The 72,089-nt window shown below is 36.5% G+C and overlaps 1 long non-coding RNA gene and 1 pseudogene across 1 annotated transcript; both read left to right on the top strand.

Moving 5' to 3' along the window:
* The first annotated feature begins 36,105 nt into the window (after positions 1-36,105).
* LOC120176291 lies at positions 36,106-54,116 on the top strand. Its single transcript, XR_005521309.1, has 3 exons — positions 36,106-36,128; positions 52,372-53,464; positions 53,567-54,116. It is a non-coding gene; the product is annotated as an uncharacterized LOC120176291 (long non-coding RNA).
* Positions 54,117-54,981: 865 nt separating this feature from the next.
* Positions 54,982-59,736, top strand: LOC120176228 (annotated as a pseudogene).
* The last annotated feature ends 12,353 nt before the right edge of the window (positions 59,737-72,089 follow it).

Genomic DNA, 72,089 nt, shown 5'->3' with positions numbered 1-72,089 from the left:
TGGATAAAATCTTGTAAACTCCTACTAGGATTATAGGTCTAAAATCATCAAGGCTCCCATTGTTAGGACCTTTAGGAATTAGGGTGATAAAAGTATAGTTAATAACATGTTCCCAATCTTTTCCTAAATAGAATTTGCAAAAAAAATTCCAGAATGTTACCCTTTAGAACATACCAGAACCTTTTGAAAAATCCCAAGTTTAATCCGTCAGGCCTCGGAGCTTTGTTGCTATCACAAGATTTTAAAGTCTCCCAAACTTCCTCCTCGGAAAATTCATTCTCTAAAAGAACACTTTGTTCCAAGGAAATTGTAGACCTCATTGAATATTTTAAAAAAGTGCTCTTTTACCGTGGTCTTGATAAGAGCTGGATCATGAGAAATATTCCCATCAACTTTTAAAACATTCAATGCATTTTGCTTTCTCCTAACTGAGGCACAAGTTTGAAAGTATCTTGTATTTCGATCCCCTTCATTAACCCACTTTTTTCTAGAATTTTGATGCCAAATCTGCTCCTCAATTCTATGAAGTCTCTATAATTCTGATCTACAAACACTTAACTCATCAACTATACCCTGAACCGAACTGCCATTAAAACGCTGGGCATCCTCTAGCTTTTGAATTTTCTTTTCTAAATTTGATATTGCAGCTCCCGAAAACTGGTTTTTCTTCTCTGCCCATTTCTTTATAGCTAATTTAGAGTTCTTCAAAATACTTAGAATTCCAGCTTTTCTACTAATCTTCTTACAATCTGTAATTGTTCGACTGACCATATCCTCGAAGCCTTCTTCCTCCATCAGATAATTGAAAAATCAAAGGCTTTTTCCCCAATTAGTACCTCCATTTTGTAAAGAAATACCATTATGGTATGAGATAGATTTAGGTATAAGTGACTGAATAATCTCCGGAAAAGTAGCAAAAAATTGACCATCCACCAAAAACCTGTCGAATCTAACAAAAGTGGGATCATCTTGGTTATTACACCAAGTGAATCTGCCCCCCTCTATAGGTAGATTAATTAAACCAGCAGACTGAATAAACTAAGAGAAGATCCTCATTGAGAATCTGTTCTGAGCTCTACCCACCTTCTCATCTTCACTCAAGTATACATTAAAATCCCCTCCAACACACACAGGGAGATTCTGTCCAGAAATGAACACACTAAGTTCAAAAAAAATTTCTTTTTCCTCCTCCACTGAAGGCCCATAAACAGTAATTAGCACACTTCTGAACTGATTAAAAATGAATTTACCCACAACAGCAATAAATCTTCTGTTAATGCAGTGATCTTCCATCTCAAATACATTATCATCCCAACAACATAAAACCCCCCTGAAGAACCAATAGCTGGAGACTCGATAACACCTCGAAAAGCATTTAACTCGTTCCTCCTTAGAAAAGACCTTTGTATCTTCTCAGCTTTAGTTTCTTGAAGCCAAAGAAATGAAGGATAAGAATTAGAGACTAATCTCTAAACCGCTCTCTGTTTTTCTTTTTTTCCCCAAACCCCTTACATTCCATGAAATAATGTCTAATTTTTCCTTTATGAATGATAATTGAAAAACCTCAATTACCCAATATGGCTCCTCAATTGGCCATATTAAAGCCCTTCTCTAGATTAATAATTTTTTCCAAAAAAGCTTCATTCCCCTGCTTGAAAGAAACCCCCAAAATCTGACTCACTTGCCATGTAGCTACTGCTTCGTCTAATAGGACCGAGAATACTGAAGAAGATGCTGTAGAAATATTAACTTGTTCTAAAGCTTCCCTTAGCAATAATCTCTTAACTCTTCTATTGGTTAAACCAGAATTAGAATAAGAATGTCTTTCCGAAACACACTCTTCATACTGTCCATCAAAACTTCTAACTCCAACTTCTTTGACTAAATTTGGATCCTCACTGACTTGTAAATTAGACTTTGCTATTGTAGGATTTTGTTGAACAGATAAGCAGAACTGATCTTTAACCTTCTGTGAATCTAGAACAACCTCTGAAACAGCAGTTCCATTCTGATCATTCCCATGCCAGTAATACCTCTCCCTGCTTCTTCTATAAACTCTTCTATAGCTGGGCATTCTCCTCCTCTCTAAAGGTTCACTTTTAAAGAAATAGATCTTCTATGCATAACCAACGATCGACCTCTTGATTGGCTTTTTGATATTTCTGAATTAGGAACTATCATCATAAGCTTAGTTTTTTTAGCCTCAGTATCCTCACTGCCATGCGAATCAGAATTGTTGCTGGACCCCTTCAACTGCTTTTTAACACTGCCTGCCTCTTCTATTCTTATATTTTGAACCAGTTTACCAGACTTATTAATTGTATAAGCTAGCCCATAAGGAATTACTTTAGAAACCTCCACCCCAAATATCTCATCTTTATCTGCTTGGGCCTGAGCCCTAACAGCCAGATTTTTTGAAATTCTGATCCCCAAACCTGCAAACTCACCTTCTCTGATATTCCCAATGTTCTGTGAACCTGACAAACCTCTTTTATTATCCTTCCCATGTTTAGTAAAACTTGGACAGTGTGTTTCCTCATCATTTTTTGCTGAGCCGAAAGAAACTTCCTCATCAAACCACAAGTCAACCTTTTGTATGAATTTCTCTTTTGATTTGGCTGAACTTTTCTCATTTTCTGACATATCCCTGTCTTCCTCTTCCTTAAACCTCAACTCACCGAAGTGTTCCCCAACTGCTCTGTCCACCGAAATTTTTTTGATTTTTTTTTGAAAAAAGGCTTTGAATCTTCACAAACTGATCCAACTTTGATATTAACTCTGTACGATCTACCATAGGATCCAAGAGTAATGAATTCTGGAACATCAAAAGGGCTGGCTACTCATTAAAATTCTCGTAGACGTGAGATCAACCCTGTTCTTAGTGGAGTCATGGACTTCTACCATAATTCTCCATCTCCCAGCTATCCGTTCCAAGAAGGATTCATTCCAGCATAACAGAGGAACCCCAATTAACTCAACCTGGCAAAAAGCCATTGGAACTCCATCTTCATTCAGTAAAGGGGCCAATCTATCGAACCAGAAGCCTATTTCATCTTTCTTCTTTATCCATGCCTCTATCATATCTTCGAGAGATTTGAAAATGATAGCACAAGAATTCAGGGCATAACCCCAGCCAGCAATCTGAACTTCATAACCATCATTAATAAAGGACTCCTGAATTGACTTAAAATCAAATGAAAGCTTCATAATCCCCGTTAAAGATCTTTTGACCCAACTCGAACTCTCAGAAGGAATATGCATTTCCAGAACATTCTTCCTTGCTATCTCCATGTGTCTCCCTTCAGCATCTATCTCACTATACCTCCTTGCATTGTTCCTCATACTTTCAGTCAGTTACGCATCTTTATACATTCTGTCATCTCTCACACTTCTTCTGGAAAAATCTAAATCTTTCAACTTCGAAGGTCCTGCTCTAGTCGAATATGTAGCCGGCTTAACTGGACTATACTTTACTGCTTTCATTGGACGATAATTATTGTATTTAGCAACTCTGACTGTAATCCTTTTCCCATCTATCAATGAACCGTTTAACATCTCTATTGCCCTCTTCAAACCAGATTCCTTCTCAAACTAAACGAATGCAAAAGTCGAAAATTTATATTTAGGATTCCTAGTTTCTTTTGGGATGAAAACTCTCTCCACAACTACTTGTGACGAAAAAATTTCCCTTAGCATACGTCGAGAAATTTCCCTTACCATAACAGTTGCTTAACTCATTGCCTTTGTGCACTTTGCAAGCAGAGATGATCTGCTAAATGCAAAGGATAAGTTGAATAATGTACTCATTGATGGGAGGCGTATATCAGTGTCCTTTGCGAAATATCAGAGGAATGATGTTGCGAGGAGCAGGATTGGCGTTAGATCGAGAGGGTCTACAGTTGAAGGTGTTGAGGAGCGGTCAGGGAAAAGGCCTTTTCCGTCTGTTGATGCGGTTGGTAAGAAGGAGATGATGAACAAGGTAGTTGATGGACGGTCTTACAAAGAAACGGTAGTGGGCGTGAAGAAAGGTGAGGCCATGCGTAAGGGCAGCTCTAAAGCCTTGAGGGAGGGGAAGAAATCTTCGGATATATTTATTCCCTTGGAGGATAGTTCTTGGCTCCAATCGTCCTTAACTGGTATTTTTAAAGAGGTTTACGATATTGAGTTTGTGCAGAAGGCTTTAAGGAACGAAGGTTTTGGTGTTAAAGTGATAAGGTGGGGTTTTGCTAAAAACGCCTGCTTAGTGGTTTTCCAGACAGTAGAGGAAAAAGAGGCTATAATGAAATATAAGTGGGAGGCTTTATCCTTCTAGTTCGATAGGCTGAAGCCTGTTTTGGACGAGAAGTGCAAACCTTTACCATTCTGTGCTGTGTCTTTGATTGGTGTTCCATTAAAGTGTTGGTCTGTTTCTTTCTTTTCGAGTTTGACAGCAAGATGGGGCAAGTTAGTGAAAATTCAGGATCATACTTTGAACAGAGATGATTGCAGGGTGGCTCAAATGTTTCTTAGGGTGGAGTCCTTTTGATATCCCTCCTCAGCTTACTATTAATGCATTCGGTAGATCGTTTTGTATCAAGATTAAGGTGGATTGTTGTGAAGGTTTCTTTCCTGAGTTGCAGGATGCTGATGATGGACTTGGTTCAGTGGAACCTTGGGACGAGTCATCCCCAGTCAGGAGCTTAGGAGATGACCTCGTAGTGCAGGATGGGCAGTGGGGAAAACATTCGGTGTCAGCTTCTCAGAATAAGGTGGAGGCATGGGTTAGGGACTCTTCACATGGGGGACACTCGCATTCTGAGGGGTGTGTGAATGGTAATGGAGATTTAAATAATACTTTGGGGGTTGATTTCCGTGCGAAGGGGACAGATGTTGGTGCTGTTCATAGTCAGCAGAACGTGGGAGATTTTTTTATTGGTAGGAGTGGAAAGGAGTGGAGCATAAGGGGTGCCACTTTGGGGCAGGAGGGTGATGACCGAGGTTTTGGGCTTGATGGTAGCTTGGGCATACGAGAGGTCTGTGGGCCTGATCAGGAAAGTCTGAGGTGTCGAAACGATTTTTTTCTAAAAGGTGAAAAGATGTGAGATTTTGAAAAACCACATTAATTTTTAATTTACCTTTTTCAATTGATTTTTAATTTAAAAAACAAATGCGATTTAAAAACCTCTCGTTTCGAAAAATTTGAAATTTCTTTTCGTTAAAAACATATTGTTCAAAGGGTTGCCACCAATCTTTGATTAGGGTGTGATTTGGCACCCAAAGATGTTTGTTATTTTAAATAAAAAATTAATTTTAATTAAAACAACAAATTAAGGTCTGCGTTACCAAAATCCAAGTTCGGGAGTCGGTTACGTGTAGGGAAAGATTAGCAATCCCGCGACGCCCTAAATTGGTACATAGTCAATTAATTAATGTCCTTGCATTGAACTTTACAAATTCGAACTTAATTTGACTTTTGATCCCATAAAACAATGACGTAAATTTAAAAACATTCAAAAGCACTCAAACAAATTAAATTAAAATTATCAAGTCGTTTTAGAAAGATAAAGAATGTTCGATTATTTACAAATATCGAGACCAGATCTTAAAGATATAACAACATTTTCTCGATAAATTTAAATAAACAAACATTTCATTTTCTTTCGTTCCCAAATTTTAGAGTGATTGATCAATTTTTAGGCGTCACTAATGGGATACACTTTTATTTTAAAATCATTAAAAGCGGACTTCAAATCAGTTATAACTGCCCACTTAAAATAATTTTAAATTAAAAGGGTATTACCCTTAGTCCGATTATGTAATAGGTAGAGTTATGCACGTGAGGCTATCATGCAAATTATGCAAAAAGTAGATGTCATGCCAAAATTAATTAAACAAAATTAAAAAAATATCATACAACGTGACATACAAAAAATGATATACATACATTTTAAAATTAAAAATTATAAACCATGCATATTAACATATAATGTACAAGTATGACTCAAATATATAAACAAAATCATAACATGCTAAAATATAAATTAAAATATATATATATACATATTAAAAATTAACTAAATTTAAATAAACATAAAATTAAACATACTAATTAAAAATTAAAACAAAGACTTAAAGAAAAACAAACATAAACATAATGAACTTAAATAAAACACACATAAATATGAGAGATCTACACCTAAATAATTCAACAAAATTATTACTAATACTAAAATTGGAAAATGATGAAATCAGGACAAACAAACAAAAAAAAGTCAAATTCAGAAATTAATCTCTCGGGTGGCAAATTTACAAAGGATGCCTAAGATTTGAGGACTAAGAACTAATTTTCCCTAAACAATTAATATAAAACCTAAATACCCTAAACCTAGACTAACCTCACAGGAACACTCAACCACTACTCACCTTTCCAATCTCTCCACTCGCATAAATATATAATATTAATACTTGAAGAAATTTTAAAATAATCTAACACAGAGATTCAAAGTTAATGGAATTCACAGGTAATTGTTCAACTCACTACACGCATATTAAGGCTAAACACTGCCGTTTTAATGAATTTATATGTAAGGTTAAAAAAAACTAAACCTGATATCAACTATCCAGTTCTCTCTCTCGCCTCACACTCAAATTCCCTCTCACAGAACCCATGACTTCTCCTCAGCTTTTCACTGCTTCAATCGAACCCAAAACTGAGCCTCCTATTCAACGCTAAACTCAACCCGGGTAAATCTCTAATCTCTCCCTATTTTCTAATTTTTGAAAGAAAAATAAACTACACATAGCAGTACTACATGTTTCGAAAAACAAAAAAGAAAAATAACTACTTACAAATTGCTTGTATTGCTTTCGAAAAAGATAGGGAAGAACCCGATTACACTGTTTGATCTCTGAATCCTTGAACGCTGTTTTCACAGTTTTTTTTTTGTTTTTCTATTTGTTCTGGTGTGAAAAAAATCTAGTCTATGTAATCTCTCCTCTCGCTCTGTGATCTCTGTTTTTTTTTTGTTTTTTTTTTTCGTTCCTTTTTCAATGGTCTCTGCCTTTTCTCGTTCTGCTGATCCTCTCCAGTTTTCAGAGGTTAATCCCTTTCAAAACCGACCCCCACTCTCTATAAACCGTTCCCCCTCTTTTCCTACTCAAAACTGCCTGTCTTATTGGCATAATCCAACTGAGCACGAGTTGGGTTAGATATAATGATGGGCTCGATTCAAATTGTTTAATCTGCTATAAGCCCGGACAAAACAAGCATCTACAACTGCCCCTCTTTGCTTATTGTCGTGCAACGAGAATAGAGCAAAGATCAATAGATGATCAAGTTTGTCCGGCCATTAGAACTTCAAAAGATTAATCCGCTTCTCTGCCACTTCAGGATAAGCGAGACTTGAAAAATCTTCGAATGATGAGTCTACTCCCTATTCCTTCAGGAAGTATAAGACTCGAACAATCTTCATAAAATGTGTATGCTCTCTATTCATTCAGAGAGTATAAGACTTGAACAATCTTCAATAAAACGGGTCCGCTCTCTATTCCTTCAGAGAGTATAGAACTCGAAAAATCTTCAATAAACAGGTCCGCTCTATTCCTTCAGAGAGTATAGGACTCAATCTTTAACAAACGTGTCCGCTCCCTATTCCTTCAGAGAGTATAGGACTCGATCTTCATAAAATGTGTCCTCTCCCTATTCCTTCAGAGAGTATAGGACTTGATCTTCATAAAATGAGTTTGCTTCACTAATCTTTCGTGAAGGCTTACATATGGTTTGCTTCACTACTCTTCCGTGAAGGCTTAAGATTGACCTGTTCCGAAGGTCCAACCTGAAAATCAAACATTACCAATCATTAATGTATGTTTGAAAATATTATATTCAAAAATTTAGAATTTGATAAAATTTTTGAAAATCCATCTCCATCGCGAAAACTTGTCTGGAAACCATTGGATGCGTGAATCTGCTTTGGCTCAGTTTTCGTATAAACATCATTCTTTTCAAAATCTCCAAATCAGTTATGTTCATCTCGATGCTTCAATATCTTCAACTATCCCTGGAAAACCTGTAACTGCTTAAGTTATCATGCAATTATGAATGTTATGATCCTAATCATGCCTAAAATGTATGCAATTATGCAATTCAGTGTGTTTTCTTCTTCGAAGGAACTCTATCTCCTTTTGATCTTGATGGAACTCGGCTTCATCTATGGCATAAAACATTTGACCAATTCACCCCAGTTAACAATCTCAATTCCGTATCTCTCGGCTTAACAGAAGTTTGACTCTTTCCTTTCTTAAAACCCGCCAGTGCCCATGACCAACTTCTTGATCAATGACAATTTCTTTGGGTATTCTTATCATGGCTGAGATTTTCTATGAATTCCAAGGTTTTAACTTCCCGTAGCCACACAAGCTTACATGTTTAAACCATTTTCAACTTCAGAATACCTGTATTTTCCAAAACCTTTTGCACAATAATACAAAATGATCTTATGTACTTCAAGTTAAGCTATATGTTTTAACCTTTCAAGATAAGATGCTTGCAAAAGGGAAATTAACAAGAAAATACATCTCTTTATTTATATAATGCAAAGAATATTTAGGTAATTTCATGGCAAACTTTTAACTGGAAACAGTAAAAGAACAAAAGAGTAAGCGTCTTCAAATATCAATAATGCAAATGTTTTTGAACTGGCACGTCGTTAGAATGTCTCGAGTGTAGCTTATGTCAAAAGGATCTCCAAAATTGTGATGCTTAAGAGTATGAAGGTACTTCTAAACTCCCAAATCTCTATCATTGGATGCCCTAAACCCGTATTGAATCTCATGTGTATTCAATTTCTCTCCTGGTTATTTCAATCGAGACTCATTAATCTTTAGTCTCATCCCTGATCACCAACTGTCATTGTTACTATCCATATCAGGAGCTCTTTCCACTTCCAAAATTGATTCAGAACCTCCACCATGCACGAATTCTGAATTTCAAATTCAACTCAAGTCGCCATTTGCGGTTTTCAACTTGAGACCTCCTTTGGTTCCAAGACGTCCTTTTCGGGTTTTCATCTTGAACCCTTCTATTATTTCTCTTTTTTTTTCATTTTTCTCTTTTTTCTTCCATTTCATTTTTATTTTTATTTTTTCATTTTTTTCATTTTTCTTTTTTCACTTTTATTTCTTCTTCAAGCGAAATATCTCTTAACAGCGTCGGAATTCACTAGATATGGTAATTCTGATCCGTCCATTTCAGTTAGGACTAGAGCTCCTCCAGAAAAGGCTTTCTTGACAGCATAAGGTCCTTCCCAATTGGGCATCCATTTTCCTCGGAAATCTTTCTGAATAGGCAAAATCTTTTTAAGCACCAAATCTCCCTCATGGAATTCTCGAAGGCGAACTTTCTTACCATGTGCCCGTATCATACGTTTTTGGTACATCTGACCATGACAAATAGCTTTCAATCTCTTTTCTTCAATCAAATTCAACTGGTCATACCTAGCCTGTACCCATTCTGCCTCATTGAGCTTTACCTCTGACAAAATCCGAAGTGAGGGAATTTCCACCTCAATAGGTAAGACAACTTCCATCCCATAAACCAAAGAAAACGGAGTTGCCCCAGTTGAAGTCCGTACTGAAGTTCGATAAGCAAACAGAGCAAATGGCAACTTGTAACAATCCGAAAATTTTAAAATAATATTTAATTGGGAATTGAGGTTTTAATTGAGTAATTGGTGAAAATTTGGGGACTAAATTAGAAGTTTTTAAAACTTGAAGTTTGTTTAAGAGTTAAAGAAAATTCAGGGACCAAGCCCTGAATTTACCCTAAAATGTTAGGTAAGGGCTGTTATATACGTGAATTGGTTTCTGATTTCAGAAACAAATTCTTCCCAAATTCCCTCTCCCAACCTCAACTTCCGACGACGATCCCGACGCCGTCCGAATTCCGATCGTCATTTAAAAACCACCATCGTGTTCATCATCGAGCGAGGAACAAACCCTTCAATTTAATTGAAGCGAAACGCTGCCAAACGCCGTGAATTTCAAGTCAAAGCATCGACGTTTTTTAGCTCAATCGCCTAGAAAAATCTTAAATTCATCGCCGATCGTTGCTCCGCTTACGACACCTCCCGCACCATCGTGTTCCTTGTGCCGTTCCGAGTCCGCCGGTGTCATCCTCGACCTCCGTTGACGGCGGCGCTTGGGGAGGTGGATCAGTCAAAGATTCGGCCGAGTCAAAATCGAGCTCTCCGCCGTTCAAAAATTTGAACCGATCTTTGTAAGTATCTCGAAATCGCTCAAAATAATTTTTATAAATTTTTTCGTGATTTTTAGAGCCCCGGAGGACGTCGCACGCGCCCCACGCGCCGCCGCAGGCGAGTGAACGTTGGAAACCGGTTTTGATCGGGTTAACCGGTTTTGAACCGGTTTTGACTGGTCACGACCCGTTTACCCGACCCGACCAGTTTACCCAACCCGACCCGTTTACTCGACCGTTGACCCGACCCGTTGACCGTTGACCGTTGACCGTTGACCGTTGACCGGTGCTATTCTGGGAATTAATTCGGTTTTGGTGCTATTCTGGGAATTAATTCGAAATGGGTGCTATTATAGTAATTTTACGAAACAAAATGATATTTTGGGAATTAATTCGAAAATGGTGCTATTTGTGTAAAATGTTTGACAGTTTGTTGATCTCCTTTGACCAGAACTTTGACCGGCTTTGACCGGCTATTAAACGACCTTTATTTTCGACCAAGAATACCTATCTTGATAGTTTTCGACGTTCCGAATCCGTTTTTGGGGTCCGTTTTGCTAAATTCAAACCCGAAAGTCTCCAAATCGTCAGTCAAAACCGTTTACTTTAATTTTGACCAAGAATTCGAATTTTCAGATGGTCATACTTTATGTTTTTCGACGTCCTGAATTTGATTCCGAAGTCCGTTTTGCCAAATTCTGACCCGAAATTCCCGAATCGAGCTTGTAAACCCAAAAGGCTTAATATTTTAATATTTTGATTATTTAAATGAGATTTGGTCAATGATATTTTTTAATAAAATATTTTATGAAGGTACTGGTGTTTCACCTGAGCAAGGATCAATTAGGTCCGGTATTATCCGTTCGTTAGATCAACCTGAATCGCGTACTACGAGAATTACTCATAGGTTTCTGTATATTATTTAAATAATATTTAGATTATTTATATTAGGATTCCAATATGGATTTTTCCAATTCGTAGGGTCTAGCGCTGCAGCAGAACGTGATCGACATACCCAGTAATAGGCTTCCCTATCTGATTTCCCAGACTGTTACAGGTGTGTTTCCTAACAGTATTATATTACTGATTTAAATAATTTATCTGAATACCGAGTATTTGATATTTGATTTGCTGTATATTCTGATATAATTTCTGAATTAAGGTATTTCATACCGATTTCTGAGATCTGCTTATCTGATATCTGAATTATTGATTTGAATTCTGATTTCCGTATTTCTGCATATGGTTTCTAAGTATGAAATATTTGTTATGTTTTAAGTGATTAATCATTGTTTTCAATTGAATACATTCATTGTCATTTGGGGGGTATTGTTGAAGGAAGATTATCTGCAGACTTCTCGGCTTTGTGCTCAGGGTCTAAATGGCATGTGCGGTTGGGTGTATGGTTCTGGGGAACCTACACAATTATGATGTGAACGGATGGGGGTAGTGTTCATGTTTTAAAAATAAAAATAAAAACATATTGCATAAACCGATTTCATTGAAAGATTTTATCTGTATATTTTTCTTATATACTGTATGGAGCACACTGAGCTTTTTAGCTCATTCTGTAGTTTTTACCCTTTTTCAGATAGTAGCAGACAGTAAGCTAGCAGATTTGGCATCAGTGGAAATCAACTACTTATTTTGTACGAACATATATTTCTATATGTTTTTCAGTTATGTTTGGTGACATGTATTTGCTATAATTTTGGACATATCTGTATTATTAATATAATGTATTGTAAGATATTAAAAAAAAACCTCTGAATGGGATATGTGACCACTTAGGTTTGAGTCTAACTCACAGACTGGGTCTAGGGGGTTACATTTGGTGGTATCAGAGCTTTCGGTTTTAAACACTCGGACTAAATATGGGTCTTAAACTTTGAATTTTTAAGAAAAAAAAGAACATGTCACCTTAGTTATGATTTAAAGTTTTCTCGAGATCCCTGATGCTAATCTGACATATGTTTCAAATTCTTTCTGTAGAGCCTTATAGATCCAACTATGAATGCTGCTAGAGGTCGTAGGACAGGACGTGGACGTGGTAGAGGGCGAGTCACTCGACCTTCTGTTACGATAGATGATCCGATGTCACCACGTGGTCTTCCTGTTCAGCAAGTAGATCCGACTCTTTCTCATGATGATCAGTTTACTCCCGTGAGAGACCGTCCCATCACTGAAGATGAGGATACTGAGATGAATGAAGACGCCATTAATAGAGCTATCTTCCGCATGTTTCAGAGAGCTGCTAGAGCCCCTAGTAACATGACTGTAGTGGAGATTTCAAATTCTCTGGTTGCTGCTGGTGTAGTACCATTTGAGGGTATTACTGGTGGACCTCCGACAGATGCTGAGTATTGGCTGGAGGACACAGAGAGGATTATGGATGAGATGGACCTCAGACCTGAGCAAAAGTTAAAGGGGGCCCTAACTATGTTGAAGAAAGAAAGCTTCAGATGGTGGCAATCCATTTCTGGTAGTATTTTGAGGAACCAATTAACATGGGATCTTTTCAAGACGCGCTTCCGGAGTCGCTACATCGGAGAGAGATATCTGCAGGAGCGACGCCAGGAGTTTCAGAATCTGGAGCAGGGTAATATGTCTGTTATGGATTACGAGGTTGAGTTCATCCGATTGAGCCGATATGCTCCTGGACTTGTGGACACTGAGACAGATCGATGCTTGAGGTTCGAGAATGGACTCAGGTATGAGATCAGGAGTCGAGTCGCTACCCATCGAGAGAGAAATTTTGATGCTTTGGTTGAGATAGCCAAGACTGCTGAGGAAATAGAGCGACTGGGTATGGAGCACAGGAGAGATAGTGATCGAGCTCAAACCCGATTCAGGAGGCCTTCTGGTTCTGTTAATTCTTCTGCACATCCTAACAAGAGAGGCAGGGGTGATTCCTTTCAGAGAGGCGGTGCGAGTGTCAGACCTGTTGCATCTGGTGCTTCAACTTTTCAGTCTACTAGACATGGTGGATCTTCTGGGTTGCAACCTTTGCAGACATGTGATTACTGTGGGAAACATCATCTTGGGGAATGCAGAAGAAAATTTGGCACATGTTTTAGATGTGGTTCTAGTGACCATATTATAAGGGATTGCACAGTGTCAGTTTCTACAGTTCAGACACCAGCTCGTACTCCCGCTCGTACTCAGAGTACTGTTCAGACTCCTGCGGGTGGTCGTACTCAGGAGAGAGCACCTGGATCAGTTAATAGGGGCTGAGCATCTCAGAGTAGGGGTCAAGTCAGATCTGAGGCCAGACAACCTGCTTTGGTTTACACTGCTAGACTTCGACAAGATCGTGATGGGCCTAATGTGACTGCAGGTACTGTTACTATTCATTCAGTTCCATACTTTGCATTATTTGATAGTGGCTCTACAAATTCCTATGTATCACATTCCGTTTCTGAGGGTCAAAATATTCCTGTTGAGAATACTGAGCGTTCAGTGATAGTTCAAAGCCCCTTAGGCAAATCCATCGTGTTGGATCGTATTTTTAGAGAGTGCCCTATAGAGATCAATGGGGAGATTTTTCTGGCTGACCTGATAGAGTTACCCTTTGAAGAGTTCGATTTGATTCTCGGCGTAGATTGGTTGGACAAACATCGAGTAAATATTGATTTTGAGACTAAGAGAGTTGTTCTGAAGACCCCGGATAATCGAAAGATTGTAATGATCGGGGAACGACGTGGATTTCTGACGAATGTTGTGTCTGCCTTGGTAGCGGAGAAGATGATCAGGAAGGGTTCCGAGGCGTTTCTTGCTTATATTTTGGACACTAGGAGATCGCAATCTGATATTGAAGGCATCCGAATTGTCAAGGACTTTCCCGATGTTTTTCCCGAGGAGTTGCCTGGATTACCTCCAGATAGAGAAGTCGAGTTTGAGATTGAAGTCTATTCTGGTTCTACCCCGGTTTCAATGGCTCCTTATCGTATGGCCCCAAAGGAGCTTAAGGAACTGAAAGTCCAACTCCAGGAGTTGTTGGACAGGGGATTTATCCGACCCAGTGTATCACCGTGGGGAGCCCCAGTTCTCTTTGTCAAGAAGAAAGATGGGACGTTGAGACTCTGTATTGATTATAGAAAACTGAACAAGCTCACTGTTAAAAATAAATATCCTCTGCCCAGGATCGATGATCTATTTGACCAATTTCGAGGGGCTTCTATCTTTTCAAAGATAGACTTGAGATCTGGTTATTATCAACTCAAAGTGAAAGATTCGGATATTCTGAAGACTGCTTTCCGTACTCGATATGGGCACTATGAGTTTTTAGTGATGTCATTCGGGTTAACTAATGCCCCTGCTGCTTTTATGGATCTGATGCATAGGGTGTTTCGACCTTATTTGGACCAGTTTGTAGTTGTATTCATTGATGACATACTGGTGTATTCTAGAAGTGAGGCAGAACATGAGGAGCATTTAAGTATTGTTCTACAGACACTAAGGGAGAATAAGCTATACGCTAAGTTGAGCAAGTGTGAATTCTGGCTCAGCGAAGTGACTTTTCTTGGACATATCGTCTCTGCTAATGGTATTCAGGTGGATCCGAGCAAAGTGGAGGCTATTATGAACTGGAAGCAACCCAGAAATGTCTCTGAGATCCGTAGTTTCTTGGGCTTAGCTGGTTACTACCGTCGTTTCGTTGAGAGGGTTCTCCCTTATTGCAGCTCCTCTAACGAAACTATTGAGGAAAGATGTTCCATTTGTCTGGTCTGAGGACCAACAAGCTAGCTTTGAGAAATTGAAGACTGTTCTAACTCAAGCCCCAGTGTTGATTCAGCCTGAATCTGGGAAGGATTTTTCTGTCTACAGTGATGCTTCTCATTCTGGGTTAGGATGTGTCTTGATGCAAGAGAAGAAGGTTGTCGCTTATGCGTCACGTTAGTTAAGGTCGCATGAGCGTAATTATCCTACTCACGATCTGGAATTAGCTGCGGTGGTTTTTGCTTTAAAGATCTGGAGACACTACCTCTACGGAGAAAAGTGTTATATCTATATTGATCATAAGAGTCTGAAGTATCTGCTTACTCAGAAAGAATTAAATTTGAGACAGCGTCGCTGGTTGGAGCTTTTAAAGGACTATGATTTTGAGATAGAATATCATCCAGGGAAGGCTAATGTAGTGGCAGACGCCTTGAGCCGTAAGGCGATATCATATCTCAGAGCCTTATTTGCCAACTTGAGCTTATTTGATGATAATAGTTTGTTAGCAGAGTTACAGGTTAAACCTACTTTGGCCGAGGAGATTAAGGCTAAACAACTCCTTGATAACTCGTTGCTTCCCATTATTCAACAAGTTAAGCAAGGATCGAGTTCGGAGTATACTGTGGACCAGGATGGTATTTTGTGTTTTCACGGTCGTTACTGCGTCCCTAAAGATGATGAGTTGAGACTGGTGGGGACAAAATGTACAATAATATTAAAGAGTGCTACTTTTGGATTGGTATGAAGAAAAATATTTCAGATTTTGTGGCGAGGTATTTGACTTGTCAGCAGGTTAAGGCAGAGCACCAGCAACCGTCTGGATTGTTACAGTCAATTAAGATTCCTGAGTGGAAATGGGAGCGTATTACGATGAACTTCGTTACTGGTCTTCCTCTAACTCCTTCCAAAAAGGATTCTATCTGGGTGATTATTGATCGACTCACCAAGTCAGCGCACTTTATCCCTGTTCGGGTTAATTATTCTCTGGATAAACTGGCTAAGTTGTACATTTCTGAGATCGTTAGACTTCATGGTGTTCCGTTGTCTATCATATCTGATCGAGATCCGAGATTCACTTCCAGGTTCTGGAAAGCTTTGCACGAGGCTCTGGGTACTCGTTTGAATTTCAGTACAGCTTTTCATCCTCAAACTGATGGACAGTCTGAGCGAGTGATTAAGGTGTTGGAGGATATGTTACGGGGTTGTGTGATTGATTTTCGTGGTAGTTGGGAAGATTTCTTGCCATTAGCTGAGTTTGCTTACAATAATAGTTATCAGGCAAGTATTCGCATGGCCGTAGATGTCGTACTCCTATATGTTGGACAGAGTTGCATGATAGAAAAACTTTGGGTCCAGACTTGGTACGAGAGACTGAAGATACTGTTAGACTGATCCGTGATCGCTTAAGGGAGGCATTTGATAGGCAGAAGTCATACGCAGATAAGCGACGTAAGGATATCGAGTTTCAGGTTGGAGATCAGGTTTTTCTTAAGATATCTCCATGGAAGAAGGTATTGAGATTTGGACGTAAAGGTAAACTGAGTCCGCGATTTATTGGGTCGTATCGTATTCTGAAGAAAGTCGGACCTGTTGCTTATCAACTTGAGTTACCTCCCCAGCTCAGTCGTATTCATGATGTTTTTCATGTATCTATGTTGAGGCGATACCGTCCAGATCCAGATCACATCATTCAGGTTGATGAGGTAGAGCTGAGACCTGATTTGTCATATGAGGAGGAGTCTGTTCAGGTTTTAGAGAGGGAGGAGCGAGTTCTTCGGAATAGCCGTATTCCAATGGTCAAAGTTCAGTGGAGTAATCGTAGCCCCTCAGAAGCTACTTGGGAGACATTGGAGTCAATGGAGATTCAATTTCCTCATCTGTTTTCATAAGGTAAATTTTGAGGACGAAATTTCTTGTAGAGGGGGAGAATTATAACAACCCGAAAATTTTAAAATAATATTTAATTGGGAATTGAGGTTTTAATTGAGTAATTGGTGAAAATTTGGGGACTAAATTAGAAGTTTTTAAAATTTAAAGCTTGTTTAAGAGTTAAAGAAAATTCAGGGACCAAGCCCTGAATTTACCCTAAAATGTTAGGTAAGGGCTGTTATATACGTGAATTGGTTTCTGATTTCAGAAACCAATTCTTCCCAAATTCCCTCTCCCAACCTCAACTTCCGACGACGATCCCGACGCCGTCCGAATTCCGATCGTCATTTAAAAACCACCATCGTGTTCATCATCGAGCGAGGAACAAACCCTTCAATTTAATTGAAGCGAAACGCTTCGAAACGCCGTGAATTTCAAGTCAAAGCATCGACGTTTTTTTAGCTCAATCGCCTAGAAAAATCCTAAATGCATCGCCGATCGTTGCTCCGTTTACGACACCTCCCGCACCATCGTGTTCCTTGTGCCGTTCCGAGTCCGCCGGTGTCGTCCTCGACCTCCGTTGACGGCGGCGCTTGGGGAGGTGGATCAGTCAAAGATTCGGCCGAGTCAAAATCGAGCTCTCCGCCGTTCAAAAAATTGAACCGATCTTTGTAAGTATCTCGAAATTGCTCAAAATAAATTTTAGAAATTTTTCCGTGATTTTTAGAGCCCTGGAGGACGTCGCACGCGCCCCACGCGTCGCCGCAGGCGAGTGAACGCTGGAAACCGGTTTTGAACCGGGTTTGACCGGTCACGACCCGTTTACCCGACCCGACCAGTTTACCCGACCCGACCCGTTTACCCGACCGTTGACCCGACCCGTTGACCGATGACCGTTGATCGGTGCTATTCTGGGAATTAATTTGGTTTTGGTGCTATTCTGGGAATTAATTCGAAATGGGTGCTATTATAGTAATTTTCGAAACAAAATGATATTTTGGGAATTAATTCGAAAATGATACAATTTGTGTAAAATGTTTGACAGTTTGTTGACCTCCTTTGACCATGACTTTGACCGGCTTTGACCGGCTATTAAACGACCTTTGTTTTCGACCGAGAATACCTATCCTGATAGTTTTCGACGTCCCGAATCCGTTTTTGGGGTCCGTTTTGCTAAATTCAAACCCGAAAGTCTCTAAATCGTCAGTCAAAACCGTTTACTTTAATTTTGACCAAGAATTCGAATTTTCAGATGGTCATACTTTATGTTTTTCGACGTCCTGAATTTGATTCCGAAGACTGTTTTGCCAAATTCTGACCCGAAATTCCCGAATCGAGCTTGTAAACCCAAAAGGCTTAATATTTTAATATTTTGATTATTTAAATGAGATTTGGTCAAGGATATTTTTCAATAAAATATTTTATGAAGGTACTCGTGTTTCACCTGAGCAAGGATCAATTAGATCCGGTATTATCCGTTCGTTAGATCAGCCTGAATCGCGTACTACGAGAATTACCCGTAGGTTTCTGTATATTATTTAAATAATATTTAGATTATTTATATTAGGATTCCAATATAGATTTTTCCAATTCGTAGGGTCTAGCGCTGCAGCAGAACGTGATCGACATACCCAGTAATAGGCTTCCCTATCTGATTTCTCAGACTGTTACAGGTGTGTTTCCTAACAGTATTATATTACTAATTTAAATAATTTATCTGAATACCGAGTATTTGATATTTGATTTGCTGTATATTCTGATATAATTTCTGAATTAAGGTATTTCATACCGATTTCTGAGATCTGCTTATCTGATATCTGAATTATTGATTTGAATTCTGATTTCCGTATTTCTGCATATGATTTCTAAGTATGAAATATTTGTTATGTTTTAAGTGATTAATCATTGTTTTCATTTGAATACATTCATTGTCATTTGGGGGGTATTGTTGAAGGAAGATTATCTGCAGACTTCTCGGCTTTGTGCTCAGGGTCTAAATGGCATGTGCGGTTGGGTGTATGGTTCTGGGGAACCTACACAATTATGATGTGAACGGATGGGGGTAGTGTTCATGTTTTAAAAATAAAAATAAAAACATATTGCATAAACCGATTTCATTGAAAGATTTTATCTGTATATTTTTCTTATATATTGTATGGAGCACACTGAGCTTTTTAGCTCATTCTGTAGTTTTTACCCTTTTTCAGATAGTAGCAGACAGTAAGCTAGCAGATTTGGCATCAGTGGAAATCAAATACTTATTTTGTACGAACATATATTTCTATATGTTTTTCAGTTATGTTTGGTGACATGTATTTGCTATAATTTTGAACATATCTGTATTATTAATATAATGTAGAGAAAATCGCCTCAGTGACCAAAAAAAAGTTATAATATACGATTTTAACCAACTTTTTTTGGATTTGCCAAAATGACCAACAAAATCGCAACGCGAAATAAAAATCGCAACGCGATCCCCAGAATCGCAAATCAGTTTCCAAAATCGCAACGCGATTCTTGAAAATCGCAATGCGATATACGGATTCGCATTGCGATTTTCCAAAATCGCAACGCGAATATGAAAATCGCAACGCGAACACATAAATCGCAACGTGTATCCGTATATCGCAACGCGTATCCGTAAATCGCAATGCGTATCCGTATATCGCAACGCGTATCCGTAAATCGCAACGATAATCCGTAAATCGCAACGAGAATCTGTAAATCGCAACGATAATCCGTAAATCGCAACGAGAATCCGTAAATCGCAACGAGAATCTGTAAATCACAACACTGAAATTTTGGGTATATAACACTGAAATCATAAACTAAATCCCTAAATCGTAACTCATTCCATCTCCATCTATCACTCTCTCCGGCGACATCCGTTCCTATATCCAACGACATCCTTCCCAATCCGGCAACAGGTTTTAGTTTCGCAGCTCGTCTGTTTAGTAAATTAATTTACAACCATGAAATCATCTAATGTTGATCATGTTTGGATAGATTTGTGTTTTGGAGGGTCATGGGATAATGTTCATGGTGTTTTACAATATATGCCTTTACCCATGAATCTTCAACTAAAATTGTCTTTACAAAAGTTAACTTATGAAACTCTAATGCTACGTGTTTCAAATAAATTGAATTTAGAGCCCCTAAGTGGATTTAGGCTATCTTATCAGAGAAATGGTAAAGTTTATTTGTTAACCGACAATGAAGATGTTGAACGATTCATTGCTTACATTAGTGTTTCACAAGATGATGTTACATTGTATGTTGTTGAACCTAGAAGTAGTATTGTTGGGTCAGTAGCGGGTAGTAATCAACTAAGTTTTTCTCAAAACCCACAACCTTTCTCTAATCCAAATCCCAATCAACTTTCAGCACCAAATTCCGGTTTTCGTATTGACCAGTTAGACGATGATGAGCCAACAGAAAAAATTGTGAGTACTAGTCAGTATTCGAAATTTGGTCTTGGTCAATATCCGGACTTTGATATTGGTCAATACACGGATTTTGATGATGTTTCAGAAGAAGAAACAGACCATGTGTGTAATGATTTTAATATTGGTCAATACCCGAATTTTGATGATGAAACACCCGTTGCCGAGGAAGATGTTGTTGATGATAATGAGGAGGAAGTTACGACTGTGAATGAACATGTTGAACATCCATTCTGTAATTCATATAATCCTGAAGAAGAAAAAGAAGAAGAAAAAGTCCCCGAAGAAAAGAAAATGCCACGGGAGTATAACTGGAATATGCCAGAATTACTTCAGTTACCGGAAGAAGAGGACCACAATCTCCTCTGGCTCCGCTCGTTTGTTGTGGCGCGGTCTCGTCTCTAATAACTGTAATATTGAGCTTCTTTGGCTTCTTGTTTCCAGAACGAGTCCAATAATTGATCGCATCCAAGAATTTAGCCAAATGAGAGCTCCATCCCTTAATAACATCTCTTAAATCAGCCAATGATATGTAATTTATCATGCTGTCATACACTATTGTCTTAAGGGATGGGAGCTGAAGCTCGACGAGAATCCAATGTTTACGTTCCAAAACAGGGATAAACACCTGCAATCATAAGTAATAATTCATTCATTTGCGCACTTATTTTATAAAACCTTTAAACTCAATCTAAAATAAATACTAACCTTATCGACCTCCCACCATGCAGGATAAAGTTTAGCTTGTCCATTGCCCAAATCAAATGATTCATTTCGTGCATTCTTCAAGTGAACGGCGTGAAAAGACGTCGGCATAATTGTATATCGTATATTTTTATTTTTCTTAAGTTTTCTTATTATTAGAAGACGTGTCACCCACGCATCGATATGCTGTTTTACAAAAAAAGACATATATTAGTGACTTACATAAATTTAAAAAAAAAATTAATCAAATTGAAATATAAGAAAAATATAAGACTTACCCCCCCATCGAAATAGCCATTGTCTTCGACCCCTAATAATACGCCCCACCAAGACCGATCAAGCAACAAATAGATATCATCGGTGAGCTTGCATATGTCAGTGAAACACCCCTGGCTCCGCTCATGTAGATAAAAATCAACAGCGGTCTTAGCCCAAAGGGTGTTATCCAGAATTGTGTCCGGTAGTTGTTCCCTCTCCTCTTCAGATACCGGTATGGTACTGGCCGGTAACTCATACAAGAGCCAACTTGAATCCATCATGTCCGGCACGTCAGAGGGTTTCTCAAGAAGCCTACATATGACGCCATGTGAATCGGGCTCTTGAATGGTGGGAGGGACCTCTTCAATGATGACAGTGGCCTCTTGAACGGTGGGAGGGGACTCTCGAGGAATGATAGGGGGGGCCTCTTCAACGATAGGAGTGGACTCTTGAGGGATGACAGGCGAGTCGGGCTTCTTCTTGCGGTGTCTTCGCACTATTGGGGTGTACGGAGACTTAATAGCACGTGCACGCTGTCTGATGCGTGAACTCTGTCGTGCAAGCATAACCCGACGTAAAGCATCCACTCTATCGGGCCGCTAAATAATTAAATACAAAAATCAGTAAATAAACAGACATGATATTTAAACAGTGAAAACAAAGACAAATATGTTTCAAACTTGCATTGTATTCACCCAAGTCATTATTCTATCATAGTTCACAAAATGCATCAGATAACAAAGAAAAATATGTTTCAAACTAATACCCTGAAGTTAGTATTTGTCTTTGTTTTGTCTTTTGGTTGAAAGTAAATTTATCCATTCAAGTTTCAATTTGCAGAAGAAGAAATAGTTTACTTTCGCAACACGAAACTTAAAATCGCAACGCGAAACCAAAATCGCAACGCGAAATGAAAATCGCAACGACAGAATCGCAATGCGAAATGAAAATCGCAACGAAAGAATCGCAACGCGAAATGAAAATCGCAATGCGATTTTGGTTTCGCGTTGCGATCTTGTCGTTGCGATTTTGGTTTCGCGTTGCGATTCTGTCGTTGCGATTTTCATTTCGCGTTGCGATTTTGGTTTCGCGTTGCGATTTTAAGTTTCGTGTTGCGAAAGTAAACTATTTCTTCTTCTGCAAATTGAAACTTGAATGGATAAATTTACTTTCAACCAAAAGACAAAACAAAGACAAATACTATTTCACAGTGTTAAAGAATACACAGTTTAGCAGAATTGGCAGCAACGGAACAAATTTACTTTCAACCAAAAGACAAAACAAAGACAAATACTATTTCACAGTGTTATAGAATACACAGTTTAGCAGAATTGGCAGCAACCGAACAAATTTACTTTCAACCAAAAGACAAAACAAAGACAAATACTATTTCACAGTGTTATAGAATACACAGTTTAGCAGAACCCCACGGAAACAGATTCCATGCATTCAGGTCCTCTACCAATATTATTAGCTCCCGATGAATAGGTTGTCTGGCCTCTCTGCCTAAAAAGCCGGCATACACAAGTAGTAGAAGGCATACTCGGACAACATCGACGTCATCCATCCGAGTGAAACCAGCTTTCTTATTAAACAATTTCTTCAGGTCGTCGACATGTAGGTTCGGCTTCTCCATTGACTCATCCGGAAAAACCCGGGATAACCATGATGGGCGGGCGATATGACGAGTGTACCGGCCTACATCATCGTGTCCGAATCGTAGACCAGTGATTAAGCAGAACTCCTTCCGCCCAAAACAAGTATACGCTGGTGGAAAATGAAACCATATCTCTTCCTCACCACGTTGTATACTGTCGGGTAGATTTGATGTCATGGTCTGAAGCCACAAATGGGTCAAATTAGCATCTCCACCCGGATGCTGTACTCTCAGCCATGGCCCGAAGCAGGTTTCCTCAAACAATTGTCTTTGAGCAGGTGAAAGCTTCTTTGCAATTGTAGTGGCCAGGCTGACTTTATTTCTCAAGGTCAATTGAGCCGAAAAAAATTTCTACAAAAACAATAAACATACCAAGTTAGATATACCAAAAACTACACTGTGAAGATATACCAAAAACAATAAACATAAAAAGTAGTAGTTTATTCTTGAAACTAAAATTTGCAACACTGTTTTGTCTTTTGGTTGAAATGAAAATCGCAACGAGAGAATCGCAACGCGAGATGACAATCGCAACGAGAGAATCGCAACGCGAAATGAAAATCGCAACGAGAGAATCGCAACGCGAAATGAAAATCGCAATGCGATTTTGGTTTCGCGTTGCGATTCTCTCGTTGCGATTTTCATTTCGCGTTGCGATTCTCTCGTTGCGATTTTCATTTCTCTCGTTGCGACAGTCATTCTCTCGTTGCGATTTTCATTTATCTCGTTGCGACTCTTCTGCAAATTGAAACTTGAATGGATTGCATTACTTCAACCAAAAGACAGAACAAAGACAAAGACAAATACTAACTTGAAAATCGGAACGAGAGAATAGCAACGCGAAATGAAAATCGCAACGACAGAATCGTAACGCGAAATGAAATCTAAGTGAAATGGTTAATCTATTATTGAAATGACCAGTAAACTTATCATCAGTTTCAATATGAAAAACCTACAATAATGCAAACATTTCAAAATAAAAATAATTAAAAAAACTAACCCTCGGAGGTTGATTTTCCATTTCTGAATATTGTGAGGGATTTCTGACCGTGAATGGTTGTGAGGGATTTCGCCGGAGATGGGGACGGAAATCTTCGGAGATGGGGACGGATTTCTTCGCCGTAGAGAGTGAGAGATGGAGATGGGACTGAGTTGTGATTTTAGGTTTTAGGTTATGAGTTGCGATTACGGGATTTTGTCTTAATATTCTTTTTGTAATTTGAAAATAAAATACGCGTAGCGATTATAATGGCGCTTTAAATATCGCGTTGCGATTTACGGATACGCGTTGCGATTTTATGTATTATCGTTGCGATTTACGGATACGCGTTGCGATATACGGATACGCATTGCGATTTACCCATACGCGTTGCGATTTACGGATACACGTTGCGATTTACGGATACGCGTTGCGATTTATGTGTTCACGTTGCGATTTTCATATTCGCGTTGCGATTTTGGAAAATCGCAATGCGAATTTGTACTATCGCATTGCGATTTTCAAGAATCGCGTTGCGATTTTGGAAACTGATTTGCGATTCTGGGGATCGCGTTGCGATTTTTATTTCGCGTTGCGATTTTGTTGGTCATTTTGGCAAATCCAAAAAAAGTTGGTTAAAATCGTATATTATAACTTTTTTTTGGTCACTGAGGCGATTTTCTCTATAATGTATTGTAAGATATTAAAAAAAAAATCTATGAATGGGATATGTGACCACTTAGGTTTGAGTCTAACTCACAGACCGGGTCTAGGGGGTTAAACAACTTCTCATGCCAATCTTTATAGGTTTCAGTCATTTTCTCTATGAGCCTTTTGATGTTCTTATTGGCCGTCTCTACTGCCCCATTCATCTTTGGGCGATAAGTGGTGGAATTATGATGTTTTATTTTGAACTGTTTACAGACCGAGTCCATCATCTTATTATTTAAATTCAACGCATTATCGGAGATAATCCTCTCTGGTAAACCATATCTACAAATGATCTCCTTCTTTAAGAATTTGCATATTGTAGACTGGGTAACATTTGCGTAAGAAGCCGCTTCTACCCACTTGGTGAAATAATCTATGGCTACCAGAATGAAGCGATGACCATTTGAAGCTTTGGGCGAAATTTGTCCAATAACATCCATGCCCCACATTGAGAATGGCCACGGAGCTGTCATTACGTGCAACGGATGAGGAGGAGTATGTATCCTATCTCCATAAATCTGACATTTGTGACATTTTCGGGCATAATTGATACAGTCTGTTTCCATAGTTGACCAATAATACCCAAATCTCATAATCTGCCTAGCCATAGCATGCCCATTAGCATGGGTACCACATATTCCCTCATGCACTTCTTCAAGAATCAATTTGGCTTCTTTCACGTCCACACATCTTAACAGGACCTGATCCAGACTTTTCTTGTATAGAGTCTCACCATCAAGCACATACCCTGATGCCATTCTTCTAATGGTTCTCTTATCATTCTCAGTGGCATGTTCTGGATAACTCTGATACTTTGTATATTGCAAGATATCATAATACCATGGGTTTCATCTTCTTCCTCTTCAATATTAAAACAATGGGCTGGATACTCATAAGCTTTCATTTCAATGGGCATCATATTTGAATGTTCGTTCATCTTAAATGTTGTTGCCAGTGTGGCTAAGGCATCTGCCATTTGATTCTCTTCTCTGGGGAGGTAATTGAAAGTTACTTATTCAAATTCTTCAACAAGTTCCATAACCAACTTATAGTATTCTACCAGCTTAGGATCTTTTGTCTCCCATTCTCCCCTGAGTTGGTATATTACCAAAGTTGAATCTCCATATACTTTAAGCATTTTTACTTTGCGATCAACGACAGCTCTAAGACCAAGAACACAAGCTTCATACTCGACCATATTGTTAGTACAATCAAAATTAAGCCGACTGGTGAAAGGATAATGCTCTCCCTCTAGGGAGACCAAAATTGCCCCGATTCCATATCCCATGGCATTTAAAGCACCATCGAAGTTCAACTTCCAATATTTGCTAGTGGATGCAACTGCTTCTTTTACCAAAATAGACATTAAATCTTCATCTGGAAAATCAAAGCTCAACGACTCATATTCTTTCAAAGCCCTGCTTGCAATGAATTCCGCTATAGCACTTCCTTTAATTGCAGTCTGGTTTACATACTGGATGTCAAACTCGGACAATAAGATCTGCCAACAAGCTAATCTTCCAGATAATGCAGGCACACCCATTAGATATTTCAAGGGATCAAGCTTGGATATAAGCCAAGTAGTATGATACAACATATATTGTCTAAGCCTTCGGGTAGCCCATACTAAAGCGCAACACAACTTTTCAATGGGTGAGTATCTTGTCTCACATTCAGTGAACTTCTTACTGAGATAATAAATAGCCCTTTCTTTCTTCTCAGTTTGGTCACGTTGCCCCAGCACACTCCATTGAATTTTCATAAACCGATAAATACAGAATCATTGGTTTGCCTGAGATAGGTGGCGCCAAGATTGGAGTGCTCGACAAATATCTTTTCACTGCTTCAAAAGCTTTTTGACAATCCTCACTCCATTCCCCTGAGTTATTCTTACGAAGAAGGCGGAATATGGGACCACACTTTTCCGTCAGCTGTGAAATAAACCGAGCTATATAATTCAATCTCCCCAAAAATCCTCTGACTTCTTTTTGTGTTCGTGGGGCTGGCAAGTCTTGAATAGCCTTTACTTTATCTGGGTCTATTTCAATTCCTTTTTGGCTTACTACGAATCCCAATAACTTCCCAGATGTCACCCAAAAAGTATATTTATTTGGGTTGAGTTTTAGCTGGCATCTTCTTAGTCTTTTAAAAAACTTTCACAAATTCCCAATATGTTCTTCCTCTGTCTTAGCTTTGACAATCATATCATCGACATAAATGTAACACCCCCAACCCGTACCCGACCCGGATACGAGTCCGACGTGTCACATTGACTTTTCAAATCTTGACTCTTAAGAAAAATCCCGGGAAATTTAAAACTTTATTTAAAACAAAATACAGACTTGATCAGAGTGTTCGTACTTAATGACTTATTACATGCCAACACTTTATACATAACCAAATACATACTTTGTCAAATACTTCTGATCTGATCTTTTAGTAGTGATACTGTCTTTGCCACTTCTATTCTTTCACTTCTCGTTCTTGGTACCTACGTGTAAATCACTTACACGCTAAGTCATAGACTTAGTGAGGCATATAAAACATATAATATAACCATATATCATTTCATATAAATAAAAGACATACATATACAAACATTATCAATAATCCTTTCCACTTACCATATACTCATCATATAACACATATAATTCATGTATGTGCATTCATATCATTGAATCACTACATATCAATATGCATGAATCTATGGTATGATAACAATATACAATCAGGTCATGCACACATGCAACTTACCTTCTTTTATCACTTTCACTTTCATTTGTCTTTCAATTTCATTGCCCATGTATATTATTGAGAATAGAGGTATGTGAGTACATTGAGGTTGTGCACTAATGCTGTCACCACAGCTCGTATAAATGTCCCGAAGAACCTATCCAGAGGTCACACAGACCCCGGTAACTATCCAGAGGTCACAAAGAACCTCGGCAACTGTCCATAGGTCCCAAAGAACCTAGGTAAACTGTCCATATGTTCCTTAGAACATAGGTATATTGTCCATATGTCTCGAAAGACATAGGTAAAACCCTCGACTCTTGGCATGCCAACTATACCTATAGCTCTCGTATCATATACTATGGGCATTTATTTATACATTTCGTATCACTTGTTCTTTCTCTTCTGTCACATACCACATGTATGTGTAACCATATATCTCATATCATATCACATGTATTATATATATATACATGTATTCATGTAAATCATTTCATGTAATTCATATCACATATATCACATGTGCATATAAGCTTATAGCTTCTTTCACATATACATGTAGTCACATAGCTTTCTTTCATGTAACCATGCATGTCATGTCAAATAACATATATCATATGTTGCATTTTCACTTAAGCATATAAATCATATAACATAGCATCCATCTATTTCTATGTATTAATGCATACATGGTAATCACATAACAATTTAGAAGTTACTTCTTACCATAGTAACTCCATCACTGGCTCATCACAAGTCAATGTTAATTCAATAAAATAAGTACAAAATAAATTGCACTCACCTTAGTTTTGCTTTGATTCGATTCTAATTCCTCAATTGTCCTGAAACGGATCACTTTCTATCTCTACATAACAATACACAGATTCATATCAATATTCCAATTGATATATTCTAAACTGTCACTTCTTAGACTAAGAGAAAAGCACATTTCCTCTTTCAATGAAGGTATGCATCGATGCACTACTTGTGCATCGGTGCATAAAATGCATTCGATGTTTTTATTTTAAAAGGATGCATCGATGCATTATCTATGCATCGATGCATCAAAGGCATTCGATGTTCTTCTTTTAAAGGAATGCATCGATGCACTTATGAATGTGCATCGATGCACCTTGTCCAGAAATTGCATTTCAAGCTCGAAATTCATCAATTCTTCATTCAATTCTTCTATTTTAATCCCCTATTATGACTTTAAACTCAACTATCATTATTGAAACCAACTTATGTCCATATAAATCATATTTATCTTCCATATTTCATCAAGATTCTTAAAATTAAGAATCTTACTAAACTTTTAAATTTGTTATAAATCTTTTCTAACTTCATAAATCTCTTATTCTTCTTGATGACAAGTCAAATTCCATCTTAAAAATCTCTTATTAACTCTTTTCCAAAATTTCTTTTAAAAACCCATTTTCTTTAATCTTTCATAACTTTTTTATCTTTCAATCTTAAGATAACCTAAGCTTTCCTTAAGCTTAGTTATTATCTAATGATCAAAACCCAACCATAAATTTAGCAAATAACCAACTAACAAAGAAACTCACCTTTGCAAGCTGGCTTTTCACGTTTGAGAGAAGATGAAGATGAAGAAGATAAGTCTAAAACTTATCTCTTCAATCATACCTCTCATATATTATAATACCCATTTATTAATATTTAATATTATCATTGTTCAATGACCATTTTGCCTTTCATCTACTTTAATAATTACTAACAACTTTTAGGAATTATTTTCAAATAAATCATTGAATTATTCCATTCTTCTACTTAATTCATCAAATTCTTAAACTTTACAATTTAGCCACTAACCCCTAGTCTGGGATGTTACAATTCTCTTCTCCTTAAGAAAATTCGTCCTCGAATTTTCACTTTATAACAATATGAAGCAATCCTTATATACAGTCCTCTTTAATTACTCAATACATATCTCTTTCACTCATGCTATAAATAATCTAACACCACTTATAACACTTATCCTACTTGATTCTTTAAACTCTATCATTCTCATATCTTTCTCTATTTATTCCTCATTATCAAGATTTCCTTATAGCATAACTAAACCATATATTTTCTCATGTTCTCATACGCTATTTAATCCACTCAAGTAACCACAAATCTTATTTACCTGAACATTATACCTTAATGGGTTTATATCAATAAAACTACTACAATTAACTTATAACTAAAATTAGTACTTCTCTCATCAATTTACTGTTCAAATGTAATTATGCTAGCCTAAATCAACCAATATCATAACACATTTACTATACAACCGAAAAATACCTACTAATAATTATGGGTCCTCACAGTCTTCATTATCATTAAGATTATATATTCTAGCAGTGGAGCGCATCTCCTGTTGAGTAGAAGATTCTGTTTGATTTCTTTCTCTACCTCTACCCCTACCTCTTTGAGACATCAAAACAGATCGTTCTGATTGTGCAAGCTCTCTGTCATTCAATGGACAATCTCTCATGAAATGTCCTATTTCCCCACATCGGAAACAAGCTCCAGATTTAATTCTACATATCCCACCATGATATCTTCCACAATTCTGACAATGACTCAATTGTGCTCTTCCATCACCAGACTCTACAAATTGAGTCTGTCTATCTCTCATCTGACTTGATCCTCTAGCGGAGGATGTCATCGACTCTGACCGTGCTTGAGATCGAAAATCAGAATCTCTACTTCTTTTAGGTGATACTAAACTCGATGAAGGCCCCGTTCTTTTAAAAGATTGAACTCTTTGATCCCCATAACGTTCATTCTGAGCTCTTTCAAGAGCTTTTGCACGATTCACTACCTCTTGAAACGAGGACATATTTAACACAATCAACATCTCCTTTAATCTCGGGCGTAAGCCCTCCACAAATCATTCGCATGCATCTTTTTCTGTTGGAACTAACTCAGCCGCAAAACGACTCAACTTATTGAATTCACACTCATATTCATATATAGTGTGATCCAATTGCTTCAGATTCAAGAATTCTTGTTTCATTTGCTTGATGAACTGGTCTCCTATATACTTGTGTTTGAACTCTTCTAAAAACAAGAACCATGTCACTTGGTCACTTGTCATTCTTAGAGTAACGTTCGTCCGCCATATTCTCGCTTGTCCACGAAGCAAGGAGACTACTCCGTCTAACTTTTCCATATCAGAACAATGAAGTCTATCTAGCATAATCTTTACGTCATTGAGCCAAAAGTCTGCTTCAACAGGACTCTCCTTTGAATTCAGGAGCTCCTAATCCTTTTAAATCTTTTGCTATATTCCTTCTCGGAGTGGAAGGAGCAGGAGATTGGAAACGCATCAACACCGCGTCTAACGTTCTAAAGAAAACGTCTTGGTCTTGCACAGGCACTCCAGAAAGTGTCTGTCCTTCACCTTGCCTGGCCAGGGCAGGTGAATTACTACCTTCAGCTAATCTATCATTTCCCGCTACGTCTCGGGAGTTGTCTTGTCCAGAAATCTAATAAAATACAATCATATCATTCTATTAGCAAAACAGTATACTTACTTTCTATCATATCAGAAGTTTTCACTATTTCGTTGGCATGTATACTTTTTAAAACACTTTTGACTTCGTTTTTAGCCTAGAATCGGCTAAACCGTAGCTCTGATACCATTAAATGTAACACCCCCAACCCGTACCCGACCCAGATACGAGTCCGACGTGTCACATTGACTTTTCAAATCTTGACTCTTAAGAAAAATCTCGGGAAATTTAAAACTTTATTTAAAACAAAATACAGACTTGATTAGAGTGCTCGTACTTAATGACTTATTACATGCCAACACTTTATACATAACCAAATACATACTTTGTCAAATACTTCTGATCTGATCTTTTAGTAGTGATACTGTCTTTGCCACTTCTATTCTTTCACTTCTCGTTCTTGGTACCTACGTGTAAATCACTTACACGCTAAGTCATAGACTTAGTGAGGCATATAAAACATATAATATAACCATATATCATTTCATATAAATAAAAGACATACATATACAAACATTATCAATAATCCTTTCCACTTACCATATACTCATCATATAACACATATAATTTATGTATGTGCATTCATATCATTGAATCACTACATATCAATATGCATGAATCTATGGTATGATAACAATATACAATCAGGTCATGCACACATGCAACTTACCTTCTTTTATCACTTTCACTTTCATTTGTCTTTCAATTTCATCGCCCATGTATATTATTGAGAATAGAGGTATAAGAGTACATTGAGGTTGTGCACTAATGCTGTCACCAAAGCTCGTATAAATGTCCCGAAGGACCTATCCAGAGGTCACACAGACCCCGGTAACTATCCAGAGGTCACAAAGAACCTCGGCAACTGTCCATAGGTCCCAAAGAACCTAGGTAAACTGTCCATATGTTCCTTAGAACATAGGTATATTGTCCATATGTCTCGAAAGACATAGGTAAAACCCTCGACTCTTGGCATGCCAACTATACCTATAGCTCTCGTATCATATACTATGGGCATTTATTTATACATTTCGTATCACTTGTTCTTTCTCTTCTGTCACATACCACATGTATGTGTAACCATATATCTCATATCATATCACATGTATTATATATATATACATGTATTCATGTAAATCATTTCATGTAATTCATATCACATATATCACATGTGCATATAAGCTTATAGCTTCTTTCACATATACATGTAGTCACATAGCTTTCTTTCATGTAACCATGCATGTCATGTCAAATAACATATATCATATGTTGCATTTTCACTTAAGCATATAAATCATATAACATAGCATCCATCTATTTCTATGTATTAATGCATACATGGTAATCACATAACAATTTAGAAGTTACTTCTTACCATAGTAACTCCATCACTGGCTCATCACAAGTCAATGTTAATTCAATAAAATAAGTACAAAATAAATTGCACTCACCTTAGTTTTGCTTTGATTCGATTCTAATTCCTCAATTGTCCTGAAACGGATCACTTTCTATCTCTACATAACAATACACAGATTCATATCAATATTCCAATTGATATATTCTAAACTGTCACTTCTTAGACTAAGAGAAAAGCACATTTCCTCTTTCAATGAAGGTATGCATCGATGCACTACTTGTGCATCGGTGCATAAAATGCATTCGATGTTTTTATTTTAAAAGGATGCATCGATGCATTATCTATGCATCGATGCATCAAAGGCATTCGATGTTCTTCTTTTAAAGGAATGCATCGATGCACTTATGAATGTGCATCGATGCACCTTGTCCAGAAATTGCATTTCAAGCTCGAAATTCATCAATTCTTCATTCAATTCTTCTATTTTAATCCCCTATTATGACTTTAAACTCAACTATCATTATTGAAACCAACTTATGTCCATATAAATCATATTTATCTTCCATATTTCATCAAGATTCTTAAAATTAAGAATCTTACTAAACTTTTAAATTTGTTATAAATCTTTTCTAACTTCATAAATCTCTTATTCTTCTTGATGACAAGTCAAATTCCATCTTAAAAATCTCTTATTAACTCTTTTCCAAAATTTCTTTTAAAAACCCATTTTCTTTAATCTTTCATAACTTTTTTATCTTTCAATCTTAAGATAACCTAAGCTTTCCTTAAGCTTAGTTATTATCTAATGATCAAAACCCAACCATAAATTTAGCAAATAACCAACTAACAAAGAAACTCACCTTTGCAAGCTGGCTTTTCACGTTTGAGAGAAGATGAAGATGAAGAAGATAAGTCTAAAACTTATCTCTTCAATCATACCTCTCATATATTATAATACCCATTTATTAATATTTAATATTATCATTGTTCAATGACCATTTTGCCTTTCATCTACTTTAATAATTACTAACAACTTTTAGGAATTATTTTCAAATAAATCATTGAATTATTCCATTCTTCTACTTAATTCATCAAATTCTTAAACTTTACAATTTAGCCACTAACCCCTAGTCTGGGATGTTACAATTCTCTTCTCCTTAAGAAAATTCGTCCTCGAATTTTCACTTTATAACAATATGAAGCAATCCTTATATACAGTCCTCTTTAATTACTCAATACATATCTCTTTCACTCATGCTATAAATAATCTAACACCACTTATAACACTTATCCTACTTGATTCTTTAAACTCTATCATTCTCATATCTTTCTCTATTTATTCCTCATTATCAAGATTTCCTTATAGCATAACTAAACCATATATTTTCTCATGTTCTCATATGCTATTTAATCCACTCAAGTAACCACAAATCTTATTTACCTGAACATTATACCTTAATGGGTTTATATCAATAAAACTACTACAATTAACTTATAACTAAAATTAGTACTTCTCTCATCATTTACTGTTCAAATGTAATTATGCTAGCCTAAATCAACCAATATCATAACACATTTACTATACAACCGAAAAATACCTACTAATAATTATGGGTCCTCACAGTCTTCATTATCATTAAGATTATATATTCTAGCAGTGGAGCGCATCTCCTGTTGAGTAGAAGATTCTGTTTGATTTCTTTCTCTACCTCTACCCCTACCTCTTTGAGACATCAAAACAGATCGTTCTGATTGTGCAAGCTCTCTGTCATTCAATGGACAATCTCTCATGAAATGTCCTATTTCCCCACATCGGAAACAAGCTCCAGATTTAATTCTACATATCCCACCATGATATCTTCCACAATTCTGACAATGACTCAATTGTGCTCTTCCATCACCAGACTCTACAAATTGAGTCTGTCTATCTCTCATCTGACTTGATCCTCTAGCGGAGGATGTCATCGACTCTGACCGTGCTTGAGATCGAAAATCAGAATCTCTACTTCTTTTAGGTGATACTAAACTCGATGAAGGCCCCGTTCTTTTAAAAGATTGAACTCTTTGATCCCCATAACGTTCATTCTGAGCTCTTTCAAGAGCTTTTGCACGATTCACTACCTCTTGAAACGAGGACATATTTAACACAATCAACATCTCCTTTAATCTCGGGCGTAAGCCCTCCACAAATCATTCGCATGCATCTTTTTCTGTTGGAACTAACTCAGCCGCAAAACGACTCAACTTATTGAATTCACACTCATATTCATATATAGTGTGATCCAATTGCTTCAGATTCAAGAATTCTTGTTTCATTTGCTTGATGAACTGGTCTCCTATATACTTGTGTTTGAACTCTTCTAAAAACAAGAACCAGGTCACTTGGTCACTTGTCATTCTTAGAGTAACGTTCGTCCGCCATATTCTCGCTTGTCCACGAAGCAAGGAGACTACTCCGTCTAACTTTTCCATATCAGAACAATGAAGTCTATCTAGCATAATCTTTACGTCATTGAGCCAAAAGTCTGCTTCAACAGGACTCTCCTTTGAATTCAGGAGCTCCTAATCCTTTTAAATCTTTTGCTATATTCCTTCTCGGAGTGGAAGGAGCAGGAGATTGGAAACGCATCAACACCGCGTCTAACGTTCTAAAGAAAACGTCTTGGTCTTGCACAGGCACTCCAGAAAGTGTCTGTCCTTCACCTTGCCTGGCCAGGGCAGGTGAATTACTACCTTCAGCTAATCTATCATTTCCCGCTACGTCTCGGGAGTTGTCTTGTCCAGACATCTAATAAAATACAATCATATCATTCTATTAGCAAAACAGTATACTTACTTTCTATCAGATCAGAAGTTTTCACTATTTCGTTGGCATGTATACTTTTTAAAACACTTTTGACTTCGTTTTTAGCCTAGAATCGGCTAAACCGTAGCTCTGATACCATTAAATGTAACACCCCCAACCCGTACCCGACCCAGATACGAGTCCGACGTGTCACATTGACTTTTCAAATCTTGACTCTTAAGAAAAATCTCGGGAAATTTAAAACTTTATTTAAAACAAAATACAGACTTGATCAGAGTGCTCGTACTTAATGACTTATTACATGCCAACACTTTATACATAACCAAATACATACTTTGTCAAATACTTCTGATCTGATCTTTTAGTAGTGATACTATCTTTGCCACTTCTATTCTTTCACTTCTCGTTCTTGGTACCTACGTGTAAATCACTTACACGCTAAGTCATAGACTTAGTGAGGCATATAAAATATATAATATAACCATATATCATTTCATATAAATAAAAGACATACATATACAAACATTATCAATAATCCTTTCCACTTACCATATACTCATCATATAACACATATAATTCATGTATGTGCATTCATATCATTGAATCACTACATATCAATATGCATGAATCTATGGTATGATAACAATATACAATCAGGTCATGCACACATGCAACTTACCTTCTTTTATCACTTTCACTTTCATTTGTCTTTCAATTTCATCGCCCATGTATATTATTGAGAATAGAGGTATAAGAGTACATTGAGGTTGTGCACTAATGCTGTCACCAAAGCTCGTATAAATGTCCCGAATGACCTATCCAGAGGTCACACAGACCCCGGTAACTATCCAGAGGTCACAAAGAACCTCGGCAACTGTCCATAGGTCCCAAAGAACCTAGGTAAACTGTCCATATGTTCCTTAGAACATAGGTATATTGTCCATATGTCTCGAAAGACATAGGTAAAACCCTCGACTCTTGGCATGCCAACTATACCTATAGCTCTCGTATCATATACTATGGGCATTTATTTATACATTTCGTATCACTTGTTCTTTCTCTTCTGTCACATACCACATGTATGTGTAACCATATATCTCATATCATATCACATGTATTATATATATATACATGTATTCATGTAAATCATTTCATGTAATTCATATCACATATATCACATGTGCATATAAGCTTATAGCTTCTTTCACATATACATGTAGTCACATAGCTTTCTTTCATGTAACCATGCATGTCATGTCAAATAACATATATCATATGTTGCATTTTCACTTAAGCATATAAATCATATAACATAGCATCCATCTATTTCTATGTATTAATGCATACATGGTAATCACATAACAATTTAGAAGTTACTTCTTACCATAGTAACTCCATCACTGGCTCATCACAAGCCAATGTTAATTCAATAAAATAAGTACAAAATAAATTGCACTCACCTTAGCTTTGCTTTGATTCGATTCTAATTCCTCAATTGTCCTGAAACGGGTCACTTTCTATCTCTACATAACAATACACAGATTCATATCAATATTCCAATTGATATATTCTAAACTGTCACTTCTTAGGCTAAGAGAAAAGCCCATTTCCTCTTTCAATGAAGGTATGCATCGATGCACTACTTGTGCATCGGTGCATAAAATGCATTCGATGTTTTTATTTTAAAAAGATGCATCGATGCATTATCTATGCATCGATGCATCAAAGGCATTCGATGTTCTTCTTTTAAAGGAATGCATCGATGCACTTATGAATGTGCATCGATGCACCTTGTCCAGAAATTGCATTTCAAGCCCGAAATTCATCAATTCTTCATTCAATTCTTCTATTTTAATCCCCTATTATGACTTTAAACTCAACTATCATTATTGAAACCAACTTATGTCCATATAAATCATATTTATCTTCCATATTTCATCAAGATTCTTAAAATTAAGAATCTTACTAAACTTTCAAATTTGTTATAAATCTTTTCTAACTTCATAAATCTCTTATTCTTCTTGATGACAAGTCAAATTCCATCTTAAAAATCTCTTATTAACTCTTTTCCAAAATTTCCTTTAAAAACCCATTTTCTTTAATCTTTCATAACTTCTTTATCTTTCAATCTTAAGATAACCTAAGCTTTCCTTAAGCTTAGTTATTATCTAATGATCAAAACCCAACCATAAATTTAGCAAATAACCAACTAACAAAGAAACTCACCTTTGCAAGCTGGCTCTTCACGTTTGAGAGAAGATAAAGATGAAGAAGATAAGTCTAAAACTTATCTCTTCAATCATACCTCTCATATATTATAATACCCATTTATTAATATTTAATATTATCATTGTTCAATGGCCATTTTGCCCTTCATCTACTTTAATAATTACTAACAACTTTTAGGAATTATTTCCGAATAAATCATTGAATTATTCTATTCTTCTACTTAATTCATCAAATTATTAAACTTTACAATTTAGCCACTAACCCCTAGTTTGGGATGTTACAATAAACTTCTATCTCTTTATGCATCATGTCGTGAAATAACGTCACCATGGCCCTTTGATATGTTGCCCCGGCGTTCTTCAATCCAAACGGCATTACTTTATAACAAAACATTCCCCACATGGTAACGAACGTCGTTTTTTCCATATCTTCTGGGTTCATCTTAATTTGATTATAGCCAGAGAAACCATACATAAAAGAGAACAAAGAATTTCCAGCAGTATTATCCACTAGCGTGTCTATATGTGGCAAAGGAAAATTATCTTTTGGACTAGTTCGGTTGAGATCCCTGTAGTCGACACACATTCGAACTTTTCCATCCTTCTTCGGTACTGGGACAATATTTGCCACCCACTCAGGATATTTAGCTACTTTAAGAAACCCGACATCAAATTGTTTCTTCACTTCCTCTTTAATCTTGAGCAGCATCTCAGGTTTCATTCTTCTCAGTTTTTGTTGTACCGGTTTATATTCAGGCTTTATTGGCAGTTTGTGAACAACCAGTTCTGTATCTAAACCCGGCATATCTTCATATGACCAAGCAAACACATCTTTGTATTCTTGAAGCAATTCTATCAAATCATGTCGACCTCTAACTGACAGAGTGTTACCAATCTTTATTTCTCTCTTATCCTCATCTGTCCCCAAATTCAAACTCTCAGTAGACTCTTTATGAGGTAGAATCTACTTATCTTCATTCTCCACCATTTTCAACAATTCAGAAGGTAGTTCACATCCTTCATCATCATCACAATCCTCGATCTCCCCTTGACATATAGGCTTCTCGAAATCAATCTCCGGGTCAGAGTCATTAGCATTCATATTATTGATATCTGAGCTCCTGAAAAAATAATGAAAGAGAAGATATATATATACATATATACATATAGGAGGATCTTTTTCCATATAAATAAATAGAAAGAAATAAATACATACATATATACAACAAAGAATGAATGAATGAAATGCATGGGAGAATGTTTGCCATTTGGAGCTAACAGAATGCATCTTTTATTGAAAGCAAGAAAAAACAAACAGCTTAACCCTTTACATAAAATCACCTATTGCCCCAAGGTATGAACAACAGGGAGAAAGTTCCAGTGCATTACTCTGTAAAAGATTTGTAAACTACAGACAGTTCTTTCGCGGTCCAATTGTTCAACACGAAGCCCGGCGGTGCAGGATAAATGCCCATAACTCTCATTTCCTCAAATTCATCATCAGTTATAACGTTAACGCCTAAATCTCCCAAGGCATCCTCAACCATCACCTCAGTGTTCCTTGAATTCCCTTGAAACATATGTCCCCCAGATATGAAAATGCTGCTCAACGGCGGGAATATCATGGGTTCCCAGCTAAGGTCTTCACCAGCCAATCTGGCCTTTCTCATTTCCTGACCCTTCTTAATTCCTCTCAGCTTATCCCTCGGAGTTGGCTGATACTCCAAACCAAATCGATCTCTTTTAGTAACAGGGCATATTGGATTCACTGGTCCTTGTAACTGACTTCCTAACCCCTTTCCAACTTTCGCTCCTCTTCCAAGAGTCAATTTGAGTCCCATTTTGGTACAATTTGACAGTCTAGGCTTTGGTATCTTCCTGCCTTCAGCCACAAATGTAGCATTGACAAACTCCAACGATCTAAAAGAACACTCGACTGCTTGCTCATCCACTTCAATGTACGGAGCAGTAGTAGAAACAGAAGCAATAATGTCCTCTTCAGCATGAATACATACCAACCTTCCATCAATCACAAATTTCAGTCTCTGGTGCAATGTGGACGGAATTGCACCGGCCTGATGAATCCAAGGCCTTCCCAACAAACAATTGTACGTTGGCATAATGTCCATTATAAGAAATTCCACTTCATAAGTTGCTGGACCAATAGTTAGAGGAACATCAATCTTGCCTAACACTTCTCTTTTAGTCCCATCGAAAGCTCGAACCACACTTTGACAGGTTCTCATAAGTGTACTATCTAATGGAAGCTTCTTTAGAGTCACTAAGGGCATCACATTCAAAGTTGAACCATTATCAACCAAGACCCGGGACAACACATGCCCTTTACATTTAACTGTAATGTGTAAAGCCTTCTGACTACCAATTATCCCAGAAGGGATCTCATTCTCAGAAAAAGATAAAAAATTATCAGCTTGTATATTGGAAACTAACCGGTCCAACTTTTCAATAGGCAACTCTTTCGGAACAAAAGTTTGGTTCAAAACCTTTAACAGAGCATTCCTATGGGCCTCTGAACTCAAAAGTAATGATAAAACAGAAATACGGGCAGGCAACTTGTGTAACTGTTCCACAACACTGTATTCACTATGCTTCAGAAACTTCAAAAATTCTACCGCTTCACTCTCGGTTACCGGTTCATTGATAATATGCTTATCTTCTTCTATCTGCACATCAACCTTTTTCCCCTTATCAACTGCAACCTTCTTCTCAGACTCTTTAGGTGGATTAAGAGAATAACACCTACCGCTTCTAGTAAAGCGTCCCACCTCATCTACTTCCTCATTCTCTTTTGTTACATCTCCCATCTGGCAATCATATCTCCAAGGCACCTGTTTATTATCCTGATACGAGAATGGAGATGGAGGTGTAATAACCACTTTCAGGGCTACCTTCTCAGCAACTCGATTCTTGGGAGTAATAATTAGGGGACAACTGGCATTGTATACCCCTTTCGACGATCCTTGAAGCGTAAACTTCCGCTTCCTCTTCTTCAGCAATCTCTCTAAATAACACAATTTCTTTACTGTCCATCATGTCTTGTACCAAAGATAGGAAGTCAGGACATTACTGAATACTGTGTCCTTCACTGTTATGATACTAACATACCTCTCCACTATTAAACTGTTCACCCGTCAAACTGGGCTTCAACAATCCTACCTTGACCATCTGGCACCACACCCAACTCATGGGTGATATCACCTCACTAACATTCCGTACAATTCTCTTTCCTTTCTCTTCAATAATCGCGTTAACTCCTGCCCCTGTATGGCTTGGCAACGGATTCTGAGCTATATTTGGCTGCTCACTGTCACCAAAGTTGATGACATTCCTCGTTCTCAAAGCTTGGACAACCTTCATAAAAGCAGTACAATTCTCAATGGAATGCCCAGGGTTCCCTGCATGGTACTCACACTAAGCACTAGCATCATACCATTTGGGAAAAAGAGGTTGCATTGGTGTCACGTGATACGACGAAACCACGTGCCGATCATATAAAATCTGAAACAATTCCTTATAAGTCATCGGGATGGGATCAAATTGAGGCCTTTCTCTCCTCTGGTCCCTTGCTCCTTGTCTATTGTCATTTTGTGTTGATGACCCTACTCCTTGAGGACGGGAAACAGTAATGTTATTAGAATCGTACTGCCTCACATTACTGACTTCGTTTTTCTTTTTCCTCGTTGGTGGCCTCTTACTAGACTCTCCTCCCTCGAGCTTCCCACTCTTAACAGCCATTTCAATCATTTCTCCCGCCATAACTACATCAGCAAAACTTCGATAAGGATTACCGATAAGATGCGAGAAAAAAAGAGCCTTTAAGGTGTTGACAAAAAGCATATTTGTTTCCTCCTCTTCCAATGGCGGGTGGACTTGCACTGCTACATCTCTCCATCTTTGAGCATATTGTCTAAAACTCTTGTTAGATTTCTTTTCCATTCCTTGCAACATCATCCTGTTGGGCCTAACATCTTTTACATGTTTGTATTGCTCAAGAAAGGACTTAGCCAAGTCTTTCCATGATTTAATATTAGCTCTACTCAGCTGGTTATACCACCGGATTGCCGAGCCAATTAAGCTTTCCTGAAAGCAGTGTATCAACAATTAATCGTCCCCTATGTATCAGGTTATCTTCCTACAAAACATTGTGATATGCGCAGAGGGACACCTGGTACCATCAAACTTCTCAAAGTCAGGAACCTTGAACTTTGGAGGCAAGACCAGATCAGGAACTATACTTAATTCCTTTGCGTCAAATCCATAGACACTAGTATCTTCCTTCATGGCTTTGACCTCTCTTTCTAACTGTTTCCATTTCTCTTCCAGCGGATTGTTTTGGTTTTTCTTGGCTTCTTCATCAAGGTCTGGAACTTGATGATATTGATGTTCTTCCTGATACGAACTACATCCTGGCTGTACGTTAACAGAAGCACCGACTGGATTAATGTGCACCTTCCCGACATGAACAGGGGTCACTTGAACATTCTGAGATTGTTCTGGGGTTAACCCTGGATGATGAAGTGGGTCCTCAGTTACACCTTCTGGCATAAGGCTTTTCCCATGTTCTGGATTTCTTCCTTCCAACATACTCGCAAACTTGGCAAACATCTCCTTTTGGGCATTAATCATATCTTCTTGCATTTTCTTGATATTATCTTGTAACTCCAACTGAGCCTTCTCAATTTGGGCAAGTTTGTCCTCCATAACTTTCTTCCTGGTTCTGTAGGTATGCTTGAGATTTTCCAGTATTACTCTGTCACAGAGTCATTTTGTTATCGCTGATATTTATTAATGAATATGAAACATATGATTATGAATGAATAAAATGTTATGCAAAAATTTAAATGTATTAAAAATGCATATGCAAAATGCAGGGTGTTGATCTTGGAACGACTCCTTAGAACAACTCTTTATATTAGAACGACGTTCAATTACAAAGTTGAAAACATATCACAAATAAATCTGCACCATCTCTCCTATTTGCTGTACATGTGCTAGCAACTCCACGATCTTCTGGTTTTCTTCAGCCCCGAGATCCAGTTCTTCAATCACATCAACAGCTTCCTCGGATAAAATGACCAAATATTGAGCTATTCTCCGCGTGTGTCCTAAGTAACAAGCAATAAGATCTTCTCTTTGCTTAACTCTCGCCTGAGCTCGCTCCCATCGAAAACGCCATTGTATATCCCCCACATAAGGAACTATCGATAGCTCACTTGCTTGCCTCTGAAAATCTTGCCTCATAAGGAACAATGGCTTCAAGCTCACTCGTTTTTTCAAACTTTCAACTTCCCCATGGCTTGAGCTACCTTCCCTGCTTCGGTATCGTCGTAATGCAGTCTCTAAACTTAAAATTTTCTCTTTCAACTTCCCATTCTGAGCTTGACTCTTTTGTAACCGCTGCTCTAAAGAATCCTTTTCTTTTGATAAAATCTTCACTTGGTGCCTGCTTTGCTTAAGCTCTTCTTGACTCTCTCCGGCTACTCTTTTGAGGCTCGTCACCTCTTGCCTCAATTCGACAGACTTACTCGAGCTAGAACCTGCCTGAGCTTTTACCATTCGCTGATAAGTTGACCGAAGATCGTCAAAGTCTAGCCGAAGTTGCTTCTCCACCTTTTCAATTCGATCTGCTCTACTCTTCTGAATGTCGATCTCCAATCCCTTTTGATACACTTCATCTTCTAGCTTCTGTAAAGTCATTCTCCATTATCTCCGTTCTGCTTCAAAATCGCGCTTGGCTAACTCTAAAAGAGATGGCACCACTCTTAACTGTTCCTTCATCGGCTGAATATTTTCAGGATTCACTATCGGGATGTTGTCATTTACTCGACCGCTTCTCCACTGCTCGTACTCTTAAGATAACTCGAGATCATAAGTGAACAAATTCACGCGACGAGTTTGCTTCCAGGCCTCAGTAACCCCTTTAACTTTACCCTTATACTGATCTCCTTTGAATGCAAAATCCGACCCTACCAAGTCCCATGTGGCTGGAATGAACTGCCTTGACCCATACTGTCTGGAAACTAGTAGCGGTGCATACCCAACATAACCCCATATACCTGGCAAAGGAACCCAATCTCGCTCTCCACATCGGTAAAGTATATCCGAAGAAACATTCCACGAAGCTCGCCACAAAATATCACCATCTCTGATATCCTTGAAGATGACCATCCATTTTTCTTCGGTGAAGCCCCCAGGCCATTCTTTAGAAAGAAAATCTTTCAAAGGCGAAAACCCCTCTAGAAACACTCGTCCTGGTGCTCTTTCAACATGTTTGAAATGACTCAGAATCCACACTAGCAGCAAAGGCGCACATCCTATAAAGCGTCCTTCTCCCTCGCGCCTACAAGAACTCAAAGACCGGAACGTCTCAGCTAAAATGGCTGGAACAGGATCCACGTGCTTATATAATCTTTCAAACAGGTCAACGACTGATACGTCTACATATCCTAGCACCTTTGGAAAAATAACGAGCCCATAAATCCCTAAAGCAAACAAGTCAAGCTTCTTTCTCTTATCAGGATGATGATCGATTACTTCTTTCAAAGCAGCCCAAGAGATACACTCACTGTCTCATTTCTTCTTAATATTTCTGACTACCCAATCTTCACTCATTCCGGTCATCAATAGTAATTTCTTCTTAAACGAAGGAGTGACTGGTAGCTTGGTATATATTCTATCTATCTGGGACCTCGGACAACAGACCAAAGCTTGATACTCCTCTATTATTGGTGTCAGATCCACTCTACCAAATGTGAAACAGCTATAAGCCGGGTTCCAGAACTGTGTCAATGCTCTAAACAGATTTCAGTCAATAGGAACATCCAGAAGATAAGGAATATCGCCGTACAACTGATAAAACATCTCCTTATCGGCTATTGTCCATCTTCCCCATATCTCCTTTAGCTCACTTAGATCATTCTGACGCACGTTGATGTGAGTATAACCAAATAACTCCGACACGTATCCAGGCATAACGCTGTCCCCATTGGTCAGTTGAGACTGTTCCGACCACCTCAAAACATTTGCATTGTCTTCAACCTCTTTCTGAACCGTTCGTTCCATATTACTGGCCTTCTATATGGACATCGATCCCAAATCAACACTCTGTAATGGATAGTGCAATGCAAAACAGAAAAAGAAACAAGACAAAGACAACAAAAGATCGGTTAGTAAACATAAATCAATTAAGTCGAGATAATAATTTATTCAAGAATCCTACCCACACATGCTGGCTACCCAATCATGCTTTATCAGATCTTACCCAACATGATATCTACCCCCATGCTTTGTTATTCACAAAAATAAATCCTAACCGCATTATATCTAATTCGCATGCTTGTTCAAAAAATAAACCTAACCGCATGATATCTAGTTCGCATGCATTTATTCGAAAAAACGAAAATAAATGACTCAAAAAATCTTTTCCTTGTGTACCCTCCTCACGGGATTCTTAAGGTTCGGGTTTGGCTCAACCTAAGTTCGGGCTCTACGTTCACTATATGCTGGGTTAGGTTCTAAAGTAATAGGTTCTCGAATTGTCCTTGTCGGTGCCCCCTTGGGCTGACGAACCCTCAATCCTGGCCCATCACAGGCTTTAGGGGATCGAGTGCAATTTCGAGGGAGCACATCTCCTTATATCCATGCAGAGGTGATTTCCATCATGAGGACCATAAGGCGTGAGCTCCAAAAGCGATCCACTATCCCATGCGGAGGTGAAAACCACACGAGGGCATAGTCTCTCACTCCTACTTAATTAGGACGGAGCGAGGTTTTAGCTCATGTCATGAAAATGCAACTTTGCAGTGTGTGAGGAAAAGCGAAAAAAACAAAAACACTCAAAATCAATTCTTAAAACAAATAATTATTCTGAAATCATTAACAAACAGATTAGTACAACTATTTAATTGTTAATCGAATTAAGTTAAAAGAAAATCAAAATACAAATTAAACTTATTAAAAACCAAAAAAGGGATCAAAAATCAAATTAAAACGAATTTGTAATTTTCAATTGCAAAGACAATTAATTAATCGACTATCGGCTTGACTCTCTAAAAAAAAGTCCCCAGCGGAGTCGCCAAGCTGTCGAAACGATTTTTTTCTAAAAGGTGAAATGATGTGAGATTTTGAAAAACCACATTAATTTTTAATTTATCTTTTTCAATTGATTTTTAATTTAAAAAACAAATGCGATTTAAAAACCTCTCGTTTCGAAAAATTTAAAATTTCTTTTCGTTAAAAACATATTGTTCAAAGGGTCGCCACCAATCTTTGATTAGGGTGTGATTGGGCACCCAAAGATGTTTGTTATTTTAAATAAAAAATTAATTTTAATTAAAACAACAAATTAAGGTCTGCGTTACCAAAATCCAAGTTCGGGAGTCAGTTACGTGTAGGGAAGGATTAGCACTCCCACGACGCCCAAAATTGGTACCTAGTCGATTAATTAACGTCCTTGCATTGAACTTTACAAATTCGAACTTAATTTGACTTTTGATCCCATAAAACAATGACGTAAATTTAAAAACATTCAAAAACACTCAAACAAATTAAATTAAAATTACCAAGTCGTTTTAGAAAGATAAAGAATGTTCGATTATTTACAAATATCGAGACCAGATCTTAAAGATATAACAACCTTTTCTCGATAAATTTAAATAAACGAACATTTCCTTTTCTTTCGTTCCCAAATTTTAGAGTGATTGATCAATTTTTAGGCGTCACTAATGGGATACACTTTTATTTTAAAATCATTAAAAGCGGACCTCAAATTAGTTATGACTGCCCACTTAAAATAATTTTAAATTAAAAAGGTATTACCCTTAGTCCGATTATGTAATAGGTCGAGTTATGCACGTGAGGCTATCATGCAAATTATGCAAAAAGTGGATGTCATGCCAAAATTAATTAAACAAAATTAAAAAAATATCATACAACGTGGCATACAAAAAATGATATACATACATTTTAAAATTAAAAATTATAAACCATGCATATTAACATATAATGTACAAGTATGACTCAAATATAAAAACAAAATCATATCATGCTAAACTATAAATTAAAATATATATATATACATATTAAAAAGTGACTAAATTTAAATAAACATAAAATTAAACATACTAATTAAAAATTAAAACAAAGACTTAAAGAAAAACAAACATAAACATAATGAACTTAAATAAAACACACATAAATATGAGAGATCTACACCTAAATAATTCAACAAAATTATAACTAATACTAAAATTGGAAAATGATGAAATCAGGACAAACAAAAAAAAAGTCAAATTCAGAAATTAATCTCTCGGGTGGCAAATTTACAAAGGATGCCTAAGATTTGAGGACTAAGAACTAATTTTCCCTAAACAATTAATATAAAACCTAAATACCCTAAACCTAGACTAACCTCACAGGAACACTCAACCACTCCTCACCTTTCCAATCTCTCCACTCACGCATAAATATATAATATTAATACTTGAAGAAATTTTAAAACAATCTAGCACAGAGATTCAAAGTTAATGGAATTCACAGGTAATTGTTCAACTCACTACACGCATATTAAGGCTAAACACTGCCGTTTTAATGAATTTATATGTAAGGTTAAAAAAAACTAAACCTGATACCAACTATCCAGTTCTCTCTCTCGCCTCACACTCAAATTCCCTCTCACAGAACCCATGACTTCTCCTCAGCTTTTCACTGCTTCAATCGAACCCAAAACTGAGCCTCCTATTCAAAGCTAAACTCAACCCGGGTAAATCTCTAATCTCTCCCTATTTTCTAATTTTTTGAAAGAAAAATAAATAACTACACATAGTAGTACTAGATGTTTCGAAAAACAAAAAAGAAAAATAACTACTTACAAATTGCTTGTATTGCTTTCGAAAAAGATAGGGAAGAACCCGATTACACTGTTTGATCTCTGAATCCTTGAACGCTGTTTTCACAGTTTTTTTTTTGTTTTTCTATTTGTTCTGGTGTGAAAAAAATCTAGTCTATGTAATCTCTCCTCTCGCTCTGTGATCTCTGTTTTTTTTTTGTTTTTTTTTTCGTTCCTTTTTCAATGGTCTCTGCCTTTTCTCGTTCTGCTGATCCTCTCCAGTTTTCAGAGGTTAATCCCTTTCAAAACCGACCCCCACTCTCTATAAACCGTTCCCCCTCTTTTCCTACTCAAAACTGCCTGTCTTATTGGCATAATCCAACTGAGCACGGGTTGGGTTAGATATAATGATGGGCTCGATTCGAATTGTTTAATCTGCTATAAGCCCGGACAAAACGAGCATCTACATGAGGGAGAATGCATATGTTTCTTTGTCTGTCGATAGGCTCTTTAGGGGTAAAGCCTGTTGTGCAAGAAGTCAAGCGAATCATAGGAAGTTTAAGGTTGCTCCTAGTCGTTCCGGTAGTGTTTGTTCGTTGAGTGAAGTTTCAATCTGTTTCCATGAGAGAGTTTTTTTTAGAGGGGATAGAGGTATTCTCCCAGATGTTCGGGATCAGGATAGTGCCTCGTCTGAGTCCTCAGTCGTCTTTCGTAAAGCGAGGGAGGAGGAGGCTGCTACTAGGGAAGTTTGTGACATGTTGGGGATTTTTTTCGTAGGGGGCAACATTTACTGGAAGAGGAGATTTTGAATTTGGAGTTGAAAAGGTCTTCTAGGAGTTTGAGATTATAGTTAATGAGCTGAAAAGGGGTTTTAATTTTTATTTTTGTATGTCCCATTTTAATGTGGTTTCTTGGAATGATAGGGGTCTTGGGAAGAAGGAAAAAATTCGAGCAGTGGCTAGACTTGTTAGCAATGTCAAACCAGTCTTTTTGATGCTCCAGGAAACTAAGCTGAGCTTCTGTGAAATCGACTTATGGAGGAAGTTGGGGGGAAATCTTCTGAAAGGTAAAAGTGTCCAATTAGCTGATGGGTCTGCTGGTGGTTTAATTTGTTTGTGGAATGAAGATTTTTTTGAAGCTACAAGTGAATTTAAGACCAGCAGATTCATAGTTGTATCAGGGAAGTTCAAGGTGGTTAATTGTGACTGTGTTATTATTAATGTTTATGGTCCATCTGTTGAAGCTGATAAGGAGATTTTTCCAGAGATTTGATGGATTTTGTGCAAGGTCTAAGCCTGCCTGTTTTCTTAGGGGGGATTTCAATGCCTACCTTGATCCGGTGGAGAAGATTGGAATGGCTCAGAATTGGCATTCAATTGATCTTTTTTCGAACTTTGTCCATAGTCTGAATCTCTTGGACCTTCCATTAGTGGGTGGGAATTTTACTTGGTGCAATAATAGGGAAGGTGCAACTTGGATAAGATTAGATCAGTTTTTATTAAGTGGTAGTTTCCTGCAGTGTTTTCCGAAAGTTGTCCAAAAAATGCAACCAAAGTCTATCGGATCATAATCCAGTGCTACTAGAAGAAGACGTTGAGAATTGGGGCCCTAAACCCTTTCTGTTTTTTAATTACCTTTTAGAGGAGGAAGGGTTTGATAGGGTGGTCCAGAATTCTGTTAACTTGTCTAATGGTCGAAGGGGTTTGTTTAGCATTCTGCAAGGTACTAAAAAAGTGATTAAACAGTGGTCCAACAAAAATCATTTGGGGATTTCTGATCAAATTTCAGCCATGGAAGCCAGGATTAATGCATTGGAGTTGAAGTCTTAAGGTGGGGGGTTTACTCCACGTGATAGGGATCAGCTTCTGCTGATGAGGTCTGAATTGTGGATATTGCATAGGAAGGAGGAGAGTACTTGGCTGCAGAAGTCTAGAATGAAGTGGATTAAGGATGGGGACAGGAATACGAGGTTCTTTCATCTATGTGCTACTAATAGAAATAGAGTTAACGCAATTTCGGCCTTGAAAGTGGATGGTGTGTTAATTGATGATCCAAATAAAATTAGAGCTGCTATTAAGGATTTTTTCAAAGTAAACTACAATGCTAAGTCTACTTTAGAGGTGGTTGATATCAACCTGAATTTTGCTAAATTGTCTTTCGAGCAAAAAGAGGGTCTTGAGGCTGATTTCTCAGAGCAGGAAGTGCGGGATGTGATCTTTTTATCGGATAGCGCCAAGGCACCTGGTCCGGATGGTTATACTATGGGTTTCTTTAAAAAATTCTGGAATATCTTGAAGGATAAAATTATGAAATTTGTCCGTGATTTCTATAGTGGGAGGGAATGGGAACATGGGGTTAATCATTCCTTTATTACGTTAATCCCAAAGAAACTCAATCCTGAGGAAGTTGAAGATTTCAGACCTATAAGCCTTGTCGGTAGCTTATACAAAATTATTTCTAAGGTGCTGTCCAAACGGCTTGCTGCTATTATTAAAGATATAATTAGTCCCTCGCAGTTTGCCTTTATTCCGGGTAGGCAATTGCTTGACTGTGCTCTTTTGGCTAACGAAGGCATTGATTATTGGAGGAAACAAGGGAGATATGGAGTTGTTTTCAAAGTTGATTTCCGCAGGGCCTATGATTCAGTTGAATGGCCGATTCTTTTCAAACTTCTGAGGGGTATGGGTTTTGGTGAAAAATGGATTTCATGGATGGAGTGTTGTGTTTCTTCAGCCTCAATCTCGGTATTAGTGAATAGGTCTCCAACTGAGGAATTTCAGATTACTAAAGGTTTGAGACAGGGCTGCAGTTTGTCCCCTTTATTGTTTAATATAGTTGGGGAACTTTTAAATCTAATGCTGAACAAGGTTGCTGATCTGGGTCTTTTTGAAGGGTTCAATATTGGCAGGTGAGATAATTCTTTCCATCTGACTCACCTTCAGTTTGCAGATGATCTAATATTATTCTGCAAAGACTCTCCTACTCATATCCTTAATATTAAGAGAGTTTTGAGGATTTTTAGTGTGATGTCAGGGCTACACTTAAATCTGTCTAAGAGTAATTTGTATGGCATTAATGCGGATGAGGTAAGAGTATTAGAATGGGCTAGGATGGCGGGCTGTGGAGTGGGATCTTTTCCTATGACTTATCTTGGTTTGCCGCTTGGTTCAAAGAAGAATTCAGAGGGTATGTGGGAACCGGTTGTTCAGAATTTTTACAAAAGATTAGCAGGCTGGAAATCGAATTCTCTGTCGATGGTTGGGTGATTAGTGCTGGTTAAGTCTTTGTTGTCTAGCTTGTCGATATTTTACCTATCAATTTTTAAAATTCCAGTGAAGGTCATGCAGAAATTGAACTCTTTAATGGCGAATTTTATTTGGGGTGATGTTCCAGCTAAGAAAAAGGTACACTGGGTGAACTGGAAAACTGTCTGTCAACCGTTTGAAGGAGGAGGGTTGGGAATTTTAGACTTGAGGTTGATTAATAGAGTTTTGCTTGGGAAATGGGTATGGAAATTTGCAAATGATAAAAATAGTCGGTGGAAAAAGATGATTTGCTGCAAGAACAACGTTAGTAATTTGTCTCTTTCAATAATGAAGGCTGCTTCTCCGCACGATTCTTGGATTTGGAGAGCAATTCTAAACAATTATGTCATAAACGATGAGGTTGGGGAATGTTTGAGAGCTAATTCAAAGATTCACATAGGCAATGGCAGATCCATTGTTTTTTGGCATGATGTGTGGATCAACGACTCAACCTTAAAATCACAATTTCCAAGAATTTTTGCTTTATCGGTTATTAAGTTGGGGACAGTAGCTGATTTGGTGGTTTCGTGCAGAATGTTTGTGTGTGGAACATCTAGTTAAGAAGATATTTACTCGACTGGGAACTGGATCAGTGGATTGCTTTAATGTCCTTGATTGAAAATGTATCTTTGTCAGATTCAGTGGATGATTTTCTTGGGTGGTCGGGGAAAGGTGATGGCCTGTTTTCGGTCAAGTCATGTAGGAGGTCTTTTTTTAGCAGTTCAGAAGGTTCGTTTGAGTGGAATAAGTGGGTTTGGGCTGGTTTGGCTCCTCCTAGGGTGGAAACTTTCCTTTGGCAGCTTTGTCATGGTAAAATGGCAGTTAGAGAGGAGTTGAAGAAAAGAGATATTCCTTTGGAAGACGGTCTTTGTCCACTGTGTCAATTGCATGAAGAATCTGTTGAACACCTTTTCTTCTCTTGTGTGGTTGCAGAGGAGCTATGGACCAAATTCCTTAGGCTATGGGAAATTTCTACTGCTCTTCCTCATGACCCCATTTCTCTTTTGTGCTCTTGGTCGTTTCTAAGGAAGGATTCTAGCATTTGGAAGTTCATCCCAGGGGTTGTTTTATGGTCAGTTTGGAAGGTTAGGAATCTGGTTGTTTTTGAAAAGTGGAAGGTCGACACTACATCTTTGTTATTCTTCGCCAGATTTAGATTGGCTAAATGGTTTCTAGCTAAATATCCTTTGGTTCGTATCAACTCTGATAATTTAGTTGGGGATCCGACGCTTGCAGATAAGTCTCAGTACTCTCATGTCCATGAGAGGGCTATTTGTTGGACTCCACCGCCTATGGATATGTTCAAGCTAAACATTGATGGGGCGGTAAGAGGGGATAGGTTGCAAGGTGGTATAGGTGGCCACCTTCTCTTTAGCGGTAGGGCCTGGAACTCCCATTTTAGCAGAGTTGAAAGCTATTAAGGAAGGGATTGTGTTTTTCTTCTCTTCGAACTGGGCTAACAAGGGAAGATTAATTATAGAAAGTGACTGTAAAACAACAGTGGATTGGATTTCTAATCAAAACTCTGCACCAGCTTTTTTCAGTTCGATGGTGGAGGAAATTGGGGCTTCTATTTCGGCTAAGGATATTGTTTTGAGATTGATTCCTAGGAGTTGCAATGTGGAAACTGACCAGTTAGCTAAGGAGGGGATTGGTTGATTGCTTCAAGCATTTTGTGGGAATGTTTTGTGTTGGTTTTCTGGCCGATCGGCTACAGGCCAGACTCAGTAGAGGTCGTTGTAGAATTGTACAGGGCTGTTTGGCCTGTTTGGGCAGTTGTTTGTTCTTGGTTATTTTGGGAAAGTCCCTTGGCTGTATTTTATGTATTTATTATGGTTAATAAAATTTTTAAGGCACTCTTTTCCCTCTTCCGCTGATTGATGAGCTTCTTTACAAGCTCATACAATTAAGAAGGGGGTTTTTAATGAGGCCTTCAATTCCTATAAAAAAAAAGAATTAAAGGGGTAGAAAAGTAGTAAGATGGAAAATATAATAGTTTCTTCCCATTGGTGTGCTTTGTAGGAAAGATGGAGAAACTGAAAGAAAATGTAATTTTCTTTCCATTCATTGCCTGGTAGAGTTGAAAAATGAGAGGAAAGAAAATAAAGCTTTTGGAAAATACCAAATGCTGAACTGACTTGCATCTCTTTAACATTCTCTTCTCTTTTCATTCCTAGTGTCTCTAGATTCGGATTTTTGAGCAGATATATGAGTTTGGGAGAAATTCATGTGCAACTTAGTAGTTAAATATCAGGTTGAAATGAGGTTTTGGAACTTGATAATTGTGCATGAACAAATGAAAGGCCAAGTTATTCTATAGAGCTTCAGGTAGGGGCAATGTTCTCTCATACATATGTTTTTGGCTACCAGATTGTGATGGGATAACGGTGAGCATATGGTGTGATCATGATATTATATGCAATATTTTATCTTCGCTCGATGCCTCATTAGTTTGATCATTTATAATGAAAAAAATCTCCCAGTGATGTCTCTCTAGTTTGATCACGATAATATATGCAATACTTTAATATTCTGGTTGATGCCTTACTAATCCTCATATGCCCTCTTTGCCTCACTAGTTTGATCATGATATTATTGCAATACTTTTATCCCCCGGTTGATGCCTCAGTAATCCTCATATGCCATCTTTATGTAAAATCTTAAGGCAATTTCTCTGCACAACTCTCCTATGGATAGGATTACCCTTTCCTTTTTTGGCTCTCTGGAGTGTTCTATGGTAGCTCACACCCAGCTGATCGACTTTTTTTTTTCCTTTTTGCTTTGGGCCAAAAGAAGGAACAAGGCTGTTGGTAGAATTTTTTTAACATTACCTTCTATTGAAGCTGGTTGTTTGCACATTGTTTTAATTTTTTGGCACATTAATACGATGATTAAAACTGGAATCCTATGAATTCGCAGGTCCACAATTGTACATTCCAATACCATTGCCCCCAAAGAGCAACCAAGCCTCAAGTGCTTAAAAGAAAGGCAAAATGCAGAAGTGGCATACAGCAAAAGTTCCAGGGAAGCCGAAGCCATTCCACTACATTTATCAAGAACCTTGCAAGTGCAACAAAGAATCCCACCGGGTATGTTTTAAATTATCCTAGCACACCGTTCATTTTTCTTTTGCTCTTTTAATTTTCTTGTATTCTATATCGGTGCTCGGACCGACATATTTCACTATTCAGCTAAACCAGGAAAGATAGTAGGTCCTGTTGCACTGTATGAGAATGGAACAATCATGAAAGATTCCTATGATCCAAGAACGTTCATAAGAAGCACTGGTCTTCCCACCAGAGTCTGTCCACCCTGCATATTCTTATCACAAATCTGGCACAGTTAATCAAGAAAGACCTGGAAGGGAGTTGCCATCCCAAGCTAAACAAGGTTCTCAATGTGGCATGTCAGCCAAATTTTCACCGGATGTAGCTATCGACATCGATTCGAACCCATTTTTCATGACCAGAGTGAAGAAGGTGGAGCCGGCTGACAATAGAATTACCAATGAGGCAAACTTGTTGCAGGCAAAAGCTCAGTACAGTGGAATAGGTGTTGCTGCAACTGGTGCGGCAACAGCCACCGGCTGTCGGAAGCTCGGAACTGTTCAGTACGGCATGACAAGGATGTATTAGCCGGAGATTAAGAATGGACCCTTTGCATAGAGGAAGGGACTCGTTTAGTGAAATCTGTTAAAAGGAGATCAGGCTAGCTTGGAAATGGGGAAGTTATATGATACGTTTAATCTTATTATATACAATAAAAATAACGCTCATCGGCTTTTATTGTTGCTATTGTTTCATCAAATTTTAAGAGACTTGTTTCAGAGCATTTGTTAAGGGTGTCCAGTAGGGGTATCAAGGTGAAAGTTCCTTCTTGTATCAATTTAGTCTCTACTGTGTTTGTAAAAGGAATTAAATAAGGTTACTTTTTACATATTCATCGCTTACTTTTTAGTTTAAATTTACGTAATATTTTTTGCCGTAGTGAAGGGTTCACATTAGAGTTTCCTTGTAAGCATTAGGGTTCACGTTTGGTTAATTTTACATAATTATTTATATTTGTGGAATCATTAAAAGTTCTAGTTATTTTAAAGGTTTGATATAAAAATAAGTGATTGAATTATGCCTCTAAAAATAGGTATCTAATATTTTTTTAATTATACTTTTAGGTGTTCATCGTTTATTTTTTAATTTTTTAATAATAAAAATATTATTTTAAATTAAAAAAATTATAGAAAAACCCAAATTTTACTGAAATTATAAAAAAATATTAAAAAATTAAAATCTCATTTTAACCCTCATTACCAATCGTCATCGGCCATCTCCAACCATCATCGTGATCGTCGAATGGTCACCCACCTATCGCCACTCACCTATTGATCAATCATCATCCTTACCATGATCAAAAAAATCCAAAAATCTAAAACCCCAAAATCCAAATCTCTAATTTCCAAATTTAATTTCCTAACTCAAACGGTCGTCGACCATCTTCGGCCATCATTGTCACCGCCAAATAGTTGGGTTTTGATCGGAATTGCATAGCGGTTCGAATGGTGGTGACGGTGTGACTTGTGGACGTCGAAATTGGCCGAAATTGACGAAAAATGGTGACGGTATCCGACGAACCTTTGAACGCTTCTCCACGACAAATGGTGACATATTACGACGAAATGCCAATGGAGTTTGATCGAGGGTCGAAGCCAATGGTGACGCATGTGGTGGTGATGGTCACCGCCGACCGACCGACGACTATAGGAAAGGGGAAGGGTGAAGGGGAAAGTGAGGGAGCACGGGGTGGGGGCTCGAGCTAAAGCTACTATTTTTTCTTTTATTTTTTAAAACAAATTCTTAAAATTATCAGAACGTGACACTTGTCACTTAACTGATATATTTAATGGTGGTTCACATCCGTGCACCTAAAAATATAACGTTTGAAACATTAGACTCCTATTTTTAGTGAAAAATTCGAGCATTTATTTTTTTATTAAGCCTATTTTAAATAATAATTGATATTTTTTAAATATGTTTAAACGATAGTTAGTATTTTCTTAAATATGTTAAACTAAAGGATGATTCTTCTACCATCGACAAGCAGAGATGAGCACCACTAAAGAGAGCACCATTAATTTAATTTATAAGAATTTAAATTTTAAAGGACTCAACGTATAATTATAAATTAGTTAAAAATTTAAAGACACATTATTTAAAATAAAGTGTAAACTATACCAGTGACCACCTAACCATTGTTCCTTTTCATTTTGACTAATATTTTTGAAATTTTATCAATCAAGTCACTCAACTATTTAAATACATTCAATTAAGCCACTTGTTGTTAATATTTAACCGGAGAAGCTGATGTGACAGTTAAAATATTTGGTATAATTATACATTTGGTCATTGTTACTTATATATTCTATCAATTTGGTTCTAATTTTAATAAATTAAAATAAACTTAACCTCAAATCAAATGACGTCATATAATAAAAAAAGAGGTTATGGTACATTGGTAGGATGCTTCTGAGAATCATAAATAGAATTTCCAGTAAAAAAAATTGTTTTTTTTATAAATATAGAATATATAGTAACTTTTAAAATCTTTTAAAATTAAAGATTTGAGGGTTAAGTTTATTTTGATTTTATTAAAATTAGGACCAAATTGATAGGATATGTAAGTAACATTGACCAAATGTGTAATTATACCAAATATTTTAACTGCCACATTAGCTTCTCCGTTAAATATTAATGGCAAGTGATTTAATTGAATACATTTAAATAGTTGAGTGACCTGATTGACAAAATTTAAAAAATATTCGTCAAAATGAAAAGGGACAATATTTAGGTGGTCACTGGTATATTTTACCCATTATTTTAAATAATTTATCTTTAATTTTTTTAACTAATTTATAATTATAGGTTGAATACTTTAAAATTTAAATTTTTATAAATTAAATTAATAATACTCGTCGTTAGTGGTGCTCATCACTGGTAGTCAAGCGTCGTAGAGTTTTCCTAAACTAAATTATTTATATGAGAAAATCATTACCATTTGTATTAAAAGTCATTACCGTTAGTATTTCTTTTAAAAGTATTGAGTAATTACTGTTCAATTTTTTTAGTTATTAATAATATATATGTTTAATAAATATAATTATTTGAATTTAATTTAAAAAAATAATAATTTTTATTATTGAAATTGTCTGATCAGTCGAAAAGGTAATTTTAACATTTGAATTCTGTTACATTATATGTACAATTTTCAATAGTTTTTAATTTTTAATATTAATGATGTTTTTAATTTCATATGATATTGGTAATTTTTTTAAAATCTAAACAATATATATATATATATATATATATATATAATACTAAATGTTGATATATAAGGTTCATTATATTTAGTGTAAAGATTTTAATTTTTTATTATTTTAAAATAGTAAGATTATTGAAGGTGGCTGGCAGGGTCGATTCAAACCACATCCCTCAAACGCACTAAATGGAAGTGCAAACCAAATCAACTGTTGCAAAAGCTTATAAATTCACTTGAAATGTTAAAAACAAAAAAGGAAAAGGAAAATGGATTTCTTTATTGAGTAAACAGAAGACAAATACAGTGGAGATGCAGCCTGTTGCACTTGCCGCATTCCCCAACAGCTGCTACCCCTTTCCCATACGCTTAATTCATCTCAATTCCGGAGAAAAACCCGTTATTAATGTTTCATTCCCCAGGAATCAATTCAACCCAAAGCCCTCTGTTCATTGATTCTCCCTACTACAACCAATGATTTCAGCCAACCCCAGCTAGAGAATCAGAATAGTACCAACAGCTACACGTACCCAGATCAGAAATCCAATTTTCTCCAACAATTTTACTCTTCCTTCAGCCAGTAGAGCGTAAATAATCAAGACTCAGATCCTCAAGACGAAGAAAAAGAAGAGGAGAAACGTACTGAGAAGACCAGATTCTGGGGTTTTCTCAGAGTCATTTTCTCGAACACGTGGTGGACAGATTTGAGGGAAGCTGTGGGACAAAGAATTAATGTTGAAGGCATCGTGTTTTCGGTCCTAGTGTTCTTTAATGACCGTCACTTGTCGTTGCCGCATGTTGCGATGCGTGATATAAGGTACATTGATTGGTCTGAGCTCCACAGAAGAGGGTTTAAAGGCGTGGTTTTCGACAAGGATAATACGATTACTTTTCCTTATTCCTTGACCCTTTGGCCTCCTCTCCGTCCTTCTATTGATAAGTGCGAGGATGCTTTTGGCACTGATATCGCCGTGTTTAGCAACTCTGCCGGTAATTTTCTGCGTTGACTCTTTGAAATGGACTCCTGTTTATTATTTACTCATCGTGCTTTTGTTCTATGTGTTGAAGTTTTGCCTTTCCCCCTCGTTTTGTTGAATTAAGGTCTTTTAGAGTATAATTATGATGGTTAAAAGGCGAAAAAACTAGAAGGGACTATTGGGATTAAAGTAATAAGGCACAATAAGTCCCCCCCCCCCCCCCACCACAAAACCACACGCACACCACCACAATTTTAAGGTACTATAGCATTTATGAAGAAATAAATATATTTTTACTGTAATAGTTTCAATCCAGTGTTAAGACATTAAACAAGTAAAAACCTTGGGATGAATTGCAATTGCTGGTAATGATTGTAGGTTTGACACATTAATTTGAGTTACTATTTATTTATGAAGAAAGTGTTTGGTTTATCTAGAATTGATTAGGGTCTCCATATGATGTCTTTGTAGAGGTGAAGAAACCAGCTGGAACAGCTGAAGAAATTGAGAAACATTTTGGATATAAATCATCGCAACTTATCATGGTATGGAAAGGGTGATAGAACTAACAGGGGTGGTTGATTTTATCTTGATTTTGGATCATGTCGGTGACAATTTATGTTTATGGCAGGCTGGTGATCGGCCCTTTACCGATGATGTTTATGGAAACCGGAATGGATTTTTCACTATACTAACCGAGCCTTTTAGTGTTGTTGAGGAGCCATTCATTGTTAGGCAGGTTGGTTTTCCTTTTGATTCCTTTTTTTGTTGTTTTTTTGTGCTCTAAAGGATCTTATTGAACAATCCGAAAAGAAAGGACTGAGAATCCGAACCCTGGGGAAGTATCTTTGTCCACTTATTCTGGAAGTAGCTTGCCACTGAAGTGTTAATCTTGGAAATTAAACATAGCTGTTAGCTTTATATCTTAATAAACCATAGTTATTGGACTTTTTCTGCTTTCGTGCACAAAACCTAGACCTTACATCTGTTTTCTTGTTATTTTCTTATCGTGTTCTCCATTTGATGACTAGACTGTCTATTAACCTAACTTTTTTCTTTTGGTCAAAGTCTTTTAGGGTTGATGGATTTCAAGACTTCAACTCTCACGAAAATTATACGCATGTCTATATAAATAATGATGAGAACTGTGTGGTGAATTTGCGTAACTCAGGGTGTCAGCTAACTTTGTTCTTTGATATAGTGTTTTGTGGATCACCTAGATCTTGATTTTCCTTTTCTTCTATGGAACTATCTAATCGCTGCCAATTTCCACCAACTTGCATAGTCCCTTATCTGCACTACATAATATAACACCTGTTCGGGAAAATTCATCCCCCAAGGTTTTTCATTTCATGATGTTTGTTTTAGTTTTCTTGTATATATATGGATTTTTTTCTGTTATGATTGTCCATACTTCCTTTATCAATCAACAATCCATCATTGGTAGAAAGAATGGATGTGAAAATTTTACTCTGAGCTATTTGTTTGTTTTGGACTCTTGAATGCATTCCATCTTTTTAATGTAAAATAAATGTTATTGGTACTATCTATGAAACAATGTGCTAACATTTTCTCGTGTGAGACAAATGAGTTGTGCTGTTTTAATATTTTAATATATAAAAAGCTAGTGCTTTGGTTTTCTTTTCTTTTTCCGAGTTTGCTAGTGTTTTAAATGGACCACACATGTCTTTGCATTGGAATATGAAATAGTATATGGCCCAGATAAGATCTTGATGAAAGGATGATTTACAATTTTCTGTTTTTGCTTGTGTTATCCTTTTCATCTCTGCTTTCGCATGAGTCATAGCATGTACAGTATCTGATATTTCTTTCAAATGCTTGATGAACTGTAATGGAAGAGACTAAATATTTGCAGGTTTGGAAACTAGAACTGGCCCTCGTAAATTGGAAGTTTAGAAGAGGTTTGAAGTCAGTTAGTCATGATTTACTACCAGATGGCAAACAGTGTGTGAAAGATCCACATCCTCTGTAAGAATGTTATGTATACGGGTGAAAGTAATTGTTTTTGTAGTTGATGACAATTTTGCTCATGATTATTTGCTTTTGCTAGCCATGTGACTTCATTAATTCTTTCATTAATGTTTTAAAATAAAAATTTTCAATTTAAAATGTTTTAATGAGATAAAATGGAAAGTGATCTATAGTGGTATAGATAGCAAGTCTTTTTTATTGTTTCATTTCCTTCACAACCAATTGCCATTGAGACATCAAAGCGTGAAAGAAAATACAGCGATGTGAGAAGGTAGAGGTTGAATCCAAAAGAAGTAAGTATATTGAATTGTCATTTTGGCCCCTTTACTATGCTTTTATTTGAGATGTAGTCCTTGTACTTTAATTTGGCATATGCGAGTCATTTTAATGTCATTAGTAAGTAAGAATAGTTGCATTGTTAATTATTCCGGTTAAATTAGTGATGCATTTTTTACTTTTAAAAAAACATCCCTTCTAAATTATCACATTGATTGTTATTCTGTTGTGTTGAAGGGGAGATTTTAGTCAATAACTATTTTGACTAACTGATTATGTTAAAAAAGTAGAGGAATTTAACCATGTCAAAATTTAGGAATTGTATTCTAAATTTGGGCGTAGTAGAGGGACCAGAGCTATAATTTGATGAAAAATATATTGCTTACAAAGAATAGAATTAAACAGAGAAAAAAGGAATCATTTAGGGATTTTGGGAGAAATTTTGATAGGCATTCCTTTATATGAAAGTGGGAGAGGATCCATAATAATGGGTTCATCAGGAATAATGGAAGTGGAGGGACCATTGGTAAGAAGTAACTAGAACAGTCAAATTTCACCCGTAACCGTTTACCCGAACCGAGACCCGATATAGACCCAAATGTGATAATCCAAAATTGACCCGAAATTCGAAATAAATTGAACTGAACTGAAACCGACCCGAATTATAGTTTAACCGAAACCAATCCGAACTGAAATCAACATGAACCGAAATCAACTCAAACCGAAAATAACTCGAGCCGAAAGTAACCTACTTTAATTTACCCATATCCGATTCGAACCGAACTTTGACTCAATTTTAACCCGATAATTGAGTCTTAATAAGAAAATAATTTATTATTATTATCGTCATCTATTTTTAGTAATTAGATAAATAGTAGAATTATATATATTTTATTCTCATTTTATATTATACAACTAGGTAATCACCAACTTAAGTAATTTTTTAATTTGGGGTTGAGAATTAGGTACACGTAATGTGTTTTTACTTTTAGTAAAATAATATAAACAATTAAATTAAATTAATAAATATATTATGTATTATTTTAAATATGATAAATGATAACTGGTTATAATAAAAGTAAAAAAATTGTTGAGGGTTAATACTACTAGGTAATCACCAACTTAAGTAATTTTTTAATTTGGGTTGAAATTAGGTACACGTAATGTGTTTTACTTTTAGTAAAATATAAAACAATTAAATTAAATTAATAAATATATTATGTATTATTTTAAATATGATAAATGATAACTGGTTATAATAAAAGTAAAAAAATTGTTGAGGGTTAATACTACAATCAATCCTAAAATCAATCCTAAAATGTATTATGATTTATAAAGTTATTTTTATACTTCCAAATATTCTAATTTGATATTCAATTTTAGATTTTAAAGATTCATTAGTTCCATTAATTTAAACTAGAACTTTTAGCTCTGATTTTGGGATGTGGCGATATATAGTCACATAAATTTTTTGAATTACAAGTTATTTTCTGAATTACAAGTTATAAAGAGCAAAACCAATGATTAAGACGACAAAGAGTGACGATAGTTGACCCAAATTGAAACAATCCAAATTAACTCGAAAATATAAAGGTTGATCCGAACCTAAACCAACCCGAACTGACCCAAAACTTTAAAGGTTGATCTGACCCGAAACCAACCCGAATTGACCAGAAAATCTAAAGCTTGACCTAAACCGAAACCAACCGATCCGATATTGATCCGACTTGAAACCGACCAATCTGATTTTGACCTGACCCGAAAACCAAAAGATTCGATTTTGACCCGACCAGAAAACCAAACGATCCGATTTTGACCCGACCCGAAAAATTTTCATAGACCCGAACTAAACCCAAACCCTATCTAACCCGAACCAAACTAAATGCAATTCTAATCCAAAATAACCCGACTTGAACCCGATCCGAATGACTCGATTGTCGCCTCTAGCAGTAACTACGTAATGCATGAAGATTAGGATATTCAACTTGGGAAGTACTAATCATGTATTGGGCTACTTCCCCTGTATGATCATCTTAATTATTAAACGTGGTTGAGTATTGGGGATGATGTGGGAGTGCATATGACCGGCTAAGGTGGCGGCGATTGGTGACCGGCGATAGTGATAGCTGTTGACAGTTGGGGACGATAAAATGGACCAAGGGATTATAGATTTTAGAAGTTTGAGGTGTTTTTAGAATTTTAGAAATGCTTTGGGGATTTTCTTTAAAAATAATAATAATTTTAAGTTTTTTTAAATAAACCTTTTAAAAAATTTATAAACAAGTTAAGTGTCACATTTTGAGTGGTTGATGGAAAATATTTAACGATTGTCACACACCAAACATTTAAAATGATAACTTTGGTAATGTTAGATACATATATTGATCGACAAATAATTTAAACACCTAAATGAGAAAAATTATATAGTTTAGACAATTATTTTAAAATTAAGCTTAATTTAAATAAATTTAGCAATTACATAAATTACTTCATTTGTAATGATTACAAAACTTACACGATAACATATCCATCTTAATTCCATTACAATGCCACTACTACGTCTAACTCCATAAACTATAAAACAAGAATCAAACTTCAAACTAACTTACCAGTCCACTTTACTTTTATACAATATTTTTTTTTTTTAAAATTGAGGCTTATTGCAATGCACAACCTAGGGCTATAAATGAGTAGAATCGAGCTCTAGTGTTGTTGAACTTGACTCGACTTGAAAATTTTAAAATTAAACTCGATTCTAGTTGAAAACTTATGAACTTAAAATTGTCAAGTTCGGCTCAAACTCGAAATAAAAAATGAAGATTGACTTGACTCAAAAGATCTCAAGCTTAAAATTTTCAAGCTCCACTCAAAATCAAAAATTGAAACTCAACTCGAACTCGAACTTGAATCTTAAGTACATAAATATATCTCATTTAAAAAAAATAACATACAAATATTAATATTATTAAATAATTTAATTTTAAAAAAGTAATTTTTAATAGATTTTTTGAGTAGTGATGATGAGTGTTTTATTTGGTTAATATTTTGTTATTAATTAACACGTGTTACCTCTTTTTATAGTGCTAGTTTGGGCTGTTTTATTCGAATTTGTGCATAACTCTATTTTTCATGAAATAACAATTAAAAGGCAAATTAAACCTATTTTCCTATTTATTTGGAAAAAGTCGGCGCTAATAAGATTCAAAGATCGATCCAAGCACAAACTCTGATTAAATAATCCAAGTAGCAAGATCAAAGGAGGAAAGCAAGACGAACCATAATTCTTATGGAATTAAAAAATTGTAATTAAATTCAAACATCTTAGATTTTATTATTTATTTTATTAGGAATTTATTTTGCATAGAATTTTAGTTTACCATTGTTAGAATTTATAATATTTATTAATTATGATTTTTAGTTTGTTAGGAGTTAAGAGTTTGAATATTTTAAGAGTTAGTATTTTATTTTCATTAGGTTAACTCAAGACTATAAATACCCCTAGGGGTGAAGCTTGAGAGATATACAAGTTTAGAATTCAATATAGAATTGGTTCTATCTTCTTTTGTTTTTAGGTTTTCAGTTTAATAAAATTATTTTTCTTCTCCATCTTTCTTTCTACACGCCAAGCATGATCTCTAGAATGATTGGCTAAATTTTTCTTTAACTGATAGCTAAGAGAAGACTCGATCCATTCTCGTAAGAATTGCAAAAGCACTTCATATCTTCAGATTTCTTTCTTGATTTTCGGTAGACAATGAGAGGCAATCGACCTTCTTCAAACATCTCAATATCTTCAATCCAAAGAGTGCACATTGCCTTGATCGACGTTGTGATCTACAGTTGGGGAAGAGAGTCAGCTTGTAGAAAATTCAATTCCTTAATAACAAACTTAGCAGTGGTCTGCTAAGGAAAATCAAGATCGGGTTCGATTCTCATCGAGACACTATAATTCGAGCATGGGCTTTTCCAGTTCCAAACCAGAAATGGCGTTAATATCGATAGCCGATATTAATCCAAACAAGGGCTAATTTTCAAGGATTGACTTTGGAAATCAGTTAACAAGAGAGAAGAGCAAGTTACAAGGGTTGGGTCTTGTAGACTGTAACCGACAAGTATCTGAAGAAAAATATATTTCAGTGATTGAGACATATTGAGGCGAAGCGAAGCTAGAGGCTATCTCTCATCTTTATTATTTCTTTACAATTTACTTCTTCTATTTTTTATTATTGCTTTCGCTAAAATTTATTTTTATTTATTTAGTTTACTTTATTATTCAAAACACCAAATCTTTTTTATTTTCTTGTTTTACAAATTTCTTGGTTAAAGATCAATTCAGATTGATATTAGAAATTTTTGAATCTAGTATAAAGTAGTTTGTTTTAGCTTGTTAAGAATTTGATTTTAGTTCGAGCTCGATAGAGTCTTTTCAATTCGAGTGTTGATCGTACTTTGACCGAGTTGATCTTGATCAATGGTTCATGATTTGTCTCATCTCATTTACAATGCTAGCACAACCTACTTAAGAGAAAACACCGCTCAAAGATTGCATTTGCCTACTTCACTAAAACTCTAAACTAAGCAAACTATGGCTCTCCACGAGCCCCATGAGAGGGGAATGTCTAAGGAAAGACAAACTAATGTAAGGCTAAAAAATAGCGCAATCAAAAATTTGAAAAGAAACTTAACAAAACAGGTTTAGCTACTGGAAATGTCGAATTATATACAATATATTACGTTGCAGGTATTTTAAACTAATTTAAAATGGCTTAATCAAGTAACTTATGTTATCGGTAAGTATCAATACTTATAAACAAATATCAATATTTTAGAAATTGAATAACATTTCAGATTGCAACCTACTTTCCATACAAAATCCTACTTTCTTAGTAAACCATAACATTGTTAAGCACAATCATATTTTTTTTATAGATATTCACAATATATGTAGCTTTTAACTTTTTTGTTGTCTTGTGAATGACTAAGGTCACATCTGCCTAAAATCTGGTAAAATTTTAAGTGTAACCTTAAATGTTAATTATATTGAAAACTATCATTTTGATGTCAAAATAAATTTCTTCTTCTCAATTAATAAATAAAATAATTACGTAGTAAAGAGAAGTAAGGGTTGATCCTCAAGGACTTAGAAAATTCCAATTTTTTTGTTTGAATGGTTTAAACTAGGCGATAAGTAGTAAACGGGAATTTTGGTAAAAAGGATTAAATAATAAAAAACGATTTAAAGAAAAATAAAGAAAATAAAAATTGAAGGTTGAAAATGAATATGGTAAAAACAGCCTCAAGCCTCGCTTTGACTCAATTTCCTTCAGATAATCGAATTAGATTTTCCATTCGGGATTCATGTCAGTTACTTCGTCTACAAGGGCAATCCTTTTGACTCTTCTTTATATATCGAATACCCAAGACAATCTTTGATTCCGGAATCGAAAATTGATATGATCAACACCAATAGTCGTAGATCAATAACAATTTAAGTTCTTGAAGACCGACTCAGATTTTTTTTTGCTCGACAAATTTAATTTTATTAATAATTCACCAAACCTAAGTTAAGAGCCTCGTTAAAAACCTCCCTAACCTAGATGGAGGAAAAAAGTACTCAAAACTAGGTATAAGGTACAAAACCAACCATAAGCTAACAAAACGAATACAACGAAACAAACAATTGATCCATTCAGTCAATTCCAATTATCAACCAAACTGCCCACCCTTACATTGCACAGCACTAAATTGATTCAAATACCAAAACTCCTAGCACCACACATGGGAGAGTTCCTGCAGATTAAACTTGATGAAACAATTGTTGTTTCAATAACTACTAATTTCGATCTCAATTCCCTCTTGGCAAGGTAATCTCGTAAAGTGTGTTCCCAGGAAGTCGAATGTTCTTTCAATAAGCTGATCCTTCCTCCCACACATTTAATCGCAACAATATCTTGACCAAAGTCAATCTTTGATTTTGAAAATAAGCGCATAGATTGAGAGAGATATTCCGAAGTTATTCAAGTGCTTTTCAATTCTCACATTGGAATTGAGTCATCACTGAAGCTCTCGGCTTATGAGAAAATTAGCTAAGCATGAAAAAAGTCATACTTAGCATGTTTAAAAATAAAACTTAAAATAAAATGAAAATGAAAACTTGAAAAGAAAATAAAAGAAAGAAAATAACTTTATAAAACTAGAAAGAAGAAGAAGAGTAAATTCTGAGTTGTGTGTTTAGGCTTACCCCAAGAGGGTATTTATAGCCTCTAAATCCCTAGAGATAAACATATAAATTAAAATAAAAATAATCCTAACGATAATTCCAAATGTTTTCTAAATTCAAACTTTAAAATTTAAAAATAAATCTCCCATTATATCTCTGCCCGTCCACTTTCCAGAAGGCGCTGACTAGATCTTCTAGAAAACTGCTAATGACTGGACCTTATAGAAACTGCCACGTTAGACTGTGTCATGGCCAAAGTCGTGCCCATGTCTCCAGCCGTGACCAAATAATAAAACAATATAGAATACGCTCATTTTACTGCTAATTCTGAAAAAGTAAGATCCGACACAAAAATAAGCATAACACAACCAAATCAGCAGCAATAAATCCATAAGATCGAAGATTTAACAAGAAAATAATATCGATTTAGAACACTCATCATATATAGATAACATCGACCATTTATAACTTATTTTTTTACAATTACAATGGTAACATTTTCAATTGCAACCAATATTGTTATTTAGACCGATTATTTTTCTAATTTCGAATTATAACATTTTGTGTTCTAAATGTTGACACTCATTTTTTTCGTCCTAAAAATATATTATTATTATTATTATTATTAATTATTAATTTATATTTTGCAGACCCAATTTACAAACTCGTATTACAACAAATCCCGGAGCCAAAAAAAAATCAACCCGAATACCCGAAGAGCCGAGACACGAAGCCAACCGCCGTAGCTGAGCCATCAAGCTTCCACTGAGCCACCATGGGTCGTCACTGCATATGTCAACGAACATCTTCACAATATCAGACAAAATCCCATTCAAACCCACTCAAATCCCACAAACAATAAAAAAATTGAAACCTAATCGTCCATTAAAGAATCCTCAGTGGAACAACCACCAAGATGAAGCATAAAGACAGAGGGCTCGGTTCATCGAAGGGGGAAGGAAGAAAAAAAGGATAAAGACAGAGGGTTCAGTTTTTCAACAGGGGGAATTCACAGGAGAACGAAAACCTAAAAAAGATCATTTGTAATAGAGGATTGAGCCTCCATTGAAGAAAGACATAACCATTGTAATCATTCAACTTCAATCAAGAATAGAATACTGAACGGAGTTTTTTTAAGGTATATATATCATTTTCTTTGTTTGTTTGTTTCTTTTATTCAAATCGAAACCAACAGTGGAATCATAGGCTCATTAGGTGTTTAACAATTTCACATTTCAGCAAGAAATCATACACGAAAATTAAGCAAAATAAGATTTCGATATAAAAATAATAATATTAAAACAAAGAGGATTTGGGGTTAATTTACCTGAGTCGTGCGAATTCCAGTGGAGTCTCGATGACTCCATGTTATTTTTCGTTTGGGTCTTGTTGACCAGTGTGAAGAGCTTAGAAGCTCTTTGATGGGTGTTGAAATCGGCTCTGTGTGTGGCCGAGAAAGAATTGGGAGAGTGGAGAGAAAGGAGGCGCATGTTCTGTGAAGTTGGGATTGGGTTTAGTATATATATTATTTTATTTAAGTTAAATGCTAAGCTAAAGTTACAAACCAAATGGGCAGTGTTTAGGTTTAGTGAAACTCAGCCTGGCAAAAGGAAAATCATGTGTGATCCTCTGATCTTTAAATTATTGTGTTTTGGTCTTAAAGTTTCTAAAGTTTGTTAATGGCTCCTAAGTTGACGCGTATTTTCATGTTAGTCCTCAATTCGAGTTTTTTAAGTTTTTAATTTGGTCTTTATATTTTATGCACATTTGATTTTAGTCCCGGATGCTAATTTTTTTTTAATTTACCATTTGGTCTTCAAGTTTTTGCATGTTCTATTTAGTCAATTTGGTTTGTTAAATTGAATTTTGCATTGTTTGTGTTTTTTGGCCTACTACTTTAAAAAATTTTACTTTAATCCCTATATTTATCATCGATCCCGTTAACTTTAGTGATAAGGTTGCTTTTTAGTTAGTGGATCATTGTGCTTATGTTTAAAGTTAGATTCTTTTAATTATGTAATATATTTGTTGACTAACTCACGTGGTTGTTGTTATATATATATTTAGTATGTTTACTTTACTTTTATATTGTATATTAAAAGTATGGTAATTCCCATAATATATTATGTCTTTTACTTTGTAAACATATAGTATTAATATATTTTGTAAACATATTATTTAAGTATATTATATATAGGTTATATAGTAGGTAGAATGTATATCTATTTTATTATCCATATTATGTACATATTATAGCATATATGCGTAACACTTTTTTGTATATATATAATTATTTTTAGTAATTTACTCATATATATATATATATATGATTTATGCATATTATTTTATTAAACATCAATTTATTAATATAATATATATATATATATATTTAGTTGATAATTTAGTATTGGTACAAAATCAATTTTTGTTTGTTTGCATATAGTTAGTCATTTTTTACATGAATAGTATAATATCTTCATTAATATCACTTAACTCGATTTGAAATAAATTGACTAAGAGTAATATTCGATCATTTTATAATTATCGAAAGAAATTTTCTAATACGTGAATATTTAATCTATTTTAATATATAACATTAAGTATTAATACTAGAACTTACATTTTAGATTTGAGTCCCTATGTTCCTTAATTTTCATAATTTGACATTTTAAGTTAGAAAAAGGCCTTGATTTACTTTTAGTTTAATTAGGACAAATAAAATTTTATTTGATTGCGTTGTTTTTACAAATCTAAGGCACTGTTCACTTATTTAGGAATTAATAGTATCCTCGCGATCGTGCTCAGGGGTGACTACTGGTAATTCCCCAAATAAGTCAACATCCTTTTTAAACCACATCATGTTTTCTAAAAATGAGGCAATGTTCGGTTATTAACAGAATAGATCTCCCGCATTACGCTCGGGGGCGAATGCTATCGGTCTCAATAAACGAATACCCTTTTCAAATTCTACATCCTTAATGATTTTTAAATTAAATAAAGATCGAACTCAAAATTTCCGATTTTAAATATAGGGTAATCAACTAGGTACCAATTTTTGGGCGCTTGTGGGGGTGCTAATCCTTCCCCACGCGTAACCGACTCCCGAACCTGATTTCTGGATTTTGCAGACCTCAAAAACTCGGTATTTTATTAAATAAAAATATTTTATTAAATCACCCGGTTTTTATGGTGTTCCAATCTCACCTTAAATGATTGGTGGCGACTCCTCACCTTTTGAAACGATTTTCAAAGAGAAACCCCCCAAGTCGATATCGGTCTTTTCCCTTCGGGCGAAAAACGGTTACGACAGCTTGGCGACTCCACTGGGGACTTTTGTTTTTTTAAAACAAATGAGAGTCGCCACGAGTTGGTTACCCTATATTTATTATTTGGAAATTATGAGTTCAATCTTGTTTAATTTATGATTCATTATTTTTTTCAAAAAAAACAAAAAAAAAGATTTTCTCTCTGATTAATGCTTACATTTCTGTGAAATATTAGAATTGTTGCATAGCTCTAAACCTGAGCTCAATCCTATACTTAAGTAGAGAGAAACGCACACCTCATGAGGAGCATTGGGCTTTCTTGTGTGGGTCTGACAAAGTATCTCTGGAAAGCACCCTAAGTTGCCTATCCGGATATCAGTTCCGAGGTACGCTTTTAGTGGTGTGATCCCCTGAGCTGAACCCGATTCGCAAGTCTGTAATGGGCCAGAATCGGGGTCAACCTTAGCAGTAAAGATGGCTTAGGAACCTTTTGTTAGAACCCAACCTCATAAATAAATTTTTACTAATTATCGTTGATTTTTTAATTATTTTAATATCACTAACTATTGCTTTGTTTCTTGATTGCATGTATCATTATATATCACATCATTTAATAAACGGTATTGATTCCCAGATTACCTAGTTATTAAAAAAGCTTAAGGCAACAATGTCTTCCGATGGGATTGAGAATGCAATCAGTGTTCAGACCTGGTCTGAATACAGACAAACACGGTTCGGGACAACCTTGCCACTACCGAAGATACAGTTTTTCCAGAAAAGGTAATCATTCGAGTCAGGCAGGCACATTGGGTTGAGTTATCAAGAATTTGGTCCACCTGGGATGATAATGAGAAGACATTGTTCAGAGGATATACGGCGACATCGTAGAGCTGCTGAGAGTACCAATAGATTCAGTGGTGATTCGAGCCCTTGCCGAATGTTGGAATCCAGCTTACAGATGTTTACTTTCGGTAAAGTAGACATGACCCCTACCTTAGAGGAGTATACGACTTTGCTGAACATTCCGAATGTTAGAAGACATTCCATTTACACCAAGGCAATTCGACCTAAAGGGTTCATAGCCAAGATGATCACGTTGACGGGAAAGACCAAGGAGTGGGTTGAAGAGTACATTCGTGATGAAGGATCTCCTGGGCTCAGCTGAAGAGTTTAATTTACGAGCAAACTCCGTCGAAAGAAGAAGAGATCACTTCGCACTTGCGCAGTATGGTTTGGTAATTTTCCCCAGGAATGAGGATCACTTCGACATCACCTTAATCGATTTCGTCGAAGCTGTCGCTAGAAAGAATCCTGCACCAGCCATCCTTGCAGAAACATTCTTGTCACTGAACCAGTGTAGACGGTTAGGGGGAGGTCAATTCATCGGATGTGTTTCACTATTACTAGTTTGGTGGTGGAGCCACTCCTGGATAGTCGAGAAAGGCTGGGCTCGGAGACATCAATCAAATTTTTCACCTCTAGTGGATTTCCTCGACAAATGCCAAACCCAGAGCATCGCAAGAGGAAAGACTGGGTTGAAGCTCTCCGTAACATGAAAGATACTGAGATAGTATGGAAGGCTTATTGGTTACCCAAAGAGGACATACTTTTTAGGTGCGGTAATGATAGTTTTATAATGCTACACGGATTATGGGGAGCTATCGGGTATACTCCGCTAATTGTACTCAGACAGTTTGGTACCCGACAGTTCGTACCAGCTACCCATGGTCTGAAAGAGGCAGAGTTTTCTTTCTCTACTCCGGGTTACCGAGAGCGGATTTCAAAGATCTACGCGGCTTGGCAGAAGCCTCAATGCATGAGCTTCAAGATGATAGAGCCTGTATTCACGCCGGCCTATGAGGTTTGGAGGTCGCAGAGAATTAACAACAACACACCTAAGCCAAATTTAGAGGACCAGTTGACTATGGAGGAGCGATTGAGGAGGCTCCCAACAGAAACAGAGTTGTTAAAAGAGGAAATGCGACTGATGAATTTGAAGAGAGAAAGAACAGAGAAGCTTTTCGGAGGAGAAACAATATGGGAACTTGAAATGATTAAGAAGGACGGAGTGATAAAACAATTGGCCAAAGAGAAAGAAAAGGTCCAGGAGAATTTTGATGCGCTAAACCAAGATTTTCGGGCCTTAGAGAGGAATATGAGAGCCCAAGATCTACATCATACTGCCAAGACCCTAAAGATAAAACTCGATAGGGTAGAAAGAAGCGCAAGAAGAGGCCAAGAAGAAAAGAAACGATCCATACAACACGCTCGGAAACTGAGAGAGCAAAGAGATGAGACTAACAAAGAATTAGTACAAAGGCGAGCACAGATTGAACAACTCGAAGCACAGCTGCTTAGCATCGATGAGACTTTTCGGAACCCTTACAACAGTCTTCAAAAAGAAAATGAGATGTTAAAGAAGAAGATAGTTGAGCTAGAAAGAGCAGGGTTAATCCCTCATCCGCACAAGAGGTAACCATGCAAAAACGAGGCCTTAAAAGCCAAGATTACTGAGTTAGAAGTCATAGTGCATAGATCTCATCAGCGAATCCAACAGCTAGAAGAGAGCCGACCATTAACTAATCCAGAGCTTGGAATTGCTCTACGATAGGCTCAGGACACCATTCAAATGCAACATGAAGCAATGGAGAGAACAGTGGATCAGGCTCGCGATGTA

This window comes from Hibiscus syriacus, unplaced genomic scaffold (assembly GCF_006381635.1).
Source record: "Hibiscus syriacus cultivar Baekdansim isolate YM2019G1 unplaced genomic scaffold, ASM638163v2 tig00112231_pilon, whole genome shotgun sequence".
Taxonomy (NCBI): Eukaryota; Viridiplantae; Streptophyta; class Magnoliopsida; order Malvales; family Malvaceae; genus Hibiscus; species Hibiscus syriacus.
Note: the sequence above shows the minus strand (reverse complement) of the source record. Positions and strands in the feature narration are given on the sequence as shown.